This window comes from Nymphaea colorata, chromosome 13 (genome assembly GCF_008831285.2).
Source record: "Nymphaea colorata isolate Beijing-Zhang1983 chromosome 13, ASM883128v2, whole genome shotgun sequence".
NCBI classification, from domain to species: Eukaryota; Viridiplantae; Streptophyta; class Magnoliopsida; order Nymphaeales; family Nymphaeaceae; genus Nymphaea; species Nymphaea colorata.
Genome location: NC_045150.1, coordinates 10,585,076 through 10,657,164, shown reverse-complemented (window position 1 = coordinate 10,657,164; position 72,089 = coordinate 10,585,076). Strand labels below are relative to the sequence as shown.

At 38.9% G+C, this 72,089-nt stretch overlaps 2 protein-coding genes across 2 annotated transcripts; both read left to right on the top strand.

The window, feature by feature from the left end:
* The first annotated feature begins 15,202 nt into the window (after positions 1-15,202).
* Positions 15,203-17,905, top strand: LOC116266663 (uncharacterized mitochondrial protein AtMg00810-like). The gene is made up of 3 exons (XM_031647974.1): positions 15,203-15,487; positions 15,599-16,419; positions 17,635-17,905. Exons 1-3 carry the CDS (start codon positions 15,203-15,205, stop codon positions 17,903-17,905), a joined length of 1,377 nt encoding a protein of 458 aa, XP_031503834.1.
* Positions 17,906-26,106: 8,201 nt separating this feature from the next.
* On the top strand, positions 26,107-40,970 carry LOC116266662 (farnesoic acid carboxyl-O-methyltransferase-like). The gene is made up of 4 exons (XM_050081109.1): positions 26,107-26,220; positions 29,752-29,967; positions 37,738-37,996; positions 40,088-40,970. Exons 1-4 carry the CDS (start codon positions 26,107-26,109, stop codon positions 40,366-40,368), a joined length of 870 nt encoding a protein of 289 aa, XP_049937066.1. The 3' UTR covers positions 40,369-40,970.
* The last annotated feature ends 31,119 nt before the right edge of the window (positions 40,971-72,089 follow it).

Here is a 72,089-nt window from a genome sequence, read left to right as displayed (position 1 = left end):
TGTAGTAAGACTGAGAAGGGTGCTGTTTCTATTATCTCCATTGTTGGAAAGGGAGGGATCGATAAAATGACTCTTGCAAACATGGTATTTAATGAAGTTGAACAAAGTTCGTGGAACGCAGGTGGTGGGTTTGTGTTCGGAAAGGCCAAACCATAAGGATTTGGTGCGGCAGATACTAAGGGATGTGCAAGAGTTCTGGACAAAACACTGATTGTTCCTTGACTGACTTATGCACACAATTACTGAACAAGCTCTCTAAGGAAAAAATTTTGTTGGTCCTAGATTATGTATGGGAAGTAAAATGGTGGGAGGAAGAGATAGGGGCAATATTGATGGCGGGTGCAATCGGGAGCAAAATTTTGATTACCAGTAGAAAGAAATATGTGTCGGAGGGGATGGGTGCTTTTTATATGCATGAATTACAAGAATATAGTTTCCACCAAAGTTGGTACTTGTTTGTGAAGGAGGTTTTAAGAGAAGGCCAAACAGAAGAAGATTTGGTGACGCATAAGGTCAAATTTGTTGGAGAGAGAATAGTAAAGAAGTGTGCTGGGTTACTTTTGCATGCTGCTGGGATTCAGATCCATTGGAATCTGGTATCCATCGGACCAAGTTACAAAACTGTTCCATATCCGAATTCAATTATGAATAATAATTGTTTGACTTCTTCTTCTTTTGGAGTTTTCTTTTGAGAAATCTCTTCTGTTTTTGACATCTCATTCTAACAGGAAAGTTTGGGTTCCAAAGAACACAATGTTCATATTATCAAACACCCTCTAAAGTGTGTGTAAATTTTTGTTGCTATTCTTCTTGTACACTTCCAGGCCTTCTCCCTAGCAGGATTCTATTGGAAGTTCATAGCTTTTTTCATGTATATCTTTGGATCAATGCCTTTAAAGCAAAATTATTGGAATCAAACAGAAGTTAACCTATCCAACCCGAATCGCTGTTAAGCCAAATTTTTGGCTGAGCAGGAGGTTAACAACCACACAACCTAGAAAAGACCCAAGGGCCACTCATACCTTTCAGCTTAAGTGTCGCGAACTCACGTTTAATTGTTCATATATGTTTTTGGTATTATCATTTTTAAGAAAGGTAAATTTTATATAGTGTTTTGCCGATTCACAGTTGAATCAATTGAATTGTTAAAATAGCCAATTTTACTATATTGACCAGCTTGATTGATTTGATTCCATGTAAGTATGTTCTTTGCAATAGCAGTATTTAAAAAAATATAAACTGAACCCTCACAAGATGGTTTCCACAACCATAAATGTTGTTTACTACCCACGAATGTTTTTTTAGAAAATCATCAGAGAACGTAAAGATACAACCCTAACCGACATTTCATCCAACTATATTAATCATGAGCTGATAAAAATCCAAGCCTCCAAAAGAGTTAATTTTGCTTAATATTTCTGGATCTTACAATAATTTAGTGTGCATCGTCAAGGTATCATTTGTTTGCAGGGATATTATATGAGTGTCTAATGGATCCACTCTAAAGATTAGGGCCTCATGAAACAGTACTAAAATTTATGTGTTATCCTTCATCGAACACTCACATAATAATGTTCATGCATGTTGTTAAACAACCCCTAAGAGTATTTAATGACAATGAATCTCTTCTCCATTATTTCTTTTCTGAGGACAAAGTATCTTTATTTAAGGCATAGCTTAGGATGTCGATGTATCTAATATCTGATTAAATTAGAAAGGAAAATAAAAGTGTTTAGGTTCAATTTCAAACAAATATCCTTGTATATTTAATATACAAACAATTTGAAAGATGGCCAGTCCTTCACATGTCAAAATATGGTCCGAATTTGATTGCATAATTAAAGGATGGATTCAGACTTGGATCATGTTAAAATGAAAATTAGATATCAGATCGGATCTGGACTATAAATTTAAAAATTTAATTTACACAAACATTTCTTTCATTAATATTCAAATCTTAAATCAAATCTAAATATGTGAACTTCTGATGTATAGAATAGGGTAATGCCATACATTCGGTTCGAATCTGATCTGATGGGGTATCATTCTTTCGCCAGCCATACACCACGCAAGGTTGGGGAGAGAATGGAATTGCTTTTAGAAAGTTACAAATGGCACCACATGTTCTCTTCAATTTGTTGCGTTGACAATTTGTCCTTGTGAAGAGAAAGAGGGAGAAAAGGGTGGGGGGGAGTTGACGTGAACATGTTTTAAAAAACAAGTTAGGCCATAAATGAGTTAAGCAAGTTAAGGGAGTTGAGCTCGAGCTTGATGTCGTATAATCAAGTCGAGCTCAAGAGGGACAAGCTTGGGTTCGACGCATGTTCAGCCCTACTTGGCAATGCAACGTCCTTGCTATGAGTTTAGGCGTCCCAAACATTTTTATTAACAATATAACAGATAACAAAATACAAGATACCTGAGCTAGAACAAACCAAAAAAGAAGAGAGACATAAATCTCAAATACAAAGATAGAAACTACAACTAACCAAAAAGAAGATAGGCATAAAATGAACCTCACTGTACAAAAGGATTACAGCCTCATTGCAATCGATTGTTGACAGCAAATACATCAGCTACAAATAGTCATTTTCTGCACACCATTTCACCACATACAGATCGAATGGAAAACCATGTAGTAAGGAGGAAGGATCACCTCTTGATGTTTGCACTTTATACCAGCTATCATATCCTTTAAATCATTGCAGACTCTCCATTCGAGACCACTCAGAATCAAATTGGCATGATGCATAATAGAATTTCTTTTCTTCCTTATGTTCCAAAAGAGTACATGTAAGCATAAACACAGCGTATTGTAACCCATTTATTTGAAAAACCATTTGAACCACCATGAGATAGCTTCTTGAATAGAGTTATGCACTTCTAGCCATGACCCCTCCCCCCTCATATTTTGGAAAAAATATGATACTTATATTTTTAAAAAATATTAATTTGGGCTATGTAAAAATTTTGAAAAATATTGTTCAGTACTTGTATATTTTTTGCAAATACTATTCTACCGTTCCTAAAAAAAGTTGCTGGCTTTGCCCTTGTATCTAGGGTCTTCTGTTTTTTATTTCATGTCCATTTCATCTCAAGTTAATGAAATTATGAGCACCCCAGTCCTCACACCAAATTTTCACCTTTACTATAACCCAAACACCGCTAAATTAAGTAACAAACTTCTTCTCATCCCCAAAAGGTAGCTTTTCCATATCGAAGAGAAATAAGCATTACTTTACAGTGTTCACAAGCTCCCATTCAAGTATAGGTGTCTGATCAAAATAGCACTTAAGGAGTTGGTGACGTCAAGAAGGCCAAGACCACCTTCTTGTATCAGAGCAAGCAGACTTCCAACTAAGTAAGTGATGTTTCCTAGTATGATGAGAATCCCCCCAAATAAAATGACAAGTTCTTCTCTACAAAGTTCAGTACAATAAGTGGAAGTCTAAATGCTCTGAGCCAATAACCCACCACTTGCTGCAGAACATGCTTCTCATATAACTAAGTGGATGGTCCACCCATCTACAAATCTTCTCACATAAGTCAGGGGTGAGAGTAGCAACAAATAATGGAACCCAAATAAGTTAGGGGAAGTTTAGACAACTATCAATGAAATTGGTTTGCAATGACCATTGTGTTGTCAAGAACATTAAAATGAATAAAAAAATGAAATGAATTTATAGTCAAACCCGCTTTGGAAGTGAAATCAGGTAAAACTTGGTTTAGACAAGAAGTGGATTTTCACAACAGCCCAAAAAAATAAAAGGACGTCATTTGCAGAGAAGAAGCGCCCCAGGTAAGAATTAAATTGAAAAAGTCATTTTAGGGGCTTCATGCCCTGTAAAACTTGCCATTGGAGGTTTTCAGATAAAACTTCCACAACACAATGATAGTAAACAAAAGCGGAGAGAGAGGTGCACTTGTCATCGGCCTCCATGGCAACAAAAAGTGGTTCCCTCCCTTCTTAAAGGTGACAACTATGGAAACAGTACAAGCATAAGTAATAATTTTCCTCACCCAATCTTCACAGATCCCAAAAAAGAAAGACCAAAGTGCAGGAAAGACCATCTCACTTTGCCATAAGCTTTCGGAATATCTAATTTGAGGAGAAAAAATTGTTCTATATGCCCTTACCCAAGCTGTTGACCACTTCGAGTGCAAGGTGCTTGGTTGGTGAATAAATCTACTAGAGAGACCAGATGCCCTTATCCTGAGCCAATAATTGTGCTAAAACAATCTTCATGTTGATGATTTAATTATTACTGAAAATGACAATGAAGAAATTAATCTCATTCGTGAACATCTCACGGTGAGATTTGAAATGAAAGAGCTGGGGGAGTTGCGACACTTCCTTGGATTGGAAATTGATTACGAAGCTCAAGGATTATTTTTAAGTCAAAAGAAGTATGCTCATGACTTACTACGTTAAGTATGGTATGCTCAGTTGCAAACCTATCTCAACACCAATTGAGGTAAATGCAAAACTTAGAATTGATGATAAGAATGGCATACAATTTGTTGTATGCCATTAGTGTTCACACAAATGGAAAGGTTCTTGAAAGGTCAGGACTCTCTGGAAAGGTCAGGACTAATGAGAATTCCTGAGGAATTGTCATTATATGCCATTCAAACTGACCATCAACAATGAGTACTCACCATACCAAGAAAGGTGAGGACTTGATTAAAAGGTCAAGACTCATATGGAAGGAAAGGTCAAGACTCATTTGTATGTCATCAGTACTCACCATACTAAAAAGATGAAGACTAATTGCAATTGTATGCCATTAGTACTCTCTGTACAAACAAATGCCATTAGTACTCACTATACCAACATGAGTACTCACCATACCAAAACAATGCCATTAGTGCTCCCAATGGCAATTGTATGCCATTTTCCATACAACAAATTGTATGCCATTAGTGAAAAGAATGAAGATCAATGACAATTGTCCATCAATATGAGTTCCCTTCTTGTTTGATAGTCTATCAGAGTGAGTCTGAATCAGCACTCCTTTCAATCTGATCTTGAAGGAAAATTGAATTGTTGAAGCTTCTGAAGGTCAGATAAGTCAGATAAGGCCAGAGCAAAGTCAGCAAAGCCTTCTTTTGAAGCTTTTTGTCAGAGTCAGCACTAATGGCATACAATTGCAATTTTGGTATGGTCAGCACTTGTCAGGACAAGCTGGATGATGTTACTATGTATCGACAACTGATTGGAAGCCTAATCTACTTAACACTGTCAAGACCAGACATTGCCTATGCAGTTGATGTAGTAAGCAGGTTTATGCAAACTCCAAGGAAGCCACATTTAGAAGCACTAAAAAGAATATTAAGGTATATCAAAGGAACTCTTGACCTTGGTATACTTTATGAAAAGGGGCCAACTTGTCAAGTTGTTGGTCATTGTCATGCGGATTATGCTGGAGACTTATCAACTCGAAGATCAACCACTGGATACACGTTTAGTCTTGGTAGTGGTGCAATTTCATGGTGCAGTAAGAGACAACCGAAAGTTTCACTGTCTACAACAGAAGCAGAGTATAGAGCAGCATCTCAAGCAGCACAAGAATGTGTGTGGTTCATACGACTGCTGAAAGACATTAAACAAGACGTGGATTATGCAGTGAGACTCTACTGCGATAATCAAAGTGCAGTCCGACTTGCAGAGAATCCTGTCTTCCATGTTCGAACGAAACACATAGAGGTAGAACATCATTTTATCCGAGAGAAGGTACTCAAAGGAGAGATTCAATTGCAGCCAATTGCTTCAGAAGAGCAAGTTGCTGACATCTTCACCAAAGGCTTACCAGTACAAACATTCATCAAGCTAAGAAGAATGTTAAGAGTTATGAGTAGAGAGTCGGTAATGAGGGGGAGATTGTAGAGAGTCATCACCAACTCTCTTGGAAGAGTCGAGATGACTCAAGAGGCTCGTAGCCTCTTTCTTTTGCAAGGTCGGTGGATTAAGTCGTGATAAAAATAATAATAATAAAGAAAAAAATAGAAATTGGTGGAAGCTTCATCCACCGACCTCCTCTCCCTATAAATAGGGATGTTGGGCCATTTTGTGGGTGTGTATAAAAATTATGTTGAGTGATCTTGGGTGCCCACTTTGTGAGTTGGGTGTGTGCTCATTTTATGAGCTGGTGAGTGTTAGCTCGTGTGTTCACTTCGTGAACTCGAGTGTCGAAGTTTCAAGTGTTTGCTGCAAGGGTATTGGGTGTATTAACTCACTGCGTGAGGCGAGGTGAGTTTTCTTGAGCCTCCTTCTGTAATGTTTATTTTGATGAATAAATAGTTTAAGTATACTTGCATTAATGGCGATGCTTTTTCTCCTGAAGTAAAGCGTTGTACGTGTCCCCACCGACGCACCAAACAAGATGCGATTCAGAACATCGCTTATTCGCTTCACTGACAACTTGCATGACGATTTTAAGACCAAAAAGGGGAAAAATGGAAAAGAACAGAAGAGCTCGGAAGCAATTAGTTCTACTACATGAGGGAGGGGGAGGGGGAGGTGGGGGTACGCCCAAAACATGGATTTGGTGGTTGGGAATAGGCGGCTGCGGGCTCTGATCAACCTTTTTGCTAGAAGCCCATGGAGATTCATGCCCCGTCAAACTTGCCAAATCCCTCTGTAAGTATTTCCCAAGGTGTATTCCAATATGTTGTCGTGTGCTGATACCCTTCTTCCCAATTTTCCAGCTGCTGCCATGGAAGGGATCGTATGCCATGGGTTTCCCTGTTGCTGTTGCTGCAGCAGAGTAGCTCATCACAAACATGGCCATGGCGGCCAATAGTAAGGGTAACTTGACAATCCAGCAACCCATTGAGTGAGCGAGGGAGAGATAGGCCTGTTCAACTGTGGCCCGTGTATGTAGGATGAAGAAGGAAGAGTGGGAATCGAAGTATTTAAGTAGCAGAGATTCGCTGAGTCAAGGGTGACGAAAAGCGCTACTGCTTTGGGACATGGAAGAAGATGACATCACAGTTCTAGCATCCGTGGGACCATAAGGTTCGTAGAAAGACTCCACGGTTGGCACCATCCCATTGAAATGTCTGTGCAGACATTTCTTTGCAATAGTCATTTTTATCATATCTGAAATATCTTCTTCCAAAAAACTAAGTGTAATTCTGCTTCGGCCTTTTCTTTAACTGTGTGTATTTGGTGGCCCCTACCATTAGAAGGCAAACATGAAGAGGAAACAACCAAGAAGAAGCAAGGGAGTACCAAGATGTCACGGCCACTATTTTTTGACTTGCAAAGAAAGTTGAAGATGGAGTGCCTAAGCAAGAAGGGAGCCTTTAAAGTACGCATGAAATTTTCTCCTGTTCATTTGCAATCAATCAAGCTGGTAGATAAGATAAGACAAGACTGTTCATTGATTTTGCCTTATCTAAGGAACTAAAGGAAGAAAATTTGGTGGCCTTAATAAATATGCCAGTTTTGTACAACCGAATTTTTGGTCATGGAAAAGTCGAAGAAGGAGAGGAAGCAGCAACCTAGTGCACACCAGACATGAGGAAGAGGTCCCTTTCGAAGCCAAAACTCGGGCGACTTTTCCGGCGGCTTCCCCCATATTTCCTGTGGAAAGCCAAAGAATCCAGGCCAGGCTAGCCGGAATCTTCCCTGGTCTTTGCCGAGCAACTCATAGCAGTGGGTGGGCAACCGTCGGTGAAAGTGCACGCCTGTAGAGGCCGAGCAACTCGTGAAGGGCAATCACAGTAGTAGGTGCCCATCTCACAAGTCAAGCCACTCTTTTGTGGGGGAAGCGTGTCCTATATAGTATACGTTTTTTAGATTATTTTATTGTGTCATAAAGTGGCTTCTAGCTTGTTGTTATATGGTGATCAGTATTTGTTTTATGATCTAATCACTGTTATTTATCAATTTTAAAATTACAGTCTTCCTCATGGGCTGGCATCATGTTCTTAACTTTCTCTGCTTTTGGTATATTTTAGCTATCATCCTCACTTACATGTTGTTCAGTTGAGGAGGTAGCAGTCAAACTTTAAATGTGAATCTATATGCATTTATAATGTCTATTCCATGTATGACAGCAACCATAGAATTCAAAACAATGACCCTTTTGATATCAGCCACCATAATTACGGCTCAATTGCGCTAAGTACTTCTCTTGAGTAAATTCTGTTAATCTTTTACTTGCATCGGACACCACAAAATCTAACCATCTTTAACAATCCTTGATGCAGAATATAATTAACTATAATAAAAACAATTTTTTTGTTTTGTTCTAGTTGGTGCAATTCATGACCAATTTGCCGCTTTCTCGAAGTTGGTGGCTAATAATGTCTTGAGGCATGGGCATGTATATATATGCACATGTGCTGGTGATGAAAATAGAGAAGAATGGCCACTTTGCAAAATTCATGTGAAAATTTATCTTGCCATCAATCAAAGGATACCTAGAGAAATAATTACTTTAGGGGCCATTTGAGTGACGGCCTAAGTTTACATTTTGGAGGCAAAGAATTGCCTTCAAAACACAATTTTTTGCATGTTTGGGTAACTTAAAACGGGGTTTCCCACAAACCCAATTTTTGACAAAACTCATTTTGGAGAGAAGCCTGGAAAACCTGATCCATAAAACTACGTTTTGTCCCCCAAGATATTTTAATCATATCAATATATTTACTATACCAAATCATCTTTGTAATCCAAACAAAAAACCAAGTGCGGAAAATCAGCCAAGTCTTACTTTTTATCTTGTTGATAAGACCTGTTTTTGACAAAACTTTAATTATTTGGATTTCATAATCGCCACATTATTATCATCTAAAATATTTAGTGATGATGGTACATCAAAGTGGAAAAGTGTGGACCTGATGCGGACAACATTGTGGAAGCAAACTTTTGCACAAAACGCAACTAGTCAGCCATGTGCTCTACATAGGGTCGTTTGGCTGTGAAAGTATTTTATAAAATCTGCTTCAAAAAAAAAATTGAGACTTAATTATGGGACACTAGTTCTAGTGTTATATGTATTTGCCCTAGAATACTCTTATAATGTCCTTGATGTCAAACGGCATCTGTTTCACAATCTAAGGGACAAAAAATGCATGAAGAAACATAGAAAGAATATTAAATGTGTTAAGGTAATCGTAGGTAACATTATAGTCCCTTAAACAACAAGAACATACACATCCATCTCATCAGCCACATCTTGGAGATGAAATCAATTTTTGACAGGCAAATGACTGGCCATTGCCTTAAGATGAAATCAATCATCTTTCTGTCACGAATGATTTGATCAACAAGCTTTTCAGTTCCATGCCTTCTGGTCGATCGTACTGGGTGGCAGCGGTGATCGGATCGTTTATTCGCGTCGCTTTTACTTCCTTGAGCATCAGTCTACTGTTTCAATTCTTCACTGGCCCTATATTGTGTTGAGAAATATGTATTGTTGTCAAGAGTCATCACTGACTCTCATGAACCATCTTGAGCCTCCTCTCTTAAGTCAGTGCTTGTAATGATTAAGAAAATATAATAATAATAATAATAAGTAGAAATCTGTTGGAGCATCATCCACCGACTTCTTCATTCCTATAAAAAGGGATGATACGCATTTTGAGTGTGTGCGAAAAAGAAGTGAGTTGAGTGTGCTCAATTTGTGAGCTGGAGGGTGAGTGTTAGCTCGTGTCTTCACTTCGTGAACTCGAGTGTCGAAGTTTCAAGTGTGTGCTGCAAAAGCGTTGGGTGTTTTAGCTCACTACGTGAGTGGAGGTGAGTTTTCTTGAGTCCTCTTTTGTAATATCCAGTTTGATGATTAAATAGTTTACATTTTTAAAGTATGCTTTGTGAAAGTTATTATTGAGAATCATTTCGGACGTCAAGACTCTGCCGCTTTTTCTCCACATCAATTCAGGTTTAGATCTAAGTTATATCTAGGGCCCACATTTGTTTTTCTTACAAGTGGTATCAGAGCGAGGTTTTGTCTAAGGGCCGGTTTACTAGTGAGATTAATTGGGCTAGTTATATTCTGAATTATGGAGGATGGTGAAAAAGAACTTGGGCATAGAATTCGGTGTCTATGAACTGATAATGGTGGCGAATATACATCTGACATGCTTATGGCATACCTGAGGAAACATGGTATTCGAAGACAATTTACTTGTGCCTATACGCCACAACAAAATGGAGTGGCAGAACGAAAAAATCGTCACATAGCAGAAACATGTCGAAGTATGATGCAAGCAAAGAACATGCCACCAAGATTTTGGGCCGAGTATGTCAGCACTGCTGTACACGTGATTAGTCGACTACCAATACCGAGATTTAATTTTAAGTCTTCATATGAAATGGTTCAAAAAAAGAGGCCGTCTGTGAGTTATTTTACAGTATTTTGTTGTGTATGTTATGTTTTCATATCTGAGCAGCACATGACTAAGTTCGACAAGAAGGCACAAAGGTGTGCCTTTGTCGGATATCATCCATATCGAAAGGGAAGGAGACGTGCTAATCCTAGGACAAGATAAGTTCATGTTTCTCGCGATATCATTTTCGATGAAGCATCATCATGGTGGTCAGAAGAAAAGAAGGTGCTTCCAGACTCTCTAGTTTTTGGGAGAGATGTCTGAAACAAGATATAATTTGAGATGAATCAAGGAGAGCCTGAGCCGGAAGACATAGAAGCAAGACAACCAGATAAATAAGTTCATAGCCCAAGACAAGAAGAACGTGCAGATCCATGGAGAACGGGAGTCAGTCCTCTTTAACAATGAAGTATAGAAGAAGAAAGACCATCACAACTTGAAGAGCCAGAAGAAGCACCGATAACACTAAGAAGATCGACAAGAATACCAAAACCACATACCAAGTATGAAGATGCATGCGACATCATGGAGGAGATCGAGCCCGCTTCTTTTGAAGAAGCAAAAGATGTTGAAAAATGGCAAGCAGCAATGAAAGATGAAATGAAGGCATTGGAGCATAACAAGACCAGGGAGCTCGTACCTAAGCCTGCAGGAGTAAAGCCCATTTCTTGTAAGTGGTTTACAAAATAAAAAGAAAGGCAGATGGCTCAATTGATAGATATAACGCTCGACTAGACGTGGGATGATTTTTACAACAGTATAACATTGACTTTGAAGAAACTTTTAGTCCGTTGCAAAGATTACATCTGTACGTAGTCTGGTGGTCATTGCTGCAAGCAAATCTTGGAATCTACAGTAGATGGATGTGAAAATGCTTTCTTATATGGAGATTTCGATCATGAAATCAACATGGAGCAGCCTGAAGGATTCAAATCTCCAAACAAGCCAGACTACATCTGCAAGCTAAGAAAAACACTTTATGGATTGAAGCAAGCACCCAGAGCATGGTACGGGAAAATAGCTGAATTTTTGGTGTTTAGTGGATTTCAAGTTGCCTCAGTAGATTCAAGTCTCTTTCTTAAGACCAGAGGTACGAAGCTTATTATTTTGTTAACTTATGTTGATGATTTAATTATCACTGGAGATGACAATGAAGAAATTAGTCTCATTCGTGAACATCTTACGGTGAGATTTGAAATGAAAGAGCTGGGAGAGTTACGACACTTCCTTCGATTGGAAATTGATTACGAATCTAAAGGATTATTCTTAAGTCAAAAAAGTATGCTCATGACTTACTACGTATGTATGGTATGCTCGGTTGCAAACCTAACTCAATACAAATTGACGTAAATACAAAGCTTAGAACTGAAGAAGGAGACTAGTTAAAAGATGTTACTATGTATCGACAACTGGTTGGAAGTCTAATCTACTAAACATTGTCAAGACCAAACATTGCTTATGCAGTTGGTGTTGTGAGTAGGTTCATGCAAACTCTAAGGAAGCCACATTTCGAAGCAGTAACAAGAATATTATGGTACATCAAAGGAACTCTTGACTTCGGTATACTTTATGAAAAAAAGACAACTTGTCAAATTGTTGGTCATTGTGACGCGGATTATGCTGGAGACTTATCAACTCGAAGATCAACCACTGGATATACATTTAGTCTTGAAAGTAGTGCAATTTCATGGTGCAGTAAGAGACAGTTGACAGTTTCACTATCTACAACAGAAGCAGAGTATAGAGCAGCATCTCAACCAACACAAGAATGTGTGTGGTTGATGCGACTGCTGAAAGACATTAAACAAGATGTGCATTATGCAGTGAGATTCTACTGCGATAACCAGAATGCAGTCAGACTTGTAGAGAATCCCGTCTTCCATGCTTGAACGAAACACATAGAGGTGGAACATCATTTTATTAGAGAGAAGGTACTCAAAGGAGAGATTCTGTTGCAGCCAATTGCTTCAGAAGATTAAGTTGACATCTTTACCAAAGGCTTACCAGTGCAAACATTCACCAAGTTTCAAAGAATGTTAAGATTTCTGAGTAAAGAGTCAGTGATCAGGGGGAGATTGTCAAGAGTCATCAATGACTCTCACGATCCATCTTGAGCCTCCTCTCTTAAGTCAGTGCTTGTAATGATTAAGAAAATAAATATAATAATAATAATAATAAGTAGAAATCGGTTGGAGCATCATCCACACACTTCTTCATCCCTATAAATAGGGATGATGGGCATTTTGAGTGTGTGTGAAAAAGAAGTGAGTTGAGTGTGCTCAATTTGTGAGCTGGAGGGTGAGTGTTAGCTCGTGTTTTCACTTTGTGAACTCGAGTGTCGAAGTTTCACGTGTGTGCTGCAAGGGCGTTGGGTGTTTTAGCTCGCTACGTGAGTGGATGTGAGTTTTCTTGAGTCCTCTTTTGTAATATCCAGTTTGATGATTAAATAGTTTACATTTTTAAAGTATGCTTTGTCAAAGTTATTATTGAGAATCATTTTGGACGTCAAGACTCTGCCGCTTTTTCTCCAAATAAATTCAGGTTTAGATCTAAGTTATATCTAGGGCCCACATTTGTTTTTCTTACAAGTGGTATCAGAGCGAGGTTTTGTCTAAGGGCCGGTTTACTAGTGAGATTAATTGGGCTAGTTATATTCTGAAATTATGGCGGCATTAGTTGTTGCATTAAATAATATTGAGAAGCTTAACAATAGCAATTATGGCTGTTGAAAATTTTGCATGGAGTCTTGATTGCTAGGACAAGAATTATGGGAGATAGTATTGGGATCAAACACAAATATTCCTATCGATGAGGAAGCTAAAAAGAAATGGATGATTAAAACAGAAAAAACTCTATTTGCAATTAAGGTATCAATTGAAAAAGATTTATTAGAACATATACGTGATGCTACGACTCCTAAAGAAGCTTGGGATGCTTTTGCAACACTATTTTCTTGGGCTAATGACGCTCACCTACAACTGTTAGAAAATGAGTTAGCTACATTAACTTAGGGAAACATGTCGATAGCAGAATACTTTATGAAGGTTAAAAACACTTGTAGGGAGATTTTTCAAGTTGATCGTGAGTGTGAGATTAGTGAGGCCCATATGCGGAGAATTATTGTTCGTGGACTTCGTCTAGAATTTAGTAGTTTTATAATTGGTGTTCAAGGCTGGCCAGTTCAACCAACATTGTTGGAGTTGGAGAATCTTTTGATCAATCAAGAAACATTAGCAAAGCAAATGGCTGAACTTTCAATCAAAATAAATAATGAGGAAGCTTTGTTTAGTAAGGGTCAGAGATCACGTTGGCCAGCTAAGCAAGTCATTCGGTCTCCAAGTAGAAACATTGACAAAAAGAAAGACAAAAAATAGAAAAGAAAACAAGAGAAACTACACAGCAGTGGCGACCAAAGAAAAAGTGTTTTAGATGTCGAAAATTGGGTCATTTTGCTCGTGACTGGAGAGTCAAAATAAATGAAGGAAATACAGTCACGACAAGTAAGGAAATACAGTCTTATGTAAGGGCATTTATGTTATTTTGTACAAATGCGGATTTTGCCCTAATCCTTATGTTGAGAGGAGGGCAGCAGTTTTCTGGTTCTCTTCTCTGAGAGTTTCTGTGTTCATCTGTGAGTGAATAGTAAAGATCTGTGTGACCGTGGATGTAGGAGATTATTGCTCCGAACCACGTAAATCTTTGTCTTCTTCCTTGTTGCTTCTAACCCCTCTTGAGAGTGGTGAGAAGAGTTTGTGTTGTTCCTAACAACGAATAGACAAAGTATGCCCAGGATGTCAGTATGAAAAGGCGCACAGAAGGCCATTCAGAGAATCCAAGTACAGAGCTAAAGTACCATTCGAGCTTATGCATTCAGATGTATTTGGAAAAGTACAAGGCCCATCAGTTGGAGGTAAGTGTATTTTATTACATTTATTGATGATTTTTCAAGATATACTTGGGTCTATTTCATTAAAGAAAAGTCTAAAGCACTTCAAAATTTTAAAGAGTTTCACCAGATGGTACAAAAAGAACTTGGGCATAGAATTCAGTGTCTACGAACCGATAATGGTGGCGAATATACATCTGACATGCTTATGGCATACCTGAGGCAACATGGTATTCGAAGACAATTTACTTGTGCCTATACGCCACAACAAAATGGAGAGGCAGAACAAAAAAATCGTCACATAGCAGAAATATGTCGAAGTATGATGCATGCAAAGAACCTGCCACCAAGATTTTGGACCGAGTGTGTCAGCACCGCTGTACACGTAATTAATCGACTACCAATGTCGAAATTTAATTTTAAGTCTCCATATGAAATACTTCAAAAAAAGAAGCCGTCTATGTGTTATTTTAGAGTATTTGGTAGTGTATGTTATTTTTTATATCTGAGCAGCACATAACTAAGTTCGACAAGAAGGCACAAAGGTGTGTCTTTGTCGGATATGATCCATATCAAAATGGATGGAGATGTGCTAATCCTAGCACAAGATAAGTTCATGTTTCTCGCGATATCATTTTCGATGAAGCGTCATCATGGTGGTTAGAAGAAAAGAAGGTGCTTCCAGACTCTCCAGTTTTTGGGAGAGATGTCTGAAACAAGATATAATTTGAGATGAATGAAGGAGAGCCTGAGCCGGAAGACATAGAAGCAAGATGACCAGATAAACAAGTTCATAGCCCAAGACAAGAGGAACGTGTAGATCCATGGAGAACAGGAGTCAGTCCTCTTCAACAACGAAGTATAGAAGAAGAAAGACCATCACAACTTGAAGAGCCAGAAGAAGCACCCATAACACTAAGAAGATCGACAAGAATACCAAAACCAAATACCAAGTATGCAGATGCAGACAGCGCCATCATGGAGGAGATCGAGCCAACTTCTTTTGAAGAAACAAAAGATGTTAAAAAATGGCAAGCAGTAATGAAAGATGAAATGAAGGCATTGGAGCATAATGAGACTAGGGAGCTCATACCAAAGCCTGCAGGAGTAATGCCCATTTCTTGTAAGTGGGTTTACAAAATAAAAAGAAGGGCAGATGGCTCAGTTGATAGATATAAGGCTCGACTAGTCGTGAGAGGATTTTCACAACAGTATAACATTGACTTTGAAGAAACTTTTAGTCCTGTTGCAAAAAATACATCTGTACGTATTCTGATGGTCATATCTACAAGCCAATCTTGGAATCAACGGCAGATTGATGTCAAAAATGCTTTCTTATATGGAGATCTCGATCATGAAATCTATATGGAGCAGCCTGAAGGATTCAAATCTCCAAACAAGCCAGACTACGTCTGCAAGCTAAGAAAAGAACTTTATGGATTGAAGCAAGCACCCAGAGCATGGTACGGGAAAATTGCTGAATTTTTGGTGTTTAGTGGATTTCAAGTCGCCTCAGCAGATTCAAGTCTCTTTCTTAAGACCAGAGGTACGAAGCTTACTATTTTGTTAATTTATGTTGATGATTTAATTATCACTGGATATGACAATGAAGAAATTAATATCATTCGTGAATATGTCACGGTGAGATTTGAAATGAAAGAGCTGGGAGAGTTACGACACTTCCTTAGATTGGAAATTGGTTTCGAATCTAAAGGATTATTCTTAAGTGAAAAGAAGTATGCTCATGACTTACTACGTAAGTACGGTATGCTCGGTTACAAACCTATCTCAATACCAATTGATGTAAATGCAAAGCTTAGAATTGAAGAAGGATACAAGTTAGAAGATGTTACTATGTATCGACAACTAGTTGGATGTCTAATCTACTTAACATTGTCAAGACCAATCATTGCTTATGCAGTTGGTGTTGTGAGTAGGTTCATGCAAACTCCAAGGAAGCCACATTTAGAAGAAGTAAAAAGAATATTAATGTGTATCAAAGGGACTCTTGACTTTGGTATACTTTATGAAAAAAAGACAACTTGTCAAATTGTTGGTCATCGTGACGTGGATTATGCTGGAGACTTATCAACTCAAAGATCAAACACTGGATATACATTCAGTCTTGAAAGTGGTGCAATTTCATGGTGCAGTAAGAGACAGTCGACAATTTCACTATCTACAACAGAAGCAGAGTATAGAGCAGCATCTCAAGCAGCACAAGAATGTGTGTGGTTGATGCGACTGCTGAAAGACATTAAACAAGATGTGAATTATGTAGTGAGATTCTGCTACGATAATTAGAATGCAGTCAAACTTGTAGGCAATCCAGTCTTCCATGCTTGAACGAAACACATAGAGGTGGAACATCATTTTATTAGAGAGAAGGTACTCAAAGGAGAGATTCAGTTGCAGCCAATCGCTTCAGAAGATCAAGTTACTGACATTTTTACCAAAGGCTTACCAGTGCAAACATTCACCAAGTTTCGAAGAATGTTAAGAGTTCTGATAAAGAGTTGGTGATGAGGGGGAGATTGTCAGGAGTCATCACCGACTCAAGAGTCATCACCGACTCTCACGAACCATCTTGTGCCTCCTCTCTTAAGTCGGCTTGTAATGATTAAGAAAATAAATATAATAATAATAACAATAAAAGAACGTGTAGAAATCAGTGGAAGCGTCATCCACCGACTTCTTCATCCCTATAAATAGGGAAGATGGGCTTTTTGAGTGTATGTGAAAAAGAAGTGAGTTGAGTGTGCTCAATTTGTGAGCTGGAGGGTGAGTGTTAGCTCGTGTGTTCACTTTGTGAACTCGAGTGTCGAAGTTTGAAGTGTGTGCTGCAAGGGCGTTGGGTGTTTTAGTTCACTACGTGAGCGGAGGTGAGTTTTCTTGAGTCCTCTTTTGTAATGTCCAGTTTGATGATTAAATAATTTACATTTTTAAAGTATGCTTTGTCAAAGTTATTATTGAGAATCATTTTGGACGTTAAGACTCTGCCGCTTTTTCTCCACATAAATTTTGGTTTAGATTTAAGTTATATCTAGGGCCCACATTTGTTTTTCTTACATTTGTAAGTCTTAAGCAAGAATGTTGGAGAAAACTGGAGAAAGTTCTCTCATGATGAGTAGTGGGTTAGTGGAGAGAATCAAATCAGCTTTTACCTTGTCATCCATCAGAATTTGACGACCATCTATTGTTAACAATGTTTACATTCATTGTAAAAGAGAAAATAATTACTTAAGGCAGATTCGTTCATTTTTTCTGTTTTAGTTGATTGTCTATATACCTCTGTAAGTAGTTCATTTCTAATCCAAAAAGCAATTACACTTCTCCTACACATCTGCTTTCTCCCTGTTTATCTCAGCCTGCTCTGTTTTCATGTTCTGCATTTCTGGATAACTCTATAGTCTTGAGACTTTGTCACAGTTGCACAACAAAGCTCCTGGTGGTGCAGCCAAGAAGGGGAGGGTGCACTTTTACGGCAGTGGTTTGGACGATCTAAATGATTATATTCTGCAGTTCAGGTTGGAAGCGATGGCATTTCTAAGTGCAAGGGCGGAGGAACTGGTGACGGGAGGACTACTGATTCTGCAATTTTTATGTCGCCATGAAAGAATGGCACCTGATGTGGCAAGTTACGATCTTTGGACTGCATATCTCGAGCCCATTCTCAGATAATTTTTCACCAGTTATGTCCCAATCAGCATTGTGTACATGTTTGATGGATTCGTTTGAGAGTCATTTCTTCAAAGATGTTCTTTTTGCAGGCTAAGAGTTTCTTATGAAATTCTCTAAGACAATAGTAAGTCACCTCCTACCTAGACAATGGTTGGTCATAATGATCGTTGATGGTTAATTTGGTTTCGAGCGTAGTGTAGTTCGTATGGTCAAGCAAATGATATGAATTTCCAATGTTTAGTTGCTTTCAGTACCTTTATCTTGTGTTGGACAATGACTTGAACCAGTTGCATTGTCGAACTCATTTTGTTTCTTTGTAGCGCTTCATCACCGACATTTTAGAAGACTGGATCTAGAAAACGCTCTGGTTTTCTCTTGCCTGGTCGTTGAGCTCATGTTGGGTTCCACCACTGGCCAAAAGTAATAACAAAAAATTATTAGAATGTAGTGGATCTCTTTTGTGGTTGTCAACTCACTTTGTGATCTTCTTTGGCGAGTTCTTTTTGTAGCCCTTTTGCCCTTCTAAGCATTTCATTAATGAATAGTGGTTGGTTACCACTGAAGCGTTTGTGCATTTTTATGTTGCTTGGTTAAGTTTATTTTGTGAGCTCAATTTGATTAGTGAAACCCTACCAAAGTTATTATTAAAAATTATTTGGGATATGGGACTCTGCCAGATGTTCTTTGCATAAGCTATTAGTTATTTGAATTTGAATGTTCTAGAAATTGGTATTTAAGTACATTTATGGTCCAAAATTTTTACATTCTTTGCCTTCATGTCTATCATGGTGGCTTGGAACATGTCAGTACCTATACGGTTATTTGGATATTTTGTGAGTATCCAATGAATCTGATAAAAAATTAGCTGTCTCCCATACAACTTATCTTGCTGGTCACAAGTTGTGACCATCCTTGATCACATGTTGTGTCCATTCTGGGACTTCTGTACCTGCACCTACACACGTATGGGCACCCACCCTCATTGAAAGAGAATGCGAAAAGGATTATGATTTTTTTTTCAAAAAAAAAAATTGCCATAAAATTGAGGCCGTTACAGTACCTTAATATTGCATCAACTGTACAAGAGGGTTTGTAGATGCCAAAAGTACTTTTGGGAAGAAACTCAGTCGTGAGGTTGCTGGTCGTCCATGGAGTATGTGGCTCTTCTCCACTTGGTGGTATTGCAAGGATGGTCATTTGGTTCCTTTGTGACAGCCTGGATCGGTTGTCAGCTACATCCTGTCCTTTGATCTCTCAACATCGTATTTGCTTTTCCATAAGTTAGGAATGTGTAATCCCCAAAAACTAACTCCTCACATCCATTAGAAACTGATAAATTAATTCAGCATATTATGATCAATGCTCTAATTATACAAACAATTGTTGACAAAGGAGTGCACTTTCAAACAAGAAAAGGGACGGAAATCACAAGTGAACATCATCCTGGAAGGGAGGTGGCGGAGGCTTTAGCCCAGTGTGGCTGAACGTCGGCAGCTGTCCTGGTCTGCGTGCAGTGTTTGGACGGTTTCGCCCAATACCGTACCAGATCGACGGATGGGGTGGGTTGCTTGGATGCTTGGGAGGAGGAGGATACGGCCTCTTGCTAGACAACCATGGGTCATTCCCTACCTTAGCTGCCTTATCCCTCATCTGTGCATACTCGCCGCTGAATAGTACTCCTCCATCTTGTGGCCTGGCGATGACAACCTTCATCCCCACTTTCCTGCTTCTGCCATGTCTGAGGTCATCCACAGCTTCCCTTGATTCGGACGTTGCTGGTGTAGAATCGCTCATTACAAGTATGGCCATGGTCGTGAGAAATACAGATATGGTGACCCTGCAACCCATCTTGGGAGAGAAGGTTGAGCCAGCAAACACAAGTGGATGTATATCATTTGCATTGTCACACTTGTGCTTTAAACGGCGAGACGCTTCCCCAGTATAATAGTCACAATCAAGGGCGGAGGGAAGGGGGCAGCAGCGGCTAGGGTTATAATATCAGGTAATCATGTGAATCAATCAACTAATCATACTAGAATCAAAAGCAAAGGAATAAAATAACATCTATGAACGACATTGATGGCTTACTAATTTTATTGGAAAAGATGAAAGAAACGCCCACTTGGAACTTGTGAGAGCTGCTCCTAAATTTCTGATAAAGTGGTATCAAACCAGAAGCTGTTCTGATGATTTGGAAGGAGAAACAGAAGGCAGAATTAGGAGGGGACATGGCGGTTGGCACCCCATTCCTATGATCTGGTTGTGGAGGATAAAGTTGAGCGCCTTCCTGTTTGTGTGGTTAGCATCGTAAGCGTGAGAGGTTGACCAAGTCGCATTCATTTGCAAGGCATGACAGAATCCAAGTCGTTATTTACTGCAAAAGAGAAAGAGACGTTGCACTACACCATATGATTTTCCATATGAGCTGGGGGATAGAAATCGGTAAATTGACCAGGAAAGATAAAAGGAAACTGAGTTACAGAAGATCAGCCGCCATTAATCGAGAAAATGAAAAGTGGTAGGTTTTTTTTTGGGGGCATTATATTATAGGAGAGTCCAAAGGAGGGCTTCACACTTTTATCACCTTGTAGGTATTTATATTTGAGAAAACAGTGATGAGTGAACCGAGCAATGGTGAATGATGGGTATATATAATTATGCTTGGTTATTTTCTTGTTCTTGATGGGTACACAAAAAGCATATTATGGTTCTTTCTTCTTTTGAATAATTCATCTCTCTGTTTCGTGGTCGTGATGAATAGTATATCTCTTTTGTGGACATTGGTCGTGATGAATAGTTGGGCTACCTACTCTGGATGTGTATAAAGAGTATTTTATCATACCATGCAAAGTAGAACCAAAGCTTCCATTCAACCCTTTCTCCTTTAATAATTGACTTGCTTTTGGTATCAAGGAGACTCAAAATATATATATATATATATATATATATATATATATATGGAAAAGCAAAATCGAGGGAGGAATCCAACTCCTATGCATAGGCACTCGTATCTTTTCTTCGTGCTATTCCTTTAGATTTCAGCTTGGTTTACTAGGACTTTGGTGCTAATTGAGATTAAAATTGAATCTCTTGGTTTGAGGTACAGGACTGAAAGTTACATCTTTCCTTTGATTCAGTTTTTTTCAGGCCCATATCTTTCATTTTTTCTTTTTACCTAGCTAGAATCATCCTCCAAGAGGGGGAGAAAAAATATCTTTCGTATGAATTATGACGATTTTTTTATACTTTATAACGTTGGATAACCTCGAAACTACGTGCCATCTTGAAACTGGAGAGGACCAAATTGAAAACTATTAATTAAATGCAATTCATCGTGAAGAGAATATTATAAAAGCCTTTACTGGATCCCAACAAAATATTTTAGGAAAGATACTCGTATCTCACATTAACATGTCCGACTAAAAGTTTATAATTGGCGCAAAAATTCCTTCATAAAAATTAAGGATGAATTTAATTTATCAATATATTTGAACGCCGTAAGATGACTGAACCATCGTGGACAATATTACAGAAAGAGCGCCATTGAAGGCCATAGGTCAACCAAGCGATGAGATCGTGCCATTGAAGACCATAGGGCTCCGGTCGAGACCTTAGTGATCGTACTGAACTAATTTCATAAGCTGGAGTTAAATCTGGGACAAAACTTGATAAATTGGATGACACTTGTAAGATGCTTATGCATTGGGTTCCCAAAATGATTTGCAGGCTGTAAATTGCTTCATGTAGAACTGATTTAGATTAAAGATGTCGAGTTAATTTTTGGAAGACCTCCACCATGATTTCAGTGATCTGGCCAGTTGTAGATCAGTTTGATGTGGTGGATGATCATAATTATTAGTATGAAAAATTTAGCAAAATACTAATTTTGGATAAATTAGGTAAAGGACCAACTAAATGCAATCTATATTACTCAAACTTTGATATGTCATAAGAGGTCTAAAGTTCCTATATATCGCAATTATATCTAAATTACTATTGTTTATACTTGTTGAATGAGCAATGTTATTCAGTAGAATTTGTTACACTTAGTGATAATTTGATTTGTGAAGATGCGATGTGTTCGCATTTTTTAACCTATATATTGGTGGTCGGATATGAAAATTACCTTCTTAATTGGTAAGTATTATGCAACCACCAGGAGAATATATTAATGATGAAGTATATTTCAATTTTTCTCAGCTTCCAAAAGCAATAAGCACCATGTTCAGATGATCGTGCGTGGCGATTCTACATCCTAAGCACCAATATTGGTAATTTTCAAACACCAAACTCAGTAAGTAAGAGGAAACAAAAAGCACATTCTGTGACTTTTGCAAGCCGCTGATCTGAAAGTTCATCTTCTTTGATACACATTGGTGATCATAACCTGAGACCAAGATTTACAGTTTGATAACCTTCTTCCCTATTTTTCAGCTGCTGCCATGGAAGGGATAGTAGGCCGCGAGTTTTCCCTGCTGCTGTTGCTGCAGCAGAGTAGCTTATCACATGCATGGCCATGGCCATCAGTAAGGATATCTTCACAATCCAGCAACCCATTCAGCCAGTGAGCGAGCGGGCGAGCGAGTAAACCTGTTCAACTATGGGTATATGTAGGATGAAAAAGGAACGGTAGGAGTAAAACTATCCAATTGGCAGAGATCGATTGGTGATGAAGTCATGATTTGAAGACGAGACTTTGCCACCTGGCGAAACACGAAACAGAGGCTGTTAAAAAGGGATATGAAGAAGAATGAACAAGGAATTTTAACGAGGTTCGGTGCTGAAATCACCTACGTCCTCAAAGTCTCTCTACTCTCTTTTCAACATGTAACGAGAGATAGAGGTTCCACTATTTAAAGAATACAAAACACAATCTTGGACTCCTAAAATCATGGAGTTGATATACAACTTGTTTTCTTCAAAATATCGCTTTCTATTTTATCTCTTTCCATAGATAAAGAGATTTGGACGTCAACCTCCTCTTCTTCATCCACTCCTGATTTTTTGGCAATTATTGCACCTTATCATCTTCTGATTTCCCCAACCTATGTGGATGATCCTCTTTAGCCACATGAATTGATTCTCTAACAGCCCCCCTCAAGATCAACGCTCGGTTTTTGACGTTGAGCTTGGTATGAATAAAAGCATGACGATCTTTGGCTAAGGGCTTGGTGAATATGTCTGCAATCTGATCTCGAGTAGAAATGTAGCTAATTGTGAGCTCCTTCCTTGCTAATTTATCTCGAATAAAATGTAAGTCTATTTCTATGTGTTTGCTTTTGTTATGAAACACTGGATGTGATGCAAGGCAAGTGGCTCCAATATTGTCGCACCATATATTCGGTATGCTACAATTGGGTACATTAAGTTCTTTGAGTAGGTATTATAGCCAAGTTATTTCTGCAACAGTATTTGCTAGAGCACGATATTCTGATTCTATACTTGACCTTGAAACCATGGATTGTTTTTTCGCACTGCAAGATATAAGATTTGGTCAAATGAAAACAGCATATCCTATAGTAGATTTTCGATCATTTGGATCTCCTGCCCAGTCTGTGTCAGAATAGGCATTTATGGAATAATCTTGTCCTCTGTGTATAACAAAACCATAATCAATAGTTCCCTTTGAGTATCGTAGAATTCTCTTGACAGCTTTCCAATGTTCATTAGTTGGAGCACGCATAAATGATAGACTTTGTTTACTGCAAAGGAAACGTCTGGTCTAGTAAGAGTAACGTACTGAAGTGCTCCCATAGTACTTCTATAGATACTTGGATCTTGGAAAGCTGTACCAGAGTGGAGATGCAGTGATGGAGAGACAACCATGGGAGAGTTAGCAATTTTGGCATCAAGTAATTTTGTTCTTCTCAATAAATCTCAATATACTTTCGTTGTGATAATAGAACTCCTTGCTTATGGTTTTCAACTTCAATGCCAGAAAAAAATGTAAGTCTCCAAGATCTTTTAAGACAAATTCTTGTCCAAGCATGCGTATAAGATCTTGCACCTTTCTTGGTGAATTTCCAGTGATAATGATATCATCTACATATATAAGAATGAAAACCATATAATTCTCTTGTCTTAAAATGAGGAGAGAATTATCTGTTTGCACACCTTTGAATCCCATTTGTTGAAGAAAGAGGCTGAGTCTTGAAAACCATGCTCTTGGCGCTTGCTTGAGTCCATAAAGGGCTCATTGAAGTTTACAAACATAGTTTGGAAAATTTGAGTCTTCGAATCCTTGTGGTTGATCCATATAAACATTCTCATTGATGTGCCCATGAAGGAAAGCATTTTGTACATCAAGCTGACTTAAATACCAATTTTGTGTGATAGCAAGAGAAATAACAATTTTGATTGTGGTTGGTTTAACTACAGGACTAAAAGTCTCGAAATAATCTACCCATTCTTGTTGACTATATCCTTTTGCAACCAACCTCGCTTTGTATCTTTCTAAACTTCCATCTGCTTTCTGCTTTATCTTATAAACCCATTTGCATCCCACAATATGTTGCTCATTTGTACGAGGAACAAGAGTCCAAGTATGATTTTTCTTCAAGACAGTAACTTCATTTCTCATAGCAGTGATCCAATTTGGATCTTTGCTTGCTTCTTGAAACTATATATTATCTTGATCCTGAGAGAGCTTGGCTAAGAGCGTCTGTGGAAGAGAGTGTTTTGTTGAGTAGACCTTTGGTTTCAACGTGCCATCTTGGAATCTAGTTGTCATATGATGAGTTCTTGCGAGAATTGGTGGAGGAGTCGTGCTTTGATTTGCATTCTTACCTTGACAAGCCATGCTTTGATCTGAATTCTCAGATGGACCATTAGATTGATTGACACCAGTAGGAGTTCCGTGTGTCTTCTCAATATTGTCATCAATACCATTTTGAGAGAATGGATATTGTATAGTGAAAATCTGGTTGTCATGATTTCCTTTCTGCAATTTTTCTTGTCAAATCTCTCTCCATTTTGATGGAAGGGGAACCGGTTTTCATCAAAAATAACATGACGTGATATAAAAATTCTTCCTGTTATGAGATTGAGACAAAAATAGCCATGATGCCTTGGAGCATAGCCCAAAAAAATGCATTTTTCATATTTATGCTCAAATTTATTTTTTCTGTACGGCCACAAGCATGGGAAACATGCACACCCAAAAATCTTTAGGAAATTGTAATCTGGTTTGCTTTTGAACATGACTTGAAACAGACTTAGTCCTCCAAGATTTTTGGTGGAAACTCTGTTTATAACATATGTGGCTGTATGGAAGGCATAAGACCAACACTTGTTTGGTACGCATGCATCAGCCATCATAGTGAGCCTGGTTTCAACAACATGGCGATGACGTCTTTCAACTGCACTATTTTGTTCTGGAGTGTGAGGACAAGCAATCATATGTCCAATGTCATTTGATTCAAGAAAACTAGCAAGACCTTGATATTCTCCACCCCAATCTGAATGCAGAAATTTAATTTTTGCACCTGTAACAAGCTCAACATGCGATTTAAACTTTTGAAAAACTTCATATAAGTCTGATTTGTTCTTGAGAAGGTATATCCAAGAATACCTTGAATAGGCATCAACAAATAAAGCATAATATCTATATCCATCAATACTAGTTATAGGCGCAGGGCCCCAAACATCAGAATAAACAATATCTAAGAATCCATGTACTGGTGTAGAAGTCTTGTTAAAGGGTAGACGATGACTCTTACCCTTTTGATAAGCTTCACACACTTTATGTTGCATAAAATCATCATAAGGCAAACCAAAATTATTCAAGACAGTCTTTAAAGAGGGATGACCAAAACCTCTATGCCAAGTGTCAACCGAGTCCTTGACGCCAACATCTCTAGTGGTGAAGAAGACTTGCTTGTTCTTGTTCAAGGTCAATTTGTATAAACCTTCTTCAGTTCGACCTTGGAGCAGCACTTTCCTTGAGGTGAGATCCTTGACATAACAACAAGAAGGATGAAATTCAAAGAAAACATTATTCTCCTTAGCAAATTTGTGTACTGACATGAGATTCTTAGAGATCGTAGGTACATGAAGAATATTACTCATGACAATTCTGTCAAAAATAGTAGAACCAATGTGGTTAATAAACAAACCTGATCCATCTCCAATAAGAACACCGTCATCACCTTGATACTCAGACTGTAGAGATAAGTTGTTCAAGTCACTGGTCATATGATGCGATGCCCCAGAATCTGGAAACCAGTTTTGACCATTGGTGGAGCTCTAGTGAGGGGCCGGGGCCACATGATATGCTTTTGGTGCCAAAGAAGGATTATTTTGAGCATAAGAGGCAAGTTGATAGCAGGAGCATAGAATGACCAGGTTTTACAAATTTGGCAAGCGATACGAGGTCGAATACTTTGAGATCGGCTTCCACGACTTCTAAAAATGCCACCACGGTTTCCTCTTCCACTACGATAAAGTGATCCTCCACGGTTTTGATTGTGAGAAAAGAAACTAATCTTGTTTGTCAAATTAATAGAAGCATTTAGCTGATCAGTTTCTACACCAATACTCTCTATTATATTGCGTTCTTGAGTCAAGAGTAAACCATGAAACTCTTCCAATGTCACTGGTGTAGATCGGGTCTCCATCGAGACCCTAAAAGCATGATACTCATTCGGCAGTTCCTTCAATAAATGCATGATAAGATCATCTTCATCAACAGGTTTAGAGGCAATAGCTAATTGATGGGCAATAGATTTTGCATGCTGAAAGTATTCATCTACTGTCTTGTTTCATTTCTTTAGATCTTGAAGTTGACCTCTAAGATGAATTATGCATGAACTAGAATGGGACGCATATGATCCTTTTAAGGAAGACCAGACTTCGTATGCAGTTTCCAAGCCAATAACTTGACTCAAGACGTTTTCACTAAATGAGGTGATAATCCAACTTAAAACAAGTTGATCATGCTTTAACGATAATATATAATCAGGATTCACATCATCAGAATTTCCAATAGTTTTGGGCGGACAATGGATTGTTCCATCAATATAACCCATGAGCCCATAAGTTATCAAGATGGGTTTGAATTGAGCAGCCCAAAGCATATAATTATCTGCTGTAAGTTTGATAGAGAGAAACTGAGAAAAGTTTGACGGCACCTGGTTAAAGTTGAAGCTAGTGTTAAGAGTTTTGTTTGACATTGAAGAGGTCGACGATGAAGATGTTGCCATCACTAAATGAAGTCGATGAAGCCACTAAATAAAAACTGATGAAGCCGATGAAGTCAAACGGATGAAGGCCGGCACTGCTCAAATAGCGGGACACACTGGCGGGATTTGTCGAGCAGCTTTCACATGGTGAAGGAAGATGTATCGGGACACGCCGGGTTCGTCGAATTTCGCCGGAATCCCTCTTCCGTGCCGGAAAAAGCAGAAAAATTGCAGCAGACTTCAAAAATCGATTTCTCCCTGATTTCTCAACGGTTTTGGATGGGTAAGGCTCAAAATGCTCGGAATTTCGTCAGCTTTCTCCTAAGATGATCAAAAACATGTTTTGATCTCAGGATCAAATGGATTTAACACCGAAAGTAGTCAAACTCCACCAGAAATAAAGAACACATGTCCGAGGGAAGAATCTCTGTGGAATGATTCACCATCCAAGGATCAATACCTAGAGTAGATACCGTGAAGCTCTGATACCATGTTAAAAAGGGATATGAAGAAGAATGAACAAGGAATTTTAACGAGGTTCGGTGCTGAAATCACCTATGTTCTCAAAGTCTTTCTACTCTCTTTTCAACATGTAACGAGAGATAGAGGTTCCACTATTTAAAGAATACAAAACACAATCTTGAACTCCTAAAATCATGGAGTTGATATACAACTTGTTTTCTTCAAAATATCGCTTTCTATTTTATCTCTTTCCATAGATAAAGAGATTTGGACGTCAACCTCCTCTTCTTCATCCACTCCTGATTTTTTGGCAATTGATTGCACCTTATCATCTTCTGATTTCCCCAACTTATGCGGATGATCATCTTTAGCCACATGAATTGATTCTTTAACAGAGGCCTTACCAGCCAGCAGAGAAAAGAATATCCAATTCAAAATCATATCACAAGTTTATTTATTACAATCACCATCAACCAGTCTTCCATATTCAGACAGTAAAACTTTGTGGCTACTTCTTTCAGACCGCTGGTCCTTAGCGACCTTCACGGGACAGATTGTGTTGTGGCAGTTCCATGCTGTGGATACAGTTGAAACACAAAGGATATGCAGTAACGCCAGGGCATGGCCACAAGCTCACAACGACTGCAAGCAATATAGAGGAAAGAAACATCAGAAGCTTTCGTAACAACTCTTGCCAAAGGAAAACACAGATTTAGTAACATCTGGACATAAAAAGACTCCCAAAACAGCAAAGAAGATGGCTACTGCCAATATGAACCTCTTCATGTTATAGCCCATGCGCGAGAGAGAGAGAGAGTGGGTGAGGATGATTGGGAAGCTAGAGATTGCATATGATTTATAGAAACAAGAACTGAGGAATGGATCGATATGTATTGACTTAGATACTTCTCAACAGTAACATAGAGAAGATGGAATTCAAGAATGATTCGGTGAAATCAATGATGACTTACCAAGTCTTCGCTCTTTATAGTGAGTTAATACGTAGTATGGCCACCAGAGTCTGATCTGTTTTATCGGATTCGAGTTCCCCAAAATGGCCTTCAATCTAAATTATTATTTTTAATCTTGTGCTTGTTTCTTGTGTGCCTTGGTTTTAACTTATCTTAAGCTTTATGCAAAAGAGACATGAGAGCAAACTGCAGAAACAGAGTGAAGTGACTTGTTTCTCCTCCCACATTTTACTTTCTATCCCATTGTCATAACCGAATGACCTCAACCCTGTTTATGTAGTAGATCTGTTTAAAATTGACCTCATTCTTACTGTTTTTTTTGGTAGACTGTTTATGTTGAGAAACACTTGATACTTTGAGATTACTGTGTTGGTTTATATCTGTTTTAAGATTATATTAGAGAAAAACATTTGCCTCACGGAACAATATAATTCAACATCAATTGGTATCACCACCTCTTTGTGTAGCAAATTATAGAAATTTCAACATGCTCCAAGTGCACACGACATCTACAGCCAATCAACATCAATATTTCAAGCATAGATTTGGACTCGAGCTCCACTCATTAATAAACGAGTTGAGTTTGAATCTGGTTTTGTTTAATGAGCTTGAGTTGAGCTCGAGCTGGCTAGACTTGTTTTGTGACCTTACATTGCCACCTAGCTAGCATAGCACGGGTGCTACTTCACCTTTCTCTTTATCAATAGGATTAACATTAATACTTTTGATTTGAATCAGGTATCTGACCAAACCATTCTGCAAAAAATCAGATATGGAAAAAATATTAATATTTGATTAAGAAATCAGATCGTATTCGGATTTAAGAACTGATATCCTATCACATTCGGATTCAGATTTACATAAATATCCAATCAAATTTAGATCAGATTGTAAATGTCCTATATATAATGCTCTTACATTTTGAAAACTGGCCAGATTTGGTTCACAATTCGGATGTGAATGCAAAAATGGCATTCTGATCATATTCAAATTGTGAAATCAGATTTTGGATTCATATATGACTTTTGGTTGTTTGTATTCGAATCTGAATATGTGAATATTTGAAAAAGCGGATAAAGTTGGTCGTAGTGCCTTGCTATATATATCTTGATAATTCTGGTTCCTGCTTGATATTTATAAGTTGCATTCAGACGACTTTCATGAACGCCAAAAATATTTATTAACAAAATATGATAAAACTGATCCTGACGATATTCCTACTCATAATTTGTAGGAAAGCAGGATTTTGAGTGTGAAAAATAAGGTGCACGAAGTTATTGTTGTGAAATTTGATAATGTCCTGATTTGTGCCGGCACTATCCGAATTGCGGATCTTGGCTGCGCCATTGGACCTAACACATTTTATATCATGCAAACAATTGTGGATGGCATGGCATTAAAAGCTAGGGAGCTGCTAGCAAGTGGTGAAGGAGAGAAGCTAGAAATCCAAGTATTCTTCAATGATCAAGTTGGGAATGATTTGATCAACATGCTAGTCAGTTCCATGCCTTCTAGTCGATCGTACTGGGTGGTAGCGGTGTCGGACCATTTTATTGGCGTCAGGGCTATTTCCTCGACCATCAATCTACTGCTTCAAATTCTTCACTGGCCCTATATTGGCTCTCCAAAGTCCCCCACAGTGTTAAAACATGGAATTGGATTTAAATTATGAATTTAGAACTGAACAAGAATATGGATCTAGATTTTGGATCTTAGGTTTGGATTAGGTCTAGATTTAAAGTTCTGTTGTGGCTCCAGTTTTAGCATTTGGATTTAGATATGGAACTATTTTGGATCTACATCTATAACTTGGATCTGGTTTGGATGTAGGCATCTATTTTAGATCTAGTAATCGTATTTGGATCCAGATTTGGATCTAGGGCTCTTTTTCTTACATGTAGCTGGGATTTGGATCTAGGCTCTGTTTTGGATATGGAGTTGAGTTTTGGATCCTAATTTAGATCTAGGGATTTGTTTTAGGCTTCTATATGAGTTTTTGAACCAGATCCCGTTTGAATTATAAAATATGTCTAAATTGAGATTGGGATTTATGTTCAAAGTCTGAAATTAGATCCAAATAAATCCCAAATTTCATTGATAGTTAAATAAAAGCAAAAATTGACTAGAATTAAGAGAAATTGAAGTGTTTGAAGCTGAATATTTTTAAAGGTTGTAGTAAAAAGTTATCATAAAATGTTCAAAACCGCTAAATATAGATTTTTGAAAAATTTGGGGTGATTACAACCGTCATGTATCAAGTCTTGTATATAGGATTTGAAGGGCAGCAATATATGCAAATATTTACTACTTGTGGGCCAGAACATGGCAGCCACCATTTTCGAGGCCATCTTCCCCCACCTCCTCTTGAACATTGATGAATACTTCGGGCTCCCTGTCTGCTTCCTCTTCAGCCTCAGTTTCATTGTTACGACCTCCGCCATCTTCGTGGCAATCTTCCGCTGCCACCTCTTCAACCTTGACCACTTCTGATCCACCAATTGCATAACGAGACAACATCGCACACCTCCCGTGACAGGGAACACCGATAAACCTCAGCCCATCAATAACTAGTCGGCCTTGGTAACATATACGAAATTCCGAAACTCTCGGTAAAGGTATCCAGATGGGACGGAAGAAGTTCTTGACTATAGGACGTTGAACTTCGACTGTGGACTCAAAGATGACACGGTGATCGTCTTCCAGGAGTTGTATATGAATGGGCGATTGGACCTTATTTAACACTAGTCTCTTCATCATTATCTCAGGCCCCGTTTGATTGCCGGGGTAAATCACTCGAAAAAGGTGAAAAATGTACGGGCGGGTGAAATTTCACCCGCCCGACTAAACAAGCATCAAACAGGGTGAAATTTCACCCGTTTAATGGAAAAGGGAGCGGGTGAACTTTCACCCGCTCGAAAGTCCGAGCTCACAGCTTGGACTTTCGAGCGGGTGAAATTTCACCGGCTCGACAATGCTTCGTTTTACCTCATTTCTCCCCAAACCTCCTCACCTCCGCAGCTTCTTCTTCGCTCAGCCTTGTGCCTTCTCACCGTCGCACCAGAGGCGTCGCCCCTCTCACCGTCGCCACTCGCCATCACCGCTCCGCTCCTCTGCCGGTTCGCTTTCTCCCTTTCTCTCTTGCTCTTGTCGATGCATTCGCTTTCTCCCTTTCCCTCTTGCTGATGCCTTCGCCACCGTTCAGCAGCCTTTTATCTTCTCACGATGGAGCAAGCCAGCCATCTCTCTAACCTTCCTTCATTGCCAGGGACGAGCAGGAGGGACATCTGCGAGGTAAATTCCTCTCTCTCTCGCGGCAGGGCAAACGTCTGAACCACCGATTAGGGCATTCCTCTTTGTTTTTAATTTTTCTCATTCATCATAGTTTTGAATTCCTTCGTTTCTTGGTGCTTCTGCTGATTGATTTCTGTAGCCATCTCTTATACCTTGACTTTCTTGTTGTTTCAATTTTATTTTTTGCTATAATGCGTAATGGAGGGATGAAAAAATCAGAGCCCCTTTGGATACCTAACAGAGCCACTTTCGAGAGTTTCTGGAGATTCCACCAAAGTTCTGCTATGCCAATGTTAATTTTGGTATATTGCAGAATTTGTTGCACTTGTTGGAGGCATAGGATTTTCATTTTACTAGTGCCTTTTCCTCTTATTTGATTGTCATGATATGCGGCAGTAGTTACTTGAAATAATTGGATAGTTCAAAGATCACCTGCTTGAGTATTCCTATTCACCGCGGGGATTTTTTTTTTCACTCAAGTTGCATTTTGCCCCCTCTTTCACCAAGAGCAGATCATCGCCCTTTGCCATCAAATCCCACTGCCCGCCAGCAGCAGCAAGTCTTCTCCTCAGCAAAATTATATTCAGGCAGGCTTCTTTCAGATGCTATCTTGTTAGGATGTCTTGTACTGTATGTTGAAGGTCGCTTTAGTATGAATTTGGTGGGAGGCTGTCAGTTCAGCTCTTCAATGGGAGCTCTTTTTCTGTTGCATTTACGTTGTTCTAGTTAGTGTAGCTGGTATTGAGCTGATTATTTTTCTATATTTGACATGCTTTTGCCTCTCTTGCTTGGTTTTTGGAGGCACCGGTAGAATTGATATGAATGGTTGCTCTTCATCACCTGCTTGAGTATTCCTATAGTTTCATTTGGAAAAACATAACACTAAACAATTGATCTTCATCTGCAGGTAATAGTTTTATGAAGATATTCCTCGACGCTGCACATAGCTGGACAGTGAGATACAAAACTGATGATGAAGCTGCTGTGAAGAGAGCAGAAGAAGCACAAACTCACACGATTGAATGGTTCAATAAATATGTTAACTATGTCCATGACACTGTTCAACGGACAAGCATGAGAGTAGGAGCTAGTTGAAGCATGTGTGCCGCTCTTCATGCTGTTATGTTCTATGAATTTTTTGATTTGTTTTGTTGAACTGAATTACTTGAAGGACGAAAAGAGGATTTATTAATGAGCAAACGTTAATTATCTGTACCAAAAGCATTCAAGTTGCTGAGATTTGCGTTGCTTTGAGAAAATTTGTAAAATGCATACCATGGCAGCATCCATAAAACCAAGTTGTGAAGCATTCATTAGTATGTTGTAATTACTGCAAGAGATGAAATCTGCCCAGTCAATTGGGTAGGAGACTTTTCTACTTTCGACAATAGCCTGGAGAAACCTGTAAATGGAATGTTCTTCAAGCTGGAGCCAGACAGATGTATGGAACAGAACATAAAGTCCACAAGCAGAACTCAAGTAGAAAACCTTTGTATAAATCAAAGAAAATGCTCAAAGCTGCAATATAATCATTGTTGGCATACTCCGCGAGTCGACTCAGAAATTGCCCGAGTCAGCTTGGGATTGTCCTTTTACTCAATGAATTTTGTATTGCTTGTATTTTTCCTTGGTAATCCTAATTTATGGATTAAGAATCTTCACTAGTGGTTCCAGTAAAATCATTTGGGACAAGAAGAAAAAAAAACATCTACCACGTTAAATTCTTCTTCTGCATCAAACAGGGTTAAATTTACCACGTTAAATTCTTCATGTGTATCAAACAGGGTTAAATTTAACACGTCAAATTTTCCTGTGCATCAAACAGAGCCTCAGATTGGAAGAAGGAGAAATTTCATCCTGTAATTTTTTCCAGGAAAATTTACCATGGTAAATTTACCACGTTAAATTTCACCCGACAATCAAACGGGCCCTCAGATTTGAGACCGTTTGCTCCATTTGGAAACATGAAAGACAACTGCTGATGGCCGGTAGTAGACCCAGGAGGAACCTCACATTTATTCTTGAGAAAATAAATCCAGGTTACACGAGTCATATCATCGATAAAAGAGACATAAAATCTATATCCGGTATGAGATTTTTCAGGAGCTGGTCCCCATACATCAGAGTGTATAAGATCAAAAACTTCTACAGATTTTTCTACTGACGATTGAAACGGAAGTCTTGTGAACTTGGAAAACTCACAAGGTCGCATGCCCAATCTTCTGTAGTAAGGTGAGGAATAAGTTGTTTGATACTCCGGTCTGAAATGTGTCCCAATCTAGCATGCCATATCTGGTACTCAGAGTTTCGTCAGTTGCTGATGAGAAGGCTAACACAGTCATCATCGAGAACATACAATCCTCCTTGGAGATGTCCTTTACCAATCACTTTCTTCGAGTTCAGTTCCTGAAACGTCACGTCCTTGCAAGAAAAAATTGCCAAACAATTGTAAGTTTGAGTAATCTTACTAACTGAAATCAAATTTGCTGCAAGTTTAGGAATTAGAAGAACTTTAGATTTCTGATTTCCAAAGAACGTCATTGTACCAGCACCCTCGACATTTATAGAAGAACCATCGGCAGTGAACACAGGCTGTTTATAATCTTTGATAAGTTCATTAAGTGTAGATGATTCACTAGTCATGTGATCGGTTGCTCCAGAGTCAATAATCCATGCATTATTTTTTTTTTCATAGAAAGATAAGCTAAGGAGTTACCTTCAGAGCTTTCACCGACTGGTTGAGAGGAGATGAGATTAGTCTTGGAAAATTTTTGGAAATTTTTTTCCAGATCATCTTTGGTAACAAAGTTTGCTAAATTGATATCCTTGGACGTCATGCTTGGTTTCTCCTTCTCGGGTCGTCCTATAATCTCCCAACATCGTTCACGAGTGTGACCATTTTTTTTTTGCAATGGGTGCACTTCAATTTGCCGCAGGATTTTATATTATTTGATCTGCTCCTTTGCCCTCCTTGCATGCGAGAGATATAAACCATTTTTTCAAAATTTTATCCTGCGCCTTCGTCCTTGGTGGCTGAGTTCATGATTTTTTGCCTGGAAACTTCTCTTTGAATGATTTGGCAAACAGTATTGAAGGTTGGGAGAGGAGATGAGTTTAAGATCTGGCTGTACAATGTTTCATAGTCTTCACTGAGACCAGCCAACACTTTGAATATTTTATCTTCCTCGAACCGTTGCTTGAAGATATCGGGATCAGACGTAGCTGGTCGGTATTGGAGGAGTTCATCAAGAGACAGCGAAGTCTTCCGATGTATAGCTGGATGTCTTTGTCTCCCATCGTGAGGTTAGCAATCTCACATTGGATTTGATATATTCGAGCAAGATTATTTTGCTCGCTGAAAAGTTCTTGAGTGACTCCTAAATACCTTGTGCCATGTCTTGGTACATGAACATGTTAGTTATTGAAGGCTCCATCGAATTGATCAACCATGACATAACCATGTCACTCTTGGGAGCATTAGTATCCGGAGGTTTGATTTTTCCATTTACGTATCCCGCCTTAGATCTTCCACTAAGAAAGAGTCTTGCAGCCTTGGCCCAACTTAGATAGTTTGCGCCATTGAGAAGAGTGGAAGTAATTGTTAATGTACCATGTTGAATAGAGGACTTTAGCCCTCTGGAATGTTCGTCTCTTGAGCGGCTCCATTTTGAACGTTAGCGATCGGTAAAAAGAAAATCGCCTTGCTGCTTGGGTTGATTTCTCCCTTGTGGCTTTTTGGTAAAAAGAAACCAAGAGCGAGTTTCCTTTTGGGAGGAATTGGTGGGCGAGCGGAATGATCCTTCTTCTTTTGAAACGGCTAGTAAAGGCGAATGGTGCCAACTAAGGCGGTGGGACTCTCTTATTAGGGAAGAACGTGCGAGTTTTTTTGAAGCGGTTGGCTTGCCCAGTATCACCCGATTACAAGGAGGGCAGTTTCCTTTTTGGAAGTCCTTCCCTTTCTCACACGATAACATTTGGCAGCCCCATGTAACGGATGAAGAGGTGGCTGCTGCTAGTGTCGCCCCCTCTCAAGTAAAAGGAAAACTTCAAGAGGCAGAGAAAATAAAGATGCAGTGTGAAGAAGGGCGCACCAGTGGATTATGGGCGTTCCACCAAACTGAATCAGCAGAGGATGACCGTGCAACGCTGGAGCGATGGGCGGCCTCTCTCTCTGTCAGATGACCCTCCCAAGCTTGGGCGACGCTGATGAGGGTTTTTTTTTGTTTTTGGTGACGCCGATATGGGGGTTTTTTGGCCGACGCCGGTGGAAGTTTCAATCGCTGTGAAACGCAGGAGAACTTTTTGCTGGAACAGGGTTGATCCAGCGAGCACTCTTTCGCAAGACTTTCTTGGCGTCGCAACACTCCCACCAGCTGAAGGATGATCCAGCGGCACTCTGGTGCAGAGACAGAGGTACTCTGATTTTTGCACAGACGTTGAAGAATATGCTATGGGAAACAAAGGATGATGTGCCCTCCTCCTAGGGATAATACCGCTAACTCTCGTCGCTCTTGAACCTCCTGCACTTTTGGCTAGAATCGGTCACAGGTAGCTCACGAGCGATCTTGCGGTAGACAGCAAGAATGCCTGCTCTGATACCATGTTAAAAACATGAAAAACAAGGGAGAAAGACACAAGCATGTACGTGGTTCGGCAATACAATGCCTACGTCCACGAGAATGGGAGAACTCTTTTATTTCTCTGTGATGATCTTTGAGAGAGGATGAACTCTCTCTTTATAGGCTACAGTCCAGACCAATATTAGGCAAGAGAATCACACAGGGTTCATGTGATAAACAAGGCAACACAATATGATGAATAAAGAAACCACGACAAAAGGAAACTGGCATATGTAATCTTCCTCAACACGGGAGGAAAATAATGGAGGCAATCCCTGTAAACTTCTGTAATCTTGCTAACAGCACTTAGTTCTACTACATGGGTGGAGGGGGAGGTGGGGCAACGCCCGAAACATAAATTGGGTGGTTGGAGTTGGACATAGGCGGCTGCGGGCTCTGATGAGCCTTCTTGCTAGAAGCCCATGGAGATTCTTGCCCCATCAAACTTGCCAAATCCCTCTGTACGTATTTCCTGGGGTGTATTCCAATATGTTGTCACGTACTGATAACCTTCCTTCCGATTTTCCAGCTGCTGCCATGGAAGGGATAGTATGCCGTGGGTTTCCCTGTTGCTATTGCTGCAGCAGAGTATCTCATCACAAGCATGGCCATGGCGGCCAACAGTAAGGGTAACTTGACAATCCAGCAACCAATTCAGCGAGCGAGCGAGCCTGCTCAACTGTGGCCGGTGTAAGTAGGATGAAGAAGGAAGGGTGGGAGTCGAGGTATTTAATTAGAAGAGATTCGCTGAGTCAAGGGTGACGGCAAGCGCAACTGCTTTGGAACATGGAAGAAAATGAGATCACAGTTCTTGTATCCATGGGACCATAAGGTTCGCCGAAAGACTCCACGATTGGCGCGATCCCATTGAAATGTCTTTGTGAAACAGACATTTCTTTGCAATAAAGTCATTTTTGTCATATCTGAAATAACTTCTTCCCAAAAACTAACTACAATTCAGCTTCAGTGTTCTCTTTAACTGTGTGTGTTTGGCGACCCTACCATTAGAAGGCGAACATGAAGAGGAAACAACCAAGAAGAAGCAAGGAGTACCAAGATGTCAGAGCCACTATTTTTTTTGACTCGCAAAGAAAGTTGAAGATGGAGTGCCTAAGCAAGAAGGGAGCCTTTAAAGTACGCATGAAATTTTCTCCTGTTCATTTGCAATCAATCAAGCTGGTAGATAAGATGAGACAAAACTGCTCATTGATTTTGCCTTATCTAAGGAACTAAAGGAAGAAAATTTGGTGGCCTTAATAAATATGCCAGTTTTGTACAATCGAATTTTTTGGTCGGGAAAGTGATACCATCATGGAAAAGTCGTAGAAGGAGATGAAGCAGCAAGGTTGTGGAGACCAGACAAGCGTAAGAGGTTCCTTTCGAAGCCAAAACTCGGGCGACTTTTCCGGCGGCTTCTCCCCCATATTTCCTGTGGAAAGCCAACTGCCAGTCCAGCCGGAATCTTCCCTGGTCTTTGCCGAGCAACTCACAGCAGTGGGTGGGCAATCATTGGTGGAAGCGCACACCTGCAGAGGCCGAGCAACTCGTTAAGGGCAATCGCAGTAGTAGGTTCTCATCTCACAAGTTAAGCCACTCTTTCGAGGGGGAAGCGTGTCCTATATAGTATACGTTTTTTAGATTATTTTATTGTGTGTCATAAATTGGCATCTAACTTGTTGTTATATGGTGATCAGTATCTGCTTTATGATTCAATCACTGTTATTTATCAATTTTAAAATTACAATCTTCCTAGTGGGCTGGCGTTATGTTCTTAACTTTCTCTGCTTTTGATATATTTTATCTATTATCCACACTTAAATGTTGTTCAGTTGTGGAGGTAGCAGTCAAACCTTAAAATTCCTCCTAATATTAAGCTTTTTTCACCACACAACGTTGAACTTTTTTTGCCACATTTACTTTGCAGACATGAATCTATATGCATTTATAATGTCTATTCCTGTATGATAGCAACCACAGGATTCAACACAATGACCCTTTTGATGTCAGCCACCATAATAACGGCTCTCTGTTAATGTTTTACTCGCATCGGACACCACAAAATCTAACCATCTTTACCAATCCTTGATGCCGGCTTGAATTATTTATAATACAAACAATCCTTTTGTTATGTTCTAGCTGGTGCAATTCATGACCGATTTGCCGCTTCCTCGAAGTTGGTGGCTAATAATGTCTTGAGGCATGGGCATGTATATATGCACATGTGCCGGTGATGATAATGGGGAAGCATAGCTACAGAATATGGCCATTTTGTAGAATTCATGTGAAAATTTATCGGGCCATCATTCAACAGATACCTTGAGAAATAATTACTATAGGGGCGTTTGAGTGACAGCCTAAATTTATATTTTGGAGGCAAAGCATTGCCTTCAAAACACAATTTTATGCATGTTTGGGTAACTTAAAACGGGGTTTCCCACAAACCCAATTTTTGACAAAACTCATTTTGTAGAGAAGCCTGGAAAACCTGATCCATAAAACAAGGTTTTGTCCCCCAAGATTTTAATCAGACCAATATATTTACTATACCAAATCATTTTTGTAATCCAAACAAAAAACCAAGTGCGAAAAATCAGCCAAATCTTACTTTTTATCTTGTCGCTAAGAGCTGTTTTTGACAAAACTTTAATTATTTTGGATTTCACAATCGCCACCTTATTATCACCTAAAATATTTAGTGATGATGGTACAACCAAGTGGAAAAGTGTGGACCTGATGTGGACAACATTGTGGAAGCAAACTTTGGCACAAGACGCAGTTAGTCAGCCATGTGCTCCATATGAGGTGGTTTAGCAGCGGGGATGCTGTGAAAGTATTTTTATAAATCTGTATCAAAAATTGAGACGTAATCATGGTACACTAGTTCTAGTGTTATATGCATATGCTCCATTCTTAAGACAGATTCATAGAATACTCCTATAATGTCCTTGATGTCAACCGACCTCTATTTCACAATTTAAGGGACAAAAAGTCCATGAAGAAACATAGAAAGAATATTAAATGTGTTAAGGTAATCGTTGGTAACATTATAGTCCCTTAAACAGGGACATACACAGCCATCTCATCAGCCACATCTTACAGAAGAAAACAATTTTTGACAGGCAAATGACTGGCCATTGCCTTCAGTTCCATTGCCTTGAGTTGAAATTAATCATCTTACTGTCGGGAATGATTTGATCAACATGCTCTTCAGTTCCGTGCCTTCTGGTTTATCGCACTGGGTGGCAGCGGTGGCCGGATCGTTTTATTCACGTTGCGGCTATTTCCTCGAGCATCAATCTACTGTTTCAATTCTTCACTGGCCCTATATTGTGTTGAGAAATATGTATTTGTAAGTCTCAAGCAAGAAGATTGGAGAAAACTGGAGAAAGTTCTCTCATGATGAGTAGTGGGTTAGTGGAGAGAATCAAATCATCTATCAGAAATTGACGACCATCTATTGTTAACAATGTTTATAATTCATTGTAAAAGGGAAAATAATTACTTAAGGCAGATTCGTTCATTTTTTCTGTTTTAATTGATTGTCTATATACCTCTGTAAGTAGTTCATTTCTAATCGAGAATACAATTACACTTCTACACATCTGCTCTCTCCCAGTTTTATCTCAGCCTGCTGTGTTTTCATGTGCTGCATTTCTGCAGAACTCTATAGTCTTGAGAATTTATCACACTGGCACTCCAAAGCTCCTGGTGGTGCAGGCAACAAGGGGAGGGTGCACTGTTACGGCGGTGGTTGGGACGATTTGAATGCTTATATTCCGGAGTTCAAGTCAGACGCGATGGCATTTGTAAGTGCAAGGACGGAGGAACTGGTGACGGGAGGACTACTCATTCTGCAATTTTTATGTCGCCATGAATGGATGGCAACTGATGTGGCAAGTTACGATCTATGGACAGAATACCTCGGGCCCATTCTCAGATAATTTGTTCACCAGGTATGTCCCAATCAGTCTTGTGTATATGTTTGAGGGATTCGTTTGAGAGTCATTTCTTCAAAGTTGTGACTTTTTCAGGCTTAGAGTTTCTTATAAAATTCTCTTACACAATAGTCACGTCGTGGCAGTGGCGGAACCAAGGTGGAACCAAAAAAATTTGTTGGAGGGAGGGGCACTGTTTGAAGATTTTTATATCCAAATGGGCACTCATTTATGTAAGGATATATTTAAAGTAATTTAAAGATGTTTAATGTGAAAATAAAGAAACATTGAGGGGGGCCGGCTAAGAGGCATTACTAATAAATTTCAAGTTTCTAAAATTTCAATTTTCTAAAGGGCATCAACATATAAACGAGAAAATTTGTTTTGATGTGTCAATATAAAAATAAGCACTCCTTGTAGGTTTGTGTGGGTAATTGCCTACAAGTTAGCCACACCTGCCTCCACCCATGCGACCTTCGTGTGTTAATCTAATGGTTGGTTATAATGATCATTGATGCTTAGTTTGGTTTCGAGCGTATTGTAGTTCGTATGGTCAAGGAAATGATTTGAATTTTCAATGTTTAGTTGCTTTCAGTACCTTTATCTTGTGTTGGATAATGACTTGAACCAATTGCATTTTCGAACTCATTTTGTTTCTTTGTAGCGCTTCATCACCGACTGTTTACTGTTTAGAAGAGTGGAGCTAGAAAACGCTGGGGTCTTTTGCCTGGTCGTTGAGCTCATGTTGGGTTCCACCATTGGCCAAAAGTATTAATAAAAAGTTATTAGAATGTAGTGGATCTCTTTTGTGGTTGTTAACTCACATCGTGATCTTCTTTGGTGGGTTCTTTTTGTAGCTCTTTTGTCCTTCTAAGCATTTCATTAATGAATAGTGGTTGGTTACTACTCAAGCGTTTGTGCGTATTTATGTTGCTTGGTTAAGTTCATTTTGTGAGCTCGATTTGATTAGTGAAACTCTACCAAAGTTACTATTGAAAATTATTTGGGATACTGGGACTCAGCCAGATGTTATTTGCGTAAGCTATTAGTTATTTGAATTTGGATGTTCTGGAAATTGATATTTAAGTACATTTATGGTCCAAAATTTTTACATTCTTTGCCTTCGTGTCTCCAGTGGTCACTTGCAGTACCTATAGGGTTATTTGGCAACAGCCATATTTTGTGAGTATCTTATGAATCTGTTCTAAAATTTGCTGATTGGCGCATTCGCACCTGTCCTCGACGCCCAAGTTGTGTCCGTCCTTGGTCATATGTTGTGTCCGTTCCGGGACTTCTGTACCTGCACCTACACACGTATGGGCAAGCATTTTACTCAGTTGGTAGTCCATTTTTGAAAAATCTCTGGTTCAAGGTATGAAATACTGATTCACTTGGCACTGTAATAAAAATAATGATTGCTCGATATATAGATGCTGTTGCCATGAGTTGATTATTCTTTTCTTTAGATGCAATCTGACCAATTGGCTTTCGAAAATCAGATTTTTATAATATGAGGTAATCCGATTTACAATGAATCTGGCTGAACAAGGTATCATTTACTTGGATTCAGGTTTGGACCTAGACATGGACATTTAAAACCAAATCTGAATCCAATGGGTTGATTGACTACTCTCTCGAAAAGGCCTGCTGAGATTTTCATTAATGTATAGCAATATCACATACACAAAAGGAAAAGGGACAGGAACAGAGGAAGAATGGGAAAAAAAAAAACCAAAACAAAAAAACAGGTAAAAAGATAAAGGGGACTGCAAAGCGCAGCCACTCATGAGGCTCAACTATTCTCCTTAGATGCCGTACGTTAAAGTCATTTTCCGCATGCCTGAAAAATCTTCTTCCACAGAACTAACTATGATTCAGCTTGGGCGTTTTCTTTTACTGATTGTGTTTTGCAGGAATGATCGAAGCTCAGAGGGACTCCTTTTTCTCAAAAGCCAATATAATTTCTGTAGGTGAAAATATAGACCTTAAATATAACTCAGATCTAAACTCGAACAACTACTTAGAAAAAACCGAGAGAGTCTCGACATTCAAAATATTGTCAATAATAAACTTGACAAAGTATATTTACTAAAAACTTAATAACCAAACAAAAATACCTCATAAAATGAGCTAAAACCCAACAACCGATAATTACAATATGTAAATTACTTTATTGATCAAAATGAACATTCCAAAGGAAGACCCAAGGAAACTCACCTAAGCTCACATAGTGCGCTTTTACACCCAAGCACTCTCATGCACTTAAATCTCACTTAATGCTCAGACACTAGCTCACACAGTGAGCATACACTCAACACTGCTCAAGGACTTCAACTCCAATTCATAGGGAAGACAAATCGGAGGTGGATGAATACACCGAATTATTATATATATATATATATATATATATATATATAATCATTACATTTAAGCACCATCTTTTGAAAGGAGGCTCACAGCCTCTTGAGTCTTCACGACTCTTCAGTGATGACTCTTTACAATTTCTATTATTTGATTTTTGGTGCGGCCTCCCCACTCTCATTGAAAGAAAATGCGAACAGGATTATGATTTTTTTTAAAAGAAAAAACTGCCTTAAAATTGAGGTCGTTAAAGTACCTTAATATTGCATCAACTGCTCAAGAGGGTTTGTAGCGTCCCAAAAGTACTTTTGAGAAGAAACTCAGTGGTGAGGTTGCTGGTCGTCCAAAAGCATGGCTTGGTGGATGTGGCTCTTCTCCACTCACTGGTATTGCAAGGATGGTCATTTGGTTCCGTTGTGACATAGCCTGGATCGGTTGTCATATGGCTACATCCTGTCTTTTGATCTTCTCAACATCATATTTCTTTTTGGATAAATTAGTTCAGCATAGTATGATCAATGCTCTAATTACACAAACAATTGTTGACAAAAAAGTGCACTTTCAAACAAGAAAAGGGATGGAAATCACAAGTGAGCACCATCCTGGAAGGGAGGTGGCGGAGGTTTTAGCCCACTGAACTTGTACGGCAGATGGGGTGGGTTGCTTGGAGGCCTGGGAGGAGGAGGATACGGCCTCTTGCTAGACAACCATGGGTCATCCCGTACCTTAGCTGCCTTATTCCTCATCTGTGCGTACTCCCCACTAAATAGTACTCTTCCATCTTGTCGCCTGGCGATGACAACCTTCATCCCCAGTTTCCTGCTGCTGCCATGTCTGAGGTCGTGCGCAGCTTCCCTTGATTCGGACGTTGCTGGTGTAGAATCGCTCATTACAAGTATGGCCGTCGTCACGAGCAATACAGATATGGTGAACCTGCTGAAAGAACAAAAGCAAGACTAACATTTTAAGTGCTTCGGATTGAAAATCCTACGTCCACTGTCTCTCACACCAACTAGGTGATGGATGTGAGGTTCCCTTGATGAGAGAATTTATACATGATTGTTGAAGGGATTGTTACAGATTTGTTTAAAATTCAAACAATCCTTCCTTGATTTTCTAGTTTCCATAATCATTTCTTTCTCTTTTGATGATGGTACATTGCCACTTTTCTTGCCTAGAATCCTTGACTTGTGAGGTGTTCTTCCTTGATTGATCACTTCAAATCTAACGGGTATACTTGCCTTTTTTGCTGGATTTGTTATGATCTTCATGATTTTCTTCATTCATTGAGCTCGCATGATCTCCACAATTTCCTTCATCCGGTGGGCAGCTGTAACGGTCAGCAGCTTGTGCATTAACATCCCCCTTCAATCTCGAACTTAGATTGTAGCGAAGACCGAGATTGTATCCCAGAGCTGTCAAACGATGATGGGGCAATGGCTTGGTAAACATATCATCTAGCTGATGAGTGGACAAAATATATTGAGTAACTAATGATCCAAGAGCCACCTTTTCTCGTACGAAATGAAAATCAAGCTCAATATGCTTCATCCGCGAGTGATGGGCAGTTTTGATGGTGGATTGCAAGGCAGAAAGATTGTCACATAATAGCAAGGGAGGTTGAGAAAGAAACGGTCCATGATCTCTAAGAATGAATGTGATCCAAATGAGCTCTGCTGCTGCCGTTGCAAGGGCACGGTATTCAGCTTCACAAGAAGATCTCGCAACACTTTGTTGTTTTTTAGATGCCCAAGAAATACAATTGGGGCCCAGAAAAGTGCAGTAGCCTGTGGTAGAGCAATGAGTGGAGGGGCAGTCGGCCCAATCTGCATCAGAATAAGCATGGTATGATAATTTGCTGGGCTTAAAAAATTGCATTCCAAGAGAGATAGTGCCCTAAATATATCGAAGAATGCGTTTCAGCAACTGAAAATGTCGCAGGGAAGGAACGTGCATAAACTGTGACACATAATTAACAACATAAGTAATGTCTGGTCGAGTAAAAGTAAGATATTACAGAGTTCCAACAAGACTGCGATACAATGTAGCATTGGGATATGCTTCTTCTTCTACAGTGTTGTTGCTATAAACACTAGTAACTATTGGGGTAACAGTTGATCGACATGATTGCATCTGAGCATGTTCTAGGATGTCCATAGCGAAGCGTTGCTGGTTGAGGAATAGGGCGGAAGCAGTGTGTTGGACTTGAATGCCTAAGAAATAATGTAAGTCCCCTAGAGCAGTCATAGCAAAAGTACGAGATACTTCATTTTGAAAGTATGCAAGAAAAGTTGGACTGCTGCCAATGAGAATGATATCATCCACATATAATAGAAGTATAGTTACAGTCGACTGTTGGAGTTTCACAAATAATGATGGATCTGTAGAGCTGGCTTGAAAATTGTGAGAGAATAAAAATTGAGCAAACCGATCATACCAAGCTCGCGGGACCTGTTTGAGACCATATAGAGCATGATTCAATTTGCAAACATGGTGTGGAAACCAAGCATCTTGGAAACCTGGAGGCTGCTCAATAAAAACAGTTTCAGTAAAATATCCATTCAAAAATGCATTTTTGACATCAAGTTGTTTAAGTGGCCAGCCATTCATGAGAGCAACAGAGAGAACGATCCGAATAGTTGCTGGTTTAATAACTGGTGAAAAGGTTTCAAGGAAGTCCACGCCTTCAATTTGAGTAACCCTGTTTCACCAGCCTTGCCTTAATTCTGTCAATTTGGCCATCACTATTCAATTTGGTTTTGTAAACCCATCAGCTGCCAATAATATGCATGGAGGGATCGCGAGGTACCAAGGTCCATGTGTCATTGCAATCAAAGCTGCCATTTCATCCTCCATAGCTTGCCTCCAACCAGGATGTTTAAGGGCAATGGAGAAATGTTTGGGTTCAGCGGGAGCAAGGGTAGTTAATATGTATTTGGGATTGGGTTTGACGATACCATGTTGAGAACGTGTGACCAAAGGGTGAGACAGTCTAGTAAGGGTATTGGTAAGGCATTAGATGGGATTGGAGAAGGTGAGCTACATGTCGATGGTGAAGGAAGAGCTGGCGAGCTAGGCGGCGATGGTGAGTTAAGGACCGACGACTCTGGTGGTGATAAAGGTAAGGGAGGCATGGCTGGTGATGGTAGAGGAGAAGCACAAAGGGGAGGTTCTGGTTACTATTGTGAAGTCTCGCAACATCGTGAGGGTTCACTTCAATGAGAGAAGGCTGATTAGGTTGTGCAGTGACGGGAGAGAAGGACACTAGATCATGAGCAAAGTTGTAACTCAGTTGTGTGTTAGCCAAACCTTGATTGAAAGGAAAGCATTTTCCATCAAACACCACGTGTCTTGAAATGTATACCCGATTTGTCAAAAGATAAAGGCAGCGATAACCTTTGTGTTGGTCACTATACCCTATGAAGACACATGGTAAAGATTTGGGTTCAAATTTGTGTTTGTTGTAGCCCATGATGTAGGGAAAACATCTACACCCAAAAGTCTTAGGCAAGAACAGTCGGGAGGTTTATGAAATAAGCTTTCATATAGACTTAGCATTTGGAGCGTGGACGTCGGCAACCGATTTATGAGCCAAACAGTTGTAGTAAAGGCTTCCACCCAATGTTTTGCTGGTACATTACTAAGAAACAATAGAGTTAATCCAAGTTCAGTAACAGAATTGTGTTTGCGCTCCACCAACCCATTCTGTTCAGGTGTTTTTGGACAAGCCTTGAGATGTTTGATTCCACATTCTCTTAGATAAGAGAGAAAAGCATTGCTATTGAATTCACCACCTTCATCACTTTGAAATTTTTTAACAGATCTTCCAAATTGCGTACTCACCATCCTATGAAACTCCATAAACTTTGCAAAAAAATCAACTTAGATTTTAATGGATCGAGAGTATCGAGAATGGTGATCAACAAAGACAGCATAATATGAAATTTTTGACATGAATCAACCGGTGCTGGTCCCCAGAGATCACAATGATTTTTTCAAAAGGTTCATAATATTCATCATCGAATGGAAGAAAAGACAAACATGTTGCTTTCCCAATTGACAACTTTGACAAATAGAAAACATAGACACTTTGCTGCTAAATTTATTCTACCCTTGGACGACAAAAGTCAATGATCTTAGCTGATGGATGCCCGAGCCGATTGTGCAAATCTCTGAAGTTGCTGTCCTGAAACGATCAGAAAAAATACTGCTTTTGGTCTGGTCTTGAGCGCATACAAATCTCCCTCTCTAGCTCCCTTGGCAATCGTCTGATTGGTTTCCTTGTCCTAATCAAAGCTGCCATTTCATCTCATAGCTTGCTCAACCAGATGTTTAAGGGCAATGGAGAAATGTTTCAAGGATTGCACAGGGTAGTTAATATGTATTTGGGATTGGGTTTGACGATACCATGTTGAGAACGTGTGACCAAGGTGAGACAGTCTAGTAAGGGTATTGGTAAGGCATTAGATGGGATTGGAGAAGGTGAGCTATGTCGATGGTGAAGGAAGAGCTGGCGAGCTAGGCGGCGATGGTGAGTTAAGGACCGACGACTCTGGTGGTGATAAGGTAAGGGAGGCATGGCTGGTGATGGTAGAGGAGAAGCACAAAGGGGAGGTTCTGGTTACTATTGTGAAGTCTCGCAACATCATGAGGGTTCACTTCAATGAGAGAAGGCTGATTAGGTTGTGCAGTGACGGAGAGAAGGACACTAGATCATGAGCAAAGTTGTAACTCAGTTGTGTGTTAGCCAAACCTTGATTGAAAGGAAAGCATTTTCCATCAAACACCACGTGTCTTGAAATGTATACCCGATTTGTCAAAAGATAAAGGCAGCGATAACCTTTGTGTTGGTCACTATACCCTATGAAGACACATGGTAAAGATTTGGGTTCAAATTTGTGTTTGTTGTAGCCCATGATGTAGGGAAAACATCTACACCCAAAAGTCTTAGGCAAGAACAGTCGGGAGGTTTATGAAATAAGCTTTCATATAGACTTAGCATTTGGAGCGTGGACGTCGGCAACCGATTTATGAGCCAAACAGTTGTAGTAAAGGCTTCCACCCAATGTTTTGCTGGTACATTACTAAGAAACAATAGAGTTAATCCAAGTTCAGTAACAGAATTGTGTTTGCGCTCCACCAACCCATTCTGTTCAGGTGTTTTTGGACAAGCCTTGAGATGTTTGATTCCACATTCTCTTAGATAAGAGAGAAAGCATTGCTATTGAATTCACCACCTTCATCACTTTGAAATTTTTTAACAGATCTTCCAAATTGCGTACTCACCATCCTATGAAACTCCATAAACTTTGCAAAAAATCAGACTTAGATTTTAATGGATCGAGAGTATCGAGAATGGTGATCAACAAAGACAGCATAATATTGAAATTTTTGACATGAATCAACCGGTGCTGGTCCCAGAGATCACAATGATTTTTTTCAAAAGGTTCATAATATTCATCATCGAATGGAAGAAAAGACAAACATGTTGCTTTTCCCAATTGACAACTTTGACAAATAGAAAACATAGACACTTTTGCTGCTAAATTTATTCTACCCTTGGACGACAAAAAGTCAATGATCTTAGCTGATGGATGCCCGAGCCGATTGTGCCAAATCTCTGAAGTTGCTGTCCTGAAACGATCAGAAAAAAATACTGCTTTTGGTCTGGTCTTGAGCGCATACAAATCTCCCTCTCTAGCTCCCTTGGCAATCGTCTGATTGGTTTCTTGTCCTTAATCACAAATGAATCCGATGTAACTCAAAGACATAGGGCATAGAAGATGTAAGCTGACTTACGGAAATAAGGTTTTTCTTTATAGCAAGAACAACCAGCACATTATCAAGAGGAAGAGTCCTATTTCCAAGATCAAGATTAGTAGAACCAATAAGAGTTATCGGTAAATGCTGCCCGTTTCCAACCATAACTGAATCAATTCCATGATATTTAATGAAATGTTTGAGTGTACCTGGATCATCTGTAACATGAGAAGTTGCGCCAGTGTCCGGATACCAGTATGCATCATTAGGATCGGCAACTTGAATGGTGGAAAAAATTTTGGAAGATCTTTTGGTTGATACGCCTGATTGAATCTGTGGTAACATTTGAATGTCGTGTGATTACTCAACCCACAAATTTGACACGCTGCTTTCACTGAAGGCTGGGTGGTATTTCGCCCGGCATTGGCTGGAGTATTGGTGGGACGATATTGAGAAGCGGGTGGAAATCCATGTCCTCGCGAGTTGAAGCGAGGATTGCCGTTTTTTCTGGTATAATGGTCACGTCCTCTGTAATTGTGAGAGTAGGAAGGTTGAACTGGAACTAGCTGACTTATGAACGCAGCATTAGGATTAAGTTGAAACCCATGGATGTTTTTCATGTTGTCATGGCTTTCAAGCAGAGAGACAACATAAATATATGCAGGAATACGAGGTCGAAGTATCGACGTCATAAACGATTCATATCCTGATCCAAGCCCATTTATGAGCCAATAAACTTTGTCTTGATCCGACAAAGGTTTCCCAATGGCTGCCAAATCATCGAATATGGTTTTGAAACCTGTTATATACTCAGTAATAGTTTTTTCTTGCTTTTGAAATGTCTGCAATTTTCTGTTTAACAGAAATTCTCAGTCTTTGGATTCTCTAGCAAGGACCTTTATAAGAGCAGTCCAAACTTCAGAAGAGCTTTGGAGTCCAACGACAAGACCTAGCACTTCTTCAGAGAGTGATCCAGTGATCCATCTCGTCTGATTTTTTCCAGGCAAGAAATTCTGGATTTGGGACAGAACGGGCCTCACCATTTTCAATAATTTCAATGGTGGAGGTCCGTTTGGAGATTTTTCCCTTTATAAATCCCAACATGTCTTGACTTTCAATGAGTCCAAGCATTTGGGTTTTCCAAAGCAAGTAATTCTTGTGGGAGAGTTTGATAGAGACAAAATTTGCAAGTTGAAAGATATGGATACTTAGCTGCCATGACGAACGAGGAGGATGCACTGGAAGCCATGGAGAAGTCGATAATCCTCACGGAAATGGCTCTGATACCATGAAAGAACAAAAGCAAGACTAAGATTTTAAGTGGTTCGGATTGAAAATCCTATGTCCACTGTCTCTCACACCAACTAGGTGATGGATGTGAGGTTCCCTTGATGAGAGAATTTATACATGATTGTTGAAGGGATTGCTATAGATTTGTTTAAAATTCAAACAATCATTCCTTGATTTTCTAGTTTCTATAATCATTTCTTTCTCTTTTGATGAGGGTACACTGCCACTTTTCTTGCCTAGAATCCTTGCCTTGTGAGGTGTTCTTCCTTGATTGATCACTTCAAATGTAGCGGGTATACTTGCCTTTTTGCTGGATTTGTTATGATCTTCATGATTTTCCTCATTCATTGAGCTTGCATGATCTCCACAATTTCCTTCATCCGGTGGGCAGCTGCAACGGTCAGCAGCTTGTGCTTTAACACCTGCAGCCCATCTTGAGAGAGAGAAGGTTGGGCCAGCATACTCAAGCATATGCATAGTCACACTTGTGCTTTAAACGGAAAGGCACTTCCCCAGTATAATAGTCACAATCAAGGGCGGAGGGAAGGGGCCAGCAGGGGCTATGGTTATAATATAATATCAGGTAATCATGTGAATCAATCAACTAATCATACTAGAATCAAAAGCAAAGAAATCAAATAACATCTATGAACCACATGGATGGCTTACTAATTTTATTGGAAACGACGAAAGAAACGACCGCTTGGAACTTGTGAGTGCTGCTCCTGAATTTCTGATAAAGTGGTATCAAACCAGAAGATGTTCTGATGATTTGGAAGGAGAAACAGAAAGTAGAATTAGGAGGGGACATGGCGGTTGGTACCCCATTCCTACGACCTGGTTGTTGAGGATAAAGTTGAGCGCCTCCCTGTTTGTGTGGTTAGCATCGTAAGCGTGAGGGGTCGGCCAAGTCACATTCATTCTTAGGGCATGACAGAATAGAAGTCATTGTTTACTGCAAAAGAGAAAGAGACGTTGCACTACACCATATGATTTACCATATGAGCTGGGGGGTAAAAATTGGTAAATTGACCAAGAAAAAACAAAGGAAACAGAGTTACAGAAGAGCAACCGCCATTAATCGAGAAAAAGAAAAATGATTGGTTTCTTTTTTGGGTGCATTATATTATAGGCGAGTCCAAAGAAAAATGGTGAATGATGGGTATATTTTATTACGCTTGCTTACGTTCTTGTGCTTGCTAGGTACACAAAATGCATATGATGGTTCAAAACTCGGGTGACTTTTCCGGCGGCTTCTCCCCCATATTTCCTGTAGAAAGCCAAAGAATCCCGGCCCCGCTCAGTCCAGCGGGAATCTTCCCTGGTCTTTGCCGAGCAACTCACAGCAGTGGGTGGGCAATCGTCGGTGAAAGCGCACGTCTGTAATGGCCGAGCAACTCATGAAGGGCAATCACAGTAGTAGGTCCTCATCCCACAAGTTAAGCCACTCTTTTGTGGCGGAAGCGCGTCTTATATTGTATACGTTTTTAGATTATTTTATTGTGTGTCATAAATTGGCTTCTAGTTTGTTGTTGTGGTCATCAGTATCTGTTTTATGATTTAATCATTGTTATTTATCAATTTTAAAATTACAATCTTCCTTGTGGGCTGGCGTGATGATCTTAACTGTCTCTGCTTTTGATATATTTTAGCCATCATCCACATTTAAATGTTGTTCAGTTGAGGAGGTAGCTGTCAAACCTTAAAATTCCTCCCAATATTAAACTTTTTTCACCACATAAAGTTGAACTTCTTTCACCGGATAACGCTGACATTGCTATAAAGTATCAGATCCCTTTGAAAGGTGCACCACTTCAAGTCATTTACTTTGCAGGCATGAATCTATGTGCATTTATCATGTCCTGCGATTTACTAACATCAGCTTTTTCATATATTAGCTGCCATTTAAATATTTGCCATTTATGAAGTTTTGTGCATTATTCTCTATGGCTGTTTGCATATTGTGTGAGTTTCTAAGGAAGTTGTCTTCTGTGGTTTGGCACCTTAAATTTTTGTATTGCTTATGTAGCCAAAAGCATCATCTAACTTCTTACTTCTGGGCCTCATCTTGCTGATACACATATTTGTAGCCAATTTTTTTAAATTTTTTGTATTGCTTATGTAGCCAAAAGCATCATTCTATTCAGTTTAAGTGGTTAATTTACAAAAAGAAAAAAAAAGTCAGAGCTGTCATTCTTTGAAAGCAAGAGTTTGTAAAATTTCATGACTCTATGGGTACCTTGCACGCTGGTGAACTTTCATGGCAACACAAGTATTTATTGAAAAAATAAGATAAAACTAGTGTTAACATTTGTACAATTAACTTGTAGAAAAGCAGGTGGTCTGGGAGGCCTACCTTCCAGCAGGATTTGCATCGGAACTTCAGCGAAGTGAATGCTTCTTGCGGAGCCCCAACAAGCAGCCCTGCGTAGGGGCCAAGACACAATCTGCTCTACAAAGATTGATATTGCCAACGATAAGTTGACACTTGTTTCCACCTTCTGCCTTGTTTTTCATGGGGTAGAACTTTCTTTAAAATGGACGAACAAGAAATCCATCTAAATTAATTGAAACTTTGCATAAAATTATTTCAAAGTATATTGTGAATCAGTGATGGATTCAGCACATAAGCGTAAATCCAATGCTTGGTAGAATAAAGGTAAGGGAGGCATGGCTGGTGATGGTAGAGTAGAAGCACAAAGGGGAGGTTCTGGTTCACTATTGTGAAGTCTCGCAACATCGTGAGGGTTCACTTCAATGAGAGAAGGCTGATTAGGTTGTGCAGCGACGGGAGAGAAGGACACTAGATCATGAGCAAAGTTGTAACTCAGTTGTGTGTTTGCCAAACCTTGATTGAAAGGAAAGCATTTTCCATCAAACACCACGTGTCTTGAAATGTATACCCGATTTGTCAAAAGATAAAGGCAGCGATAACCTTTGTGTTGGTCACTATACCCTATGAAGACACATGGTAAAGATTTGGGTTCAAATTTGTGTTTGTTGTAGCCCATGATGTAGGGAAAACATCTACACCCAAAAGTGCTTAGGCAAGAACAGTCGGGAGGTTTATGAAATAAGCTTTCATATAGACTTAGCATTTGGAGCGTGGACGTCGGCAACCGATTTATGAGCCAAACAGTTGTAGTAAAGGCTTCCACCCAATGTTTTGCTGGTACATTACTAAGAAACAATACAGTTAATCCAAGTTCAGTAACAGAATTGTGTTTGCGCTCCACCAACCCATTCTGTTCAGGTGTTTTTGGACAAGCCTTGAGATGTTTGATTCCACATTCTCTTAGATAAGAGAGAAAAGCATTGCTATTGAATTCACCACCTTCATCACTTTGAAATTTTTTAACAGATCTTCCAAATTGCGTACTCACCATCCTATGAAACTCCATAAACTTTGCAAAAAAATCAGACTTAGATTTTAATGGATCGAGAGTATCGAGAATGGTGATCAACAAAGACAGCATAATATTGAAATTTTTGACATGAATCAACCGGTGCTGGTCCCCAGAGATCACAATGATTTTTTTCAAAAGGTTCATAATATTCATCATCGAATGGAAGAAAAGACAAACATGTTGCTTTTCCCAATTGACAACTTTGACAAATAGAAAACATAGACACTTTTGCTGCTAAATTTATTCTACCCTTGGACGACAAAAAGTCAATGATCTTAGCTGATGGATGCCCGAGCCGATTGTGCCAAATCTCTGAAGTTGCTGTCCTGAAACGATCAGAAAAAAATACTGCTTTTGGTCTGGTCTTGAGCGCATACAAATCTCCCTCTCTAGCTCCCTTGGCAATCGTCTGATTGGTTTCCTTGTCCTTAATCACAAATGAATCCGATGTAAACTCAAAGACATAGGGCATAGAAGATGTAAGCTGACTTACGGAAATAAGGTTTTTCTTTATAGCAAGAACAACCAGCACATTATCAAGAGGAAGAGTCCTATTTCCAAGATCAAGATTAGTAGAACCAATAAGAGTTATCGGTAAATGCTGCCCGTTTCCAACCATAACTGAATCAATTCCATGATATTTAATGAAATGTTTGAGTGTACCTGGATCATCTGTAACATGAGAAGTTGCGCCAGTGTCCGGATACCAGTATGCATCATTAGGATCGGCAACTTGAATGGTGGAAAAAATTTTTGGAAGATCTTTTGGTTGATACGCCTGATTGAATCTGTGGTAACATTTGAATGTCGTGTGATTACTCAACCCACAAATTTGACACGCTGCTTTCACTGAAGGCTGGGTGGTATTTCGCCCGGCATTGGCTGGAGTATTGGTGGGACGATATTGAGAAGCGGGTGGAAATCCATGTCCTCGCGAGTTGAAGCGAGGATTGCCGTTTTTTCTGGTATAATGGTCACGTCCTCTGTAATTGTGAGAGTAGGAAGGTTGAACTGGAACTGCTGACTTATGAACGCAGCATTAGGATTAAGTTGAAACCCATGGATGTTTTTCATGTTGTCATGGCTTTCAAGCAGAGAGACAACATAAATATATGCAGGAATACGAGGTCGAAGTATCGACGTCATAAACGATTCATATCCTGATCCAAGCCCATTTATGAGCCAATAAACTTTGTCTTGATCCGACAAAGGTTTCCCAATGGCTGCCAAATCATCGAATATGGTTTTGAAACCTGTTATATACTCAGTAATAGTTTTTTCTTGCTTTTGAAATGTCTGCAATTTTCTGTTTAACAGAAATTCTCAGTCTTTGGATTCTCTAGCAAGGACCTTTATAAGAGCAGTCCAAACTTCAGAAGAGCTTTGGAGTCCAACGACAAGACCTAGCACTTCTTCAGAGAGTGATCCAGTGATCCATCTCGTCTGATTTTTTCCAGGCAAGAAATTCTGGATTTGGGACAGAACGGGCCTCACCATTTTCAATAATTTCAATGGTGGAGGTCCGTTTGGAGATTTTTCCCTTTATAAATCCCAACATGTCTTGACTTTCAATGAGTCCAAGCATTTGGGTTTTCCAAAGCAAGTAATTCTTGTGGGAGAGTTTGATAGAGACAAAATTTGCAAGTTGAAAGATATGGATACTTAGCTGCCATGACGAACGAGGAGGATGCACTGGAAGCCATGGAGAAGTCGATAATCCTCACGGAAATGGCTCTGATACCATGAAAGAACAAAAGCAAGACTAAGATTTTAAGTGGTTCGGATTGAAAATCCTATGTCCACTGTCTCTCACACCAACTAGGTGATGGATGTGAGGTTCCCTTGATGAGAGAATTTATACATGATTGTTGAAGGGATTGCTATAGATTTGTTTAAAATTCAAACAATCATTCCTTGATTTTCTAGTTTCTATAATCATTTCTTTCTCTTTTGATGAGGGTACACTGCCACTTTTCTTGCCTAGAATCCTTGCCTTGTGAGGTGTTCTTCCTTGATTGATCACTTCAAATGTAGCGGGTATACTTGCCTTTTTGCTGGATTTGTTATGATCTTCATGATTTTCCTCATTCATTGAGCTTGCATGATCTCCACAATTTCCTTCATCCGGTGGGCAGCTGCAACGGTCAGCAGCTTGTGCTTTAACACCTGCAGCCCATCTTGAGAGAGAGAAGGTTGGGCCAGCATACTCAAGCATATGCATAGTCACACTTGTGCTTTAAACGGAAAGGCACTTCCCCAGTATAATAGTCACAATCAAGGGCGGAGGGAAGGGGCCAGCAGGGGCTATGGTTATAATATAATATCAGGTAATCATGTGAATCAATCAACTAATCATACTAGAATCAAAAGCAAAGAAATCAAATAACATCTATGAACCACATGGATGGCTTACTAATTTTATTGGAAACGACGAAAGAAACGACCGCTTGGAACTTGTGAGTGCTGCTCCTGAATTTCTGATAAAGTGGTATCAAACCAGAAGATGTTCTGATGATTTGGAAGGAGAAACAGAAAGTAGAATTAGGAGGGGACATGGCGGTTGGTACCCCATTCCTACGACCTGGTTGTTGAGGATAAAGTTGAGCGCCTCCCTGTTTGTGTGGTTAGCATCGTAAGCGTGAGGGGTCGGCCAAGTCACATTCATTCTTAGGGCATGACAGAATAGAAGTCATTGTTTACTGCAAAAGAGAAAGAGACGTTGCACTACACCATATGATTTACCATATGAGCTGGGGGGTAAAAATTGGTAAATTGACCAAGAAAAAACAAAGGAAACAGAGTTACAGAAGAGCAACCGCCATTAATCGAGAAAAAGAAAAATGATTGGTTTCTTTTTTGGGTGCATTATATTATAGGCGAGTCCAAAGAAAAATGGTGAATGATGGGTATATTTTATTACGCTTGCTTACGTTCTTGTGCTTGCTAGGTACACAAAATGCATATGATGGTTCAAAACTCGGGTGACTTTTCCGGCGGCTTCTCCCCCATATTTCCTGTAGAAAGCCAAAGAATCCCGGCCCCGCTCAGTCCAGCGGAATCTTCCCTGGTCTTTGCCGAGCAACTCACAGCAGTGGGTGGGCAATCGTCGGTGAAAGCGCACGTCTGTAATGGCCGAGCAACTCATGAAGGGCAATCACAGTAGTAGGTCCTCATCCCACAAGTTAAGCCACTCTTTTGTGGCGGAAGCGCGTCTTATATTGTATACGTTTTTTAGATTATTTTATTGTGTGTCATAAATTGGCTTCTAGTTTGTTGTTGTGGTCATCAGTATCTGTTTTATGATTTAATCATTGTTATTTATCAATTTTAAAATTACAATCTTCCTTGTGGGCTGGCGTGATGATCTTAACTGTCTCTGCTTTTGATATATTTTAGCCATCATCCACATTTAAATGTTGTTCAGTTGAGGAGGTAGCTGTCAAACCTTAAAATTCCTCCCAATATTAAACTTTTTTCACCACATAAAGTTGAACTTCTTTCACCGGATAACGCTGACATTGCTATAAAGTATCAGATCCCTTTGAAAGGTGCACCACTTCAAGTCATTTACTTTGCAGGCATGAATCTATGTGCATTTATCATGTCCTGCGATTTACTAACATCAGCTTTTTCATATATTAGCTGCCATTTAAATATTTGCCATTTATGAAGTTTTGTACATTATTCTCTATGGCTGTTTGCATATTGTGTGAGTTTCTAAGGAAGTTGTCTTCTGTGGTTTGGCACCTTAAATTTTTGTATTGCTTATGTAGCCAAAAGCATCATCTAACTTCTTACTTCTGGCCTCATCTTGCTGATACACATATTTGTAGCCAATTTTTTTAAATTTTTTGTATTGTTATGTAGCCAAAAGCATCATTCTATTCAGTTTAAGTGGTTAATTTACAAAAAGAAAAAAAAAGTCAGAGCTGTCATTCTTTGAAAGCAAGAGTTTGTAAAATTTCATGACTCTATGGGTACCTTGCACGCTGGTGAACTTTCATGGCAACACAAGTATTTATTGAAAAAATAAGATAAAACTAGTGTTAACATTTGTACAATTAACTTGTAGAAAAGCAGGTGGTCTGGGAGGCCTACCTTCCAGCAGGATTTGCATCGGAACTTCAGCGAAGTGAATGCTTCTTGCGGAGCCCCAACAAGCAGCCCTGCGTAGGGGCCAAGACACAATCTGCTCTACAAAGATTGATATTGCCAACGATAAGTTGACACTTGTTTCCACCTTCTGCCTTGTTTTTCATGGGGTAGAACTTTCTTTAAAATGGACGAACAAGAAATCCATCTAAATTAATTGAAACTTTGCATAAAATTATTTCAAAGTATATTGTGAATCAGTGATGGATTCAGCACATAAGCGTAAATCCAATGCTTGGTAGAATAAAGGTAAGGGAGGCATGGCTGGTGATGGTAGAGTAGAAGCACAAAGGGGAGGTTCTGGTTCACTATTGTGAAGTCTCGCAACATCGTGAGGGTTCACTTCAATGAGAGAAGGCTGATTAGGTTGTGCAGCGACGGGAGAGAAGGACACTAGATCATGAGCAAAGTTGTAACTCAGTTGTGTGTTTGCCAAACCTTGATTGAAAGGAAAGCATTTTCCATCAAACACCACGTGTCTTGAAATGTATACCCGATTTGTCAAAAGATAAAGGCAGCGATAACCTTTGTGTTGGTCACTATACCCTATGAAGACACATGGTAAAGATTTGGGTTCAAATTTGTGTTTGTTGTAGCCCATGATGTAGGGAAAACATCTACACCCAAAAGTGCTTAGGCAAGAACAGTCGGGAGGTTTATGAAATAAGCTTTCATATAGACTTAGCATTTGGAGCGTGGACGTCGGCAACCGATTTATGAGCCAAACAGTTGTAGTAAAGGCTTCCACCCAATGTTTTGCTGGTACATTACTAAGAAACAATACAGTTAATCCAAGTTCAGTAACAGAATTGTGTTTGCGCTCCACCAACCCATTCTGTTCAGGTGTTTTTGGACAAGCCTTGAGATGTTTGATTCCACATTCTCTTAGATAAGAGAGAAAAGCATTGCTATTGAATTCACCACCTTCATCACTTTGAAATTTTTTAACAGATCTTCCAAATTGCGTACTCACCATCCTATGAAACTCCATAAACTTTGCAAAAAAATCAGACTTAGATTTTAATGGATCGAGAGTATCGAGAATGGTGATCAACAAAGACAGCATAATATTGAAATTTTTGACATGAATCAACCGGTGCTGGTCCCCAGAGATCACAATGATTTTTTTCAAAAGGTTCATAATATTCATCATCGAATGGAAGAAAAGACAAACATGTTGCTTTTCCCAATTGACAACTTTGACAAATAGAAAACATAGACACTTTTGCTGCTAAATTTATTCTACCCTTGGACGACAAAAAGTCAATGATCTTAGCTGATGGATGCCCGAGCCGATTGTGCCAAATCTCTGAAGTTGCTGTCCTGAAACGATCAGAAAAAAATACTGCTTTTGGTCTGGTCTTGAGCGCATACAAATCTCCCTCTCTAGCTCCCTTGGCAATCGTCTGATTGGTTTCCTTGTCCTTAATCACAAATGAATCCGATGTAAACTCAAAGACATAGGGCATAGAAGATGTAAGCTGACTTACGGAAATAAGGTTTTTCTTTATAGCAAGAACAACCAGCACATTATCAAGAGGAAGAGTCCTATTTCCAAGATCAAGATTAGTAGAACCAATAAGAGTTATCGGTAAATGCTGCCCGTTTCCAACCATAACTGAATCAATTCCATGATATTTAATGAAATGTTTGAGTGTACCTGGATCATCTGTAACATGAGAAGTTGCGCCAGTGTCCGGATACCAGTATGCATCATTAGGATCGGCAACTTGAATGGTGGAAAAAATTTTGGAAGATCTTTTGGTTGATACGCCTGATTGAATCTGTGGTAACATTTGAATGTCGTGTGATTACTCAACCCACAAATTTGACACGCTGCTTTCACTGAAGGCTGGGTGGTATTTCGCCCGGCATTGGCTGGAGTATTGGTGGGACGATATTGAGAAGCGGGTGGAAATCCATGTCCTCGCGAGTTGAAGCGAGGATTGCCGTTTTTTCTGGTATAATGGTCACGTCCTCTATAATTGTGAGAGTAGGAAGGTTGAACTGGAACTTGCTGACTTATGAACGCAGCATTAGGATTAAGTTGAAACCCATGGATGTTTTTCATGTTGTCATGGCTTTCAAGCAGAGAGACAACATAAATATATGCAGGAATCGGAGGTCGAAGTATCGACTCATAAACGATTCATATCCTGATCCAAGCCCATTTATGAGCCAATAAACTTTGTCTTGATCGACAAAGGTTTCCCAATGGCTGCCAAATCATCGCATATGGTTTTGAAACCTGTTATATACTCAGTAATAGTTTTTTCTTGCTTTTAAAATGTCTGCAATTTTCTGTTTAACAGAAATTCTCAGTCATTGGATTCTCTAGCAAGGACCTTTATAAGAGCAGTCCAAACTTCGGAAGAGCTTTGGAGTCCAACCACAAGACCTAGCACTTCTTCAGAGAGTGATCCAGTGATCCATCCTCTAAGGAGTCGGTCTGATTTTTTCCAGGCAAGAAATTCTGGATTTGGGACAGAACGGGCCTCACCATTTTCAATAATTTCAATGGTGGAGGTCGGTTTGGAGATTTGTCCCTCTATAAATCCCTCATGTCTTGACTTTCAATGAGTCCAAGCATTTGGGTTTTCCAAAGCAAGTAATTCTTGTGGGAGAGTTTGATAGAGACAAAATTTGCCATAAAGTTGAAAGATATGGATACTTAGCTGCCATGACGAACGAGGAAGATGCACTGGAAGCCATGGAGAAGTCGATAATCCTCATGGAAATGGCTTTGATACAATGAAAGAACAAAAGCAAGACTAAGATTTTAAGTGGTTCGGATTGAAAATCCTATGTCCACTGTCTCTCACACCAACTAGGTGATGGATGTGAGGTGTTCTTCCTTGATTGATCACTTCAAATGTAGCGGGTATACTTGCCTTTTTGCTGGATTTGTTATGATCATCATGATTTTCTTCATTCATTGAGCCGGCATGATCTCCACAATTTCCTTGATCCGGTGGGCAGCTGTAACGGTCAGCAGTTTGTGCGTTAACACCTGCAACCCATCTTGACAGAGAGAAGGTTGGGCCAGCATACTCAAGCATATGCATAGTCACACTTGTGCTTTAAACGGAAAGACACTTCCCCAGTATAATAGTCACAATCAAGGGAGGAGGGAAGGGGCCAGCAGGGGCTATGGTTATAATATAATATCAGGTAATCATGTGAATCAATCAACTAATCATACTAGAATCAAAAAGGGAAAGAGACGTTGCACTACACCATATGATTTACCATATGAGCTGGGGGTAAAAATTGGTAAATTGACCAAGAAAAAACAAAGGAAACAGAGTTATAGAAGAGCAACCGCCATTAATCGAGAAAAAGAAAAATGATTGGTTTCTTTTTTGGGTGCATTATATTATAGGCGAGTCCAAAGAAAAATGGTGAATGATGGGTATATTTTATTATGCTTGCGTACGTTCTTGTGCTTGATAGGTACACAAAATGCATATGATGGTTCAAAACTCGGGTGACTTTTCCGGCGGCTTCTCCCCCATATTTCCTGTAGAAAGCCAAAGAATCCCGGCCCCGCTCAGTCCAGCGGGAATCTTCCCTGGTCTTTGCCGAGCAACTCACAGCAGTGGGTGGGCAATCGTCGGTGAAAGCGCACGTCTGTAATGGCCGAGCAACTCATGAAGGGCAATCACAGTAGTAGGTCCTCATCCCACAAGTTAAGCCACTCTTTTGTGGTGGAAGCGCGTCTTATATTGTATACGTTTTTTAGATTATTTTATTGTGTGTCATAAATTGGCTTCTAGTTTGTTGTTGTGGTCATCAGTATCTGGTTTATGATTTAATCATTGTTATTTATCAATTTTAAAATTACAATCTTCCTTGTGGGCTGGCGTGATGATCTTAACTGTCTCTGCTTTTGATATATTTTAGCCATCATCCACATTTAAATGTTGTTCAGTTGAGGAGGTAGCTGTCAAACCTTAAAATCCCTCCCAATATTAAACTTTTTTCACCACATAAAGTTGAACTTCTTTCACCGTATAACGCTGACATTGCTATAAAGTATCAGATCCCTTTGAAAGGTGCACCACTTCAAGTCATTTACTTTGCAGGCATGAATCTATGTGCATTTATCATGTCCTGCGATTTACTAACATCAGCTTTTTCATATATTAGCTGCCATTTAAATATTTGCCATTTATGAAGTTTTGTGCATTATTCTCTATGGCTGTTTGCATATTGTGTGAGTTTCTAAGGAAGTTGTCTTCTGTGGTTTGGCACCTTAAATTTTTGTATTGCTTATGTAGCCAAAAGCATCATCTAACTTCTTACTTCTGGGCCTCATCTTGCTGATACACATATTTGTAGCCAATTTTTTTAAATTTTTTGTATTGCTTATGTAGCCAAAAGCATCATTCTATTCAGTTTAAGTGGTTAATTTACAAAAAGAAAAAAAAAGTCAGAGCTGTCATTCTTTGAAAGCAAGAGTTTGTAAAATTTCATGACTCTATGGGTACCTTGCACGCTGGTGAACTTTCATGGCAACACAAGTATTTATTGAAAAAATAAGATAAAACTAGTGTTAACATTTGTACAATTAACTTGTAGAAAAGCAGGTGGTCTGGGAGGCCTACCTTCCAGCAGGATTTGCATCGGAACTTCAGCGAAGCGAATGCTTCTTGCAGAGCCCCAACATGCAGCCCTGCGTAGGGGCCAAGACACAATCTGCTCTACAAAGATTGATATTGCCAACGATAAGTTGACACTTGTTTCCACCTTCTGCCTTGTTCTTCATGGGGCAGAACTTTCTTTAAAAATGGACGAACAAGAAATCCATCTAAATTAATTGAAACTTTGCATAAAATTATTTCAAACTATATTGTGAATCAGTGATGGATTCAGCACATAAGCGTAAATACAATGCTTGGTAGAATACTGTTGCTCATAGTTATTAAATGTATCTCTAGTTGGACCAATTTGGGCCATAATTACACTGATCTATATCGGGAGTCCCAAAGCTATGTCATTTCCAAGAACAGTAGCATAAGTTGGACATTTCAATGACTTCTAATATAAGACTTGCGTATCCATCAGATGTACCTTTGTACTTTGATTACTGCTTATCAGATGAACATTTGCACTTTGATTTTGAAGGGTAAAGTGAAGGAAGAGGAGCTACACCCATTCCCAGTGCTTGTGTTTGCACCGAGCATGGAGGAGTTTAAAGGGGTGGTGAAGGTAGAAGTCAAATGATTCAAACCCAATCTTTATGACTCGGATCCAGATTCAACTGTTACTAGGTTTAGAATCAATGATCCATAACAAAACATGTGGATAAATTATGCACATTACCTCATTGGTTCAGGTCACCACCAATTGAATATCGATCTGTTCCCAATAACCTACTGTATACAAGCAATGGAACTTGATCGCGAATCCTGAAAATAGATCCAGCACTTAATTGAATTGGTCAAGCATATAAGTTAATCTGGACTTAAACCCTGCATCACCCATAACTTCATCCAATGCATTTGGGCTATCTGATCCATGAACCCAAAAATTGACGTTATCCAATCCAATCTTTATGACCAGATCCAGATTGCAAAAGCTGGATCTTTTGATGGGCCTGGACTATAAAACCATATACCAAAGCCTAGTCCACAAGAATCTGGATGAGTTGGATGTTGTTCCAGAATCCAGATGCTCAGATCCAAAAGTTTACATCAGATCAATAAAGAAGATGGATCCAAGTCATGCGCCAATCTATATTTCAACAGAAATCTGATCTATGTTTCTTATTAATTTGGATCGCAAAATTGAAACTAGTTTCAGTTAGATCCTAAACCCCAAATCCAATATTATCTGAACGGGATTGCATTGGATATTGTCAAAGAAACAAAATTTGGAACCCATGCCAATTGTTAGGAACACTTTCCAACTTCTTCACTTAAGGGCCAATCCCAGTGTAACCCTTTGATTGATAAAACAATAAAGAGATAGGAATAGAGAGGGACACACATAAAAGAGACCAAATTGGTTACCAAACAGTGCAAAAGGGTTCCCTACTTACCTAGGTTTGGCACCTGAGGGATTTTCCATTAGATCATTTTCCTTAAGCATCCAAATGCAACGTATCTAAGAAGGTGTTGCTTCGAAGAAAGGAAAATCTCATGCTATGTGCATTCAACAACGACAAACCATATCCCATTGGCTGATTGCATAATAAATGCCAATACCTCTAATAAGGCCAGGGGTATAGGCTTATGGATAAAGTCATCCAACAACACACCTCTTCCATATGCTACCAAAACCATGAGGATCTGCTAATGACATTTGTGATCTCCCAATTGATGTTAGCATCAGCATCACAAAAGATGCTGTTTCTTAACTTCTTAAATATCCCCAAAGGTCATGGGTAGACTAAGATGCTAGACAAGCTAAGACCATTTTACTCTAGAGATCTCTTCCACCACCAATGGGTTGCCTCTTGGGCACTTTTTCAATTTGGGATGTTTACATCAAACTTATGCCCAAGTGCCTTCACCATTTCTTTGCACATCAATAGTGGATGAAGACATGATCTACTGTTTCAATTTGTCTATCATAGTTCACACATTGGTTGGCTAAGGCATAGCCAACTCTTTGTGTTCTATCATAAGTCATTATATATACCTCCGTAGCCAAAAAAGGTGCACCATTTAGCTCTAGAAATGGCAACATTCTTTCACATTATAAGTTTACTTTTGTCTAATGCCTTGTGAAGACAATTCACTTCATAGGTGCCTAGGTGGTGGACCGTTGCTACTTCTTTGTCTCCCATCATCAAGATGTTCTTGTCATAAAGGAAACTAGTATGCTGAACGACTTATGAAATCCAATGTTCAATTTTTACTAGTCTCTTGTTTGTGAATACTGTTCATCTCATAAATGGAGGCCTCTAGGATCAAGTTGCAAAAGAGAAAGTTTTTACTATAAAGAAGTTATTCTACTATGCCCAATCCCAACTCTTTGACGATAAATGGGTGGTCTTGCTATTATCCACCACCCATTGAATCAGATGATTAATGTCATTCCAACCCCACAAGATGCTTTTCCATGATCAGGAACACTGGGACTTTACATGACACATCAACGTACTATCAGTCTTTAAATATTTGTTTCGCACAAACAATGCCCACAACAAGCTTGTTGTTCTTGCCTAGAAGAGTAAAAAGATCATGTGTGCTTTGTTTAGGAAAATGTAAATTTCAAACCGAAACACTGCCTTCCTCTATAGGGTAACATAGGTCTTTTAGCTGATGAGGTGCTTTTTTTTTGTTCTTAATGTCAGCCTATAGAAAACGACAGCACAATCTTTCAACCATTACCATAACAGACCTGGGCAGTCAGAAAGCTATCATCTAGTAGTTCACAATCTGATTTAAAACATAACAATTAAATATAGTATAACAGAGTATGAGAGAAGATTTTTTTTTTCATCCTGCTTTCCTCCACTTTCCCAACAAGGCAGACACAAACTTTTAGGGTTCATTTTCTTCCAGAATAGAGAGAGGCATGGAGAGTGTCAACTCTCAACCAAGGGTTTTGGAAGTAAACTAAACTCCACTTTCATTAACATAAAACAGGATGAATGTAGATTTCTTGTTATTCACGAGCATTCCAGCTTCACTTTCAAATTCTCTAAGGATATTTCTAACTTCTCACATTCTATTTTATTGCCCTACAAAAATTCATTGCATCTACATGATAGGTACTAGAATATTTGACTAAACCCCTCTGAATTTAGGAATTTTGATTTTCCTATTGAGAACCCACCATTCGTGCCTACGCAAAAAAAAAATTGAACAACTGTGAAAAGATAGAAGGAGAGGGGATCTCCCTGATGAAGCCCCCCGACTATAAAAAAAGAAAAACTTCATTTATTCCTTTAATAATGAGAGCATAAGTGTTTGCTTCTTCAAAATCATTACCTTAGAAACCCAATTATCACAAAAACCAAGGTGGTGTAGGGATTTCCTAATGAAGTTTCATTTAACTTTGTCCTACACCTTTGACATATCAAGGTTCAGAAGCATTGATTGGCAGTTATGGTTAGCTAAGCGATTAACCATCTAGTAGCATCCAAACCTATTCATGAATATGTTTATTAGGCAGAAATGCTCCTTGATCTTGATTAACAGTTCTAATGTCGATCTTTTCCATTCTAGCTGCCATGACTTTTAAAATGCTATTGCACAATTCATTGAGCTGAAACTCCGTGATGTTGGAAGAATTAGGAGTTTGTCTACTATGGTAACCTCTTTTGGAGATGGTGAGATACTTTCATCCCTGAACCATCGGGGATGATGATGTGGTTGGAGAGTTTCTACTACATTATAGTTCTGCATTAATTGAGACGTTGTCTTGCATCTTGAGCAAAATTTTATTTGTACTTTTCATTCAACTCTTTCTGATCGGACATCATCATAAGTGCCACACTCCAACTCCACCATTGGACAGAACGTGAAGGAATGTAGTATCTCCACACAAATTCGAGCATATCCTACTGCAGTTGAACCTTTGTGAAGGGATCGACTTCCGTTCACTCCACACAAATTCGATCATATCCTCCTTGTCGGTTCCCTGGATCGAGGACCACCTTATGGTCTCCACCGGCATCTCTGGGATCATCATCCAGGGTGGGGGCCTTGCTTCCTCACAGTTATTGCATCATCTCCTAGAAGCATAGCCAGGGGAAGGAGAGAAATGAAAGACCCTATGAAAGGAGCCCTAAAAAAACCCTAGGAGAGCTTCCCCCTCCTAAAACCCTACTAGATTTTCTAAAGGACCAACTAAATTTAGACAAACATAATAGCAGCATACATAATACCCACATTTAATTAGTAAGTGAAACTAAAATATAATTTCAATCATTTCATATAGATCATAACTATTGCATGCATGCATACTAACATTCATGCGAAACTGGTTACCTGTGTATGCAATTTTATAAGCCTTTTTAATAACGACAAAACATGCCCATGATTAATAAAAAAAAGAAACTCTTTGTAGGGAGAAAAAATAAAACCACAAAAAGAAAATTTGAGGATTTGGTAAAGATAAAATTTATCAGTGTATATATATATATCGTTATGGCGAATATACTCCTTTAAGCAGTAAAAAAAACTTTTTTGTTTTTTTGTCCTGCTCATAACCTTATCTCATTATCTCAAATATTTTTTTTATTTCATAAACATTATCTCATACTTAGGTTTAACATTATCTCATACATCGGTCCATTATCTCATTTTCATATAAATATTTTATTTTCTCAAAAGCATTATCTCATATTTATGTTTAGTATTATCTCATACATCCATCTATTATTTTATTATTTTGCATATGTTTTATTATCTCATAAACATCTACTCATATATGTTTAGTGTTACCTCATATATCCATCGGTCCATCCGTTATCTCATATTTCATAAATGTTTTTTTTCTCATAAACATTATCTCCTACTTATTTGTTACTTCATACCATTTTGTTATCTCATGCATATGCATATGCAATATTTGGGCATGAAAGGACCACATGCAGCATACGCTCGTTACAAGCACGAAGCGGCGGACAAAACTCTTTCTCATATTCATGAATGTTGTACTTTTCATTGTTACATGTTTTGGTGTGCATATTTGTTCTTGAAACCATATATTGAATCTCTCAGTTTCATGTAGTAGTGAGACAATACTTTCAAATTGCTTAACGTAAGCTGCAATCAGTCACTAGTATGCATTGTTTGGGAAACCTTCCCAAGTTCTCATCCCCATCTTCCCTTTTCAGGTGATTGCAAATCAAAGGGCTGGCAATGTGGCTGGAGCATTCCTGAGATGGCCTTGTTATGCCAAAACCGGTCAATGATCTACCAGAATTTTAAGGACTAGAATCATGAGAATTTTATGCCTTTTATTCTAAGATTTGACTCGGTTGACTTGTTTAGTGTATCTTCTAAATAATAGTGGTTTGTTGTCAATATAGTTTGTATTGATGCTTAATAGTATAAAAATGTTTGAAAAATTAATTCATGCAATAATGTTTTTGAAATAAATATCACTCGAACAATATTGTACATCAATTTATGCAATAATGTTTTTGAAATAAATATTACTCGAAGCACCCAACAGATGGTTCCGCATGACTTTTTGCTTGCTTGATGTATTTTTTTTTTGTTTTTCCATGTTACGTGCTATCCTTCTCATTGCAACTTTCCAAGTTGGATTGTGAAAAAAAAAAATAAAACCATGTTCCATCCATAGCATTTGAAGATATGAAATTATCTTTAAATGCAGCAATCAAATCTAGACATACATACGCCTTGCATTACTGCAACAAGAACGTGATGTTCACATAGGACATGTATCCAAGAATGCAACGTTTTTCAAAAAAATAGCTTTGAAAAAATCATTAAAATTAAAGGATGAAATATGAGATGTTTTAAACGACAGTGGTGCATTAGAAAACGACTGAGTTGCCTGTAAAATGTGGATCTGTACGTGGGTAGGAAAGGAGGAAATGAATTAAGCTTACAAAGTGGGCCTCAAAATTTTGAGCTCTCTGTGTATTGGTTACTTATTTTCATGTTTATCAGAGACATGTCATTTATCTTTAGTTTGCGGTGCAATAATGCATGAATTAATTTATGTTCTCCTTCCTAGACATTATGTGGGGTATTATACTCCATCAAAAAAATTGATTCTAAAATTGTGATTTCAACCAGTTCGGATGTGGAAATTTATCGCTGATTTGGTTTGACTGAATTGTGAATCCTCGAACAGTATTAGAAATTAAAAGTCATATATTTCTCAAAATGCAACATACAGAAAAAGTTAATTAAATACTATCATAAAATATGTTAAAACAGTGCATATATAACAAGACCCAATTAGTGCCTCCATTTGGGGAGCAGGTTGCAGTAACAGCTTTATGGGGGGAAAGCCCCCTACCTTTATCATTTCGTGAGCAGGTTGTTTCCCCATGTTCTACAGTGATAGAGAGTGACGCCCAAAGTGCCTCCTTTTCATGTGAATTTTATTCTAAACACATCAAATAATTGCAAATATTGCTGAGTTTATTTCTATTGAGACAAAATAGTTGTAAATTTTTTTGCTAATTTTTTGCTATATATCCTATTGTTTGTCATTGTGAAAAGTACATAATCTGTTACGTAAGAACCTCTAAATCACTTAGCTAGTTTTACTATAATATGATGCCATAATATTAAAAGAGCAATAATTATGTCTAGAATTTCCTGAGGATGTATAATTAATTTGGTGCTTAAAGGAAGGATAAAATCTATATACTAATAATTAATATGCATCTACAACGGTACATGTTCGAATAAATATAAAAGCATCTCTTCCTTGTTGTCAGAGGAAAACAATTTGGCATGTTTAGCTTAGTTAATTTGCAGCAGGATTGGAAATTAACACCTTGGAGGATATTAAATTTCCACAGTAAATTATTCAAAATTAATCAATATTGAGGTTATTAAGTTTTTTATAAAAATATTTTGAAAAGCCGTTAATAAAAGTGGTGGGTGTCGGTTGCTAACAAGACTGAACAAAATCCCCAAAATGGTGCCAATTAATCTGTTGATTCTAGCTCATTGTGCATATCTTTGAGACAACAGCAACATTTGCTGGTAAGGTGGATCCTCATGTACAGTGGACATCCCAAACAGTGTACCAATTAACAAACAGCTAATATTGAATTTTATTTTAATTTTTTTTTTTGAAGGTGGGGGTGGAGGGAGAGAGAGATATAGATCATTGATTTTGTTTAGAAAAACACAAATGAAATATTAGTGAGTTAAAGGCTTAGAAAATTTGGTTTCTCTTTTAATTACGAAAAACAGCAAGAACATTTTACTTCTACTATTTGCTAAGTTACTTTTCTTAATATTTGTTATCATAATTTTTCAAAAAATTGGGGAGGATCATAACACCTTGTAGAAATTTTCTGCTCGATCGACCATCATGCATGTTGAAATGAATATGGACATGAAGCACAGCCGGTTTTTTGGGCTTTCAAACATGGTGTATATTTTTCTGTTTGGCCTACAATCTGTTGTTAGGCATATTCTGATCTTGATTAACTTAGTCTACAATACAAAAAAAAACCACTTTCAAATTAATTGATATCTACCCACATATAATTAACGAGTTGGATGCGTTGTATTAGGCAACTATTTCCCAAATTCCACTAATTTTCCAGTTTTCTCCTTTTTGTTGGTTTATAGCTCAATTTGGCTTTGGCAGAGCAGGGCTTGGTTTCATATCAAAACCTAAGAATAGGGTTTTGTTCTTTGTAATATGTAGTGGACCCAGGGCTGCACATGCATGAGTCAAGTCAAGGTCTAGTTGGGTCAGCCCGAGCTCGACTTCACTCAGCAAACTCGAGCTTGAACTCGACTCGAGCTCCAAAACAAGCTCGAGCTCGACTCGATGATACAACATCGGGCTCAAACTCGACTCATTTAACTTGTTTATGTTAAACATGTATTGTTTCATTTCACTTGTCTAACTTGTTTAGTTTTTACTTGTTCAATTTTTTTTTTCTTATTATAATTCAATATTCATTGTAGAGTCAAACCGAGTTGAGTTTTTACTGTGAAAGATTTCCCAAATGTCAAGGAGAAAGCAACGGATGAACAAGCAAGAAAAGATTATCAGTTGGAGGATCAACTCAGCCAAGGAAATAATTTCTGAATTCCAAATTATATACCTAACACCTTGCTATATTGATACCATTGTAACGTTGGATTCTTACCTTTGTTACCAACTTCATAACATTGTAATGTTTCCATATTTACATCACACGCTGTAACCTTGTAACATTATATAAATTAAGGAATACTCTTGCAGTCAATATTGCAAGAGATTTACTCATACTCATCCTCTTGAGTCGTCACTTTCTCCCTCTCTTGTTTCTCTTTTCTTTCATTTACAACTCGAACTCGACTCATTTAACATTTCGAGTATACATTTGAACTCGAGCTCAACTCATTTATAAACAAGTCGAGTTCGAGTTGAGCTTCAACGAGTGAGTTCAATCAAATCAAGTTTGAGCTGGCTCAACTTGTTGTGCAGCCCTAAGTGGACCTATCTTTTAGACATATAATCTTAATCTACTTATTGACCCAGTCTTTTGTGATGCACCGAGATCCCTTTTGGAATAGATTTTGCGGAAAACCAGCTATATCCTTTCACCCCTAGCCACAAGTCATCCCCGTATTTTGCCACAAACGTGGGTTCAGTCCTCCAAGGCCTGCTAGAGCTCTCTTCTTCCGGCTCATGGCTAGATCAATTGGCTTCGGGTCAAATAGGAACAACTATCATCTGCAACCTCTGGAAAATGCCTACACTAAGTGGATTAAGCCTTGTTCCCAAAAGGTACACCATTAGAGTGAGTTCGCCCACCGGCTCTAAGCTCAGGTCCGTCGACTGATTGTTCGCATCAGATCTGAGGTTCTCTATTGCACTGACCTCCCCACTCACCAAAGTGAGGCGGTCCTTGAAAGTGCTCTTCAATCCAATTTCCATGAGTACTGCTCAAAAGCATGGGCATGGGCGTATGACATTTCTGCTCAACTGTTGGCGAAGCCCTAATTCCTAAAGAGAAAAAGGTAAAGCCTGGACTCCAAGGGCATTGTCTCCCAAGTATTGAATTTGTCGTGGCACTGAACGGGCCGAGCAATGGAAAAATCAGTGACTTATGTATTAATGGGTTTAAGAAGCTGTAGCGGCAGCAGCCATTAAAAGAAAGGGATAATTTAAAAAATTACTCATCTCAATCTAAATTATCTGCAAAGGAAGACAAAAATAAAAAGGATAATTTTCAATAAATGGTCAACTGTGTAAATTATTCCTTATAATTTTAGTGACTTCCATGCAGAAGCAACTCATCGAAATTTCATCACAAAAGTTAAGTGCACATTTCTTAATTTTCAAGAGTTGACTGGGGATTTACTATTTTGCCAAAAATTGAGCCACTTTTTATAATTTTGTGAAAGAGTGTGGAAATATTTCAGTACGTTCAGTCTAAGATGTGTTAGTGTTTTAATGGCACACTACAAAAAAAGGTTTTACGAAAAATAGTTTTTTAAAACTTATTTTGTAATTAGTTTTGCAAACAGATTTGTATGTTTGGATATTTAACCAAAACAGTTTTTTGTTTGTTCATTAATTTGAGTAAAATATTTTCTTCCAAAAATAATTCTTCATAGAACTTGCACTGCTTATCATCTAAACTCTTACGAAACAGTGTCTTAGAAGGAAGAATCATTTTTTACCTCAAAAAATGAGTTTTGCCACGCAAACAACCTAAGAGTACGCGGAAGTTAAAAGGACACTCTTGGAAAACGATCCAAACACAAAAGTTATATGTTAAAGTTTTTTGACTTGGTATGCGGGAGAAAAGTCGACGGATGGAATATGCCATGGGACCAAAAAAAAAAGTTCAACCAATAGATATACAAAACCATCTCATCGAAACTAGTGGTTTTGAGCAATTATTTCTAAAACCTGACTAACTAAATGCATGTGCATTGCCGAGAAAGCTAAACAATCAAAATTAAATTACAGATATATGCCGAAAGAAAATATATAAAATGGTTGGACAGATGTCATCAGTGATAACCATTAAAAAATGCATTTAGAACTACAAAAAAATGCAGGGTGGCTTCGATGTGAATGCAGGTTTATAGTCATACTTTCAGATATAGGTTTATTTTTCGAAAGACTAGA

What these genes read in the sequence shown, in the direction of transcription:
- LOC116266662 (XM_050081109.1), top strand. Translation starts at nt 26,107, where the DNA reads ATGCCCCAGAATCTGGAAACCAGTTTTGACCATTGGTGGAGCTCTAGT. An exon ending in ATTTTGAGCATAAGAGGCAA is followed by an intron (nt 26,221 to 29,751) that starts GTTGATAGCAGG and finishes CATAATTTGTAG; the next exon opens with GAAAGCAGGATTTTGAGTGT. An exon ending in GAGAGAAGCTAGAAATCCAA is followed by an intron (nt 29,968 to 37,737) that starts GTATTCTTCAAT and finishes AAGTGATACCAT; the next exon opens with CATGGAAAAGTCGTAGAAGG.
- LOC116266663 (XM_031647974.1), top strand. Translation starts at nt 15,203, where the DNA reads ATGGAGGAGATCGAGCCAACTTCTTTTGAAGAAACAAAAGATGTTAAA. An exon ending in CTGTTGCAAAAAATACATCT is followed by an intron (nt 15,488 to 15,598) that starts GTACGTATTCTG and finishes TATATGGAGCAG; the next exon opens with CCTGAAGGATTCAAATCTCC. An exon ending in CTATCTACAACAGAAGCAGA is followed by an intron (nt 16,420 to 17,634) that starts GTATAGAGCAGC and finishes ATAACTCTATAG; the next exon opens with TCTTGAGACTTTGTCACAGT.